Source organism: Papaver somniferum, chromosome 2 (assembly GCF_003573695.1).
Source record: "Papaver somniferum cultivar HN1 chromosome 2, ASM357369v1, whole genome shotgun sequence".
NCBI classification, from domain to species: Eukaryota; Viridiplantae; Streptophyta; class Magnoliopsida; order Ranunculales; family Papaveraceae; genus Papaver; species Papaver somniferum.
In genome coordinates, this window is record NC_039359.1 from 86,245,381 (window position 1) to 86,314,335 (window position 68,955).

The 68,955-nt window shown below is 37.1% G+C and overlaps 4 protein-coding genes, 1 long non-coding RNA gene and 2 pseudogenes across 8 annotated transcripts; 1 reads left to right on the forward strand and 6 right to left on the reverse strand.

Annotated features, from left to right (window-relative positions):
* Positions 1 to 22,100: 22,100 nt before the first annotated feature.
* On the reverse strand, positions 22,101 to 27,432 carry LOC113353665 (STI1-like protein). 2 transcript variants are annotated; one of them, XM_026597197.1, is made up of 13 exons: positions 27,382 to 27,432; positions 27,246 to 27,293; positions 27,064 to 27,111; positions 26,761 to 26,938; positions 25,897 to 26,151; positions 25,662 to 25,801; positions 25,095 to 25,180; positions 24,472 to 24,789; positions 24,215 to 24,364; positions 23,920 to 24,024; positions 23,143 to 23,313; positions 22,963 to 23,042; positions 22,101 to 22,351 (listed from the first exon to the last, which is right to left on the reverse strand). In XM_026597197.1, exons 8-13 carry the CDS (start codon positions 24,472 to 24,474, stop codon positions 22,330 to 22,332), a joined length of 531 nt encoding a protein of 176 aa, XP_026452982.1. In that variant the 5' UTR covers positions 24,475 to 24,789; positions 25,095 to 25,180; positions 25,662 to 25,801; positions 25,897 to 26,151; positions 26,761 to 26,938; positions 27,064 to 27,111; positions 27,246 to 27,293; positions 27,382 to 27,432; the 3' UTR covers positions 22,101 to 22,329. The 2 variants fall into 2 exon arrangements, with proteins under 2 accessions (XP_026452982.1, XP_026452981.1); XM_026597196.1 differs by lacking the exons at positions 22,101 to 22,351; positions 22,963 to 23,042; positions 23,143 to 23,313; positions 23,920 to 24,024; positions 24,215 to 24,364 and having other exon boundaries at positions 24,478 to 24,789.
* Positions 27,433 to 36,354: 8,922 nt separating this feature from the next.
* Positions 36,355 to 38,670, reverse strand: LOC113351548 (annotated as a pseudogene).
* Positions 38,671 to 38,727: 57 nt separating this feature from the next.
* Positions 38,728 to 39,648, reverse strand: LOC113351549. Its single transcript, XM_026595511.1, has 2 exons — positions 39,520 to 39,648; positions 38,728 to 39,318 (listed from the first exon to the last, which is right to left on the reverse strand). The coding sequence occupies exons 1-2, from the start codon at positions 39,646 to 39,648 to the stop codon at positions 38,728 to 38,730; spliced, it is 720 nt and encodes a 239-aa protein (XP_026451296.1).
* A 4,944-nt stretch (positions 39,649 to 44,592) lies between these two features.
* LOC113348285 (cytochrome P450 CYP72A219-like) lies at positions 44,593 to 47,040 on the forward strand. The gene is made up of 5 exons (XM_026591999.1): positions 44,593 to 44,953; positions 45,124 to 45,353; positions 45,673 to 45,920; positions 45,998 to 46,364; positions 46,452 to 47,040. Exons 1-5 carry the CDS (start codon positions 44,680 to 44,682, stop codon positions 46,875 to 46,877), a joined length of 1,545 nt encoding a protein of 514 aa, XP_026447784.1. The 5' UTR covers positions 44,593 to 44,679; the 3' UTR covers positions 46,878 to 47,040.
* A 4,593-nt stretch (positions 47,041 to 51,633) lies between these two features.
* Positions 51,634 to 54,885, reverse strand: LOC113353666. 3 transcript variants are annotated; one of them, XR_003361452.1, is made up of 8 exons: positions 54,605 to 54,885; positions 53,691 to 53,825; positions 53,419 to 53,530; positions 53,244 to 53,309; positions 53,046 to 53,165; positions 52,844 to 52,958; positions 52,310 to 52,412; positions 51,634 to 52,013 (listed from the first exon to the last, which is right to left on the reverse strand). It is a non-coding gene; the product is annotated as an uncharacterized LOC113353666 (long non-coding RNA). The 3 variants fall into 3 exon arrangements; XR_003361453.1 differs by lacking the exon at positions 52,310 to 52,412 and having other exon boundaries at positions 51,636 to 52,029; XR_003361451.1 differs by lacking the exon at positions 52,310 to 52,412 and having other exon boundaries at positions 51,640 to 52,013.
* Positions 53,835 to 53,920, reverse strand: LOC113354829 (annotated as a pseudogene).
* Positions 54,886 to 54,960: 75 nt separating the features above from the next.
* LOC113351550 (F-box/kelch-repeat protein At3g06240-like) lies at positions 54,961 to 55,855 on the reverse strand. Its single transcript, XM_026595512.1, has 2 exons — positions 55,589 to 55,855; positions 54,961 to 55,476 (listed from the first exon to the last, which is right to left on the reverse strand). Exons 1-2 carry the CDS (start codon positions 55,853 to 55,855, stop codon positions 54,961 to 54,963), a joined length of 783 nt encoding a protein of 260 aa, XP_026451297.1.
* Between the last annotated feature and the right edge of the window lie 13,100 nt (positions 55,856 to 68,955).

Here is a 68,955-nt window from a genome sequence, read left to right on the forward strand (position 1 = left end):
TCGGAAGCTAACTAAACATATTTGCAACCGAATATACATCAATTGGAGTTCAGAAGCTGTAAATTTTTCATCCTACACAATCGGAAGAAAAAGTGCACCTCTATAACCCGAATGTACAAATTCGGAAGTAAGAAGACACATTTTTTTTTCCGAATGAAAAGCAATCGGAATATAACTAAACACGTTTACAACCGAATATTCATCAACTGGAGTTCAGAAACTCTAAAATTTTATCCTACACAATCGGAGGTATAAAACATTATATTGTCTTCCGAATAAATACTGGCCCCAAAATGGGATTTTTCCTATATCATAAATTTTGAGATTTTTTCAATATATACATTCGGTAGTGAGTGTTATTCCGAATATTTTGTGTCTACTTAAATATATTCGGTAGCCAAAAAATTCATTAAACTACCGATTATTAGCAGTTTGTATCCAGGAAGATATGGCCACCAATATTCGGCAGATAATCATCAAATCTTTCTCCCGAATACTGTCGATGTTCTTGAAAAATGAAGAACACGACTACATTCGGAAGTAAATGAGCATGCATATCGTCCGAATCTGGATAAATAACCGAAAACCCTAGAAAATTTTTTTCTCGATTCGACGAATTAAAGCGAAATAAACCCCAAAAATGATAGATTCTTACCTAATTGGGGCCATTTGAAGTTGACGAAGTGTTTGAGTCTCGGAATCGCCACCACCGACTACATTTCCGGGTACTTGTTCTTCGCGTTCTTCTTCATTTGCAGCAAGAATTTCTTTATTTCTTGCTAAAATTCCAATGTTTGGATCGATACCCCGAGCAACATTTTTGGTTCTAGGTCTGTGGGTTTCATTTCTCTTATCCATTGTTTTATAATCGAATCGACGATGTTTTGATTTTACGATTCGCGGCGATGTTTCGGTTGAACGAGGAAAATTTTTTTTCTTCCACAATCGGAAGATAATATGAAACTGGAAGAAAAAGAGTTGAAATGAGTAGAATTGTTTTTGATTTGGTTTTTATACAGTTTTACCAGAAGGACATTTATGTAACTTCAATATCATATAGGGTACCCCTTAACTAGAGTCTTTGGCTGGGTATAAATTGATGGCCCCTAAAAACGCGAGGATATTTATAGGGGCTGTGATTACCAACTTTAGCTTGGGTATTTTTTTTGGAAACGATATATAAATTTGTTTACTATAAATAGCTTGGATGAATTTTAAGAAGTACTTTCCTCAAAAACATAAATAACTTGCTCACTTTAGAGGCTTTCCTAAAATAATATGATCACTTTATTTTTTTCGCAATACCTTTTTTTTTTGGAGGCTTTCCTTAAATAATTTGATCGACATGATTTTTACAAATGCCACGTACAAATTCCCTAAAGGGTACGAAAATGATGGATGCACCGAAGACATTCCACCGAGCTGGTCCCCGTGTGAGTGAGTGAATGGGGTCCACTCCTTCCCCACTCCTTATCCCAATGTTGAGAGTCACATCAGGACTGTTCGATCCCTCTCGGTGCACAATTCGGTGTATCTATCAAAGCCCTAAAGGTTATGGGTGTCTGTCCTGACCTATGACTGAAAAGTTTGATAGCAGAGATCATGGTTTTTAAACGCGTACGCTTCACGCTTCGGAGTGTACGCTTCGCTTCAAATTTCAGCATTTCGCTCCGAAGCGGTGATGTGAACCGCATCTTTCATGAAGCGTACACTTCACGCTTCAGAGCATACGCTTCGCTTCAAATTTCAGTATTTCTCTCTGAAACGGTCATGAAGATTTAAAAATTTCGCCTAATTTTTAAAGCTTTTAAAAGAAAAGTATGAATGTTTTAAGGGGGAGTTGAATGCCTCACTTCCCACTCGTCTGGAGTAGGTTGAACTGGTCTACACACGCATTGTTTTTAATAAAAATTACTTATATATAAAATTTATATAGATATTATCTTCCTAATAAATTTATAATTACTAGTTACAACTAATTTATTTATAAGAAAACATCCGCTTCAAACATCAACCATGAAGCGACGCTTCACGCTTCGACATACGCATCGCTTCCTAAAAATGAAAAACGCTTCACGCTTTCAATATCTTGGAGGAGATTATTTTTTGGTCATATTTTTGGAAGTCCAACTAATGAAATTACCACAGATAGCGAGCCAACGGTCCAAAGTGTGTGTGGTCACAACCAATGCGTTTTGCTCGGAGGACAATACAAAGCTCTGGCAAGTAACTTTGTTATTCTTCATACATCATTTTGACATTTGGAGAAAGAAGAACCAAAGGAGAAAGCGATTGGTCAAGGAATTAAAGACATTTTAAGACGATATATATAAGCAAAGGAGAAGAAATGATGAAAACCCATCCGTCATAATGCAGAAACAGTAATAAATTGACAAATGAATATGTGGGAAGTGGCAGGTGCAGATATTATTTAAATAAATAAATGGTAAAAGCTTTCTTTAGCTCGGGTCACTTGTTAAAACAAATAAATCACACTTTTATTAGTCTGATACCTAAGGATAGTGCACCAAAGACACCTGCTCAGTTTAGGACCATTAGTTTGGGTAATGTGAGCTATAAAATTATACCTAAATTACTGACTAACAAACTCAAAAATTTTATGGATAAATCCATTGGTCCTTATCAAGCTGCGATCTCATCGTTAAGGTAAATAATTGATAATATTGTCATTGCTCTGGGCTTGGATTTATGGCCCTTACACTTGACATGTCAAAAGCTTTCGACATAGTCAAGTGGCCTTTCATAATTACAATTCTTAGACAAGTAGGTTTCCATGAACAATGGTGTACTATGGTTGAGCACTGTGTGACTACTGTTTATGCCTCTATTCTTCTTAATGTTTATCGGGTGAGTAATTTTTCCCAACTAGGGATCTCAGACAAGGAGACTCTCTCTCTTTCCCTATCTATTTATTATAATATGTATGGATGTCTTATATAAGATGTTGATTAAAGCTGAAATGCAAGGTGACATATAGGGGATTAAATTTACTAAAACTGCTCCTTCTATTAGCCACTTATTTATTACAGATGATTGATTGGTTTTCACCAGAGATAGTGTGAAGTGTGATAGAACTCTGGACTGCATTTGGAAACAATTTAGCAAGTACTCAGGTCAGCCTATCAATTTTGAAAAATCTGAAGTCGATTTTAGCCCAAAAACTGAGACTAGTAATAAGAATAAAGTAGTTAGTATTCTTAACATTAGAAAATTGGTCCTTCAGGAAAAGTATCTAGGTGTCTCACTTCTCATACAAAGAAATAAAGGAGAACATTTGGCCATCTAATTGATAAATTTGACCATAGACTTGCACCTTGGAAGAGTAAACACTTAAATCCTCCAGGAGCCGGAGAACAACGCTCACTCAATCAGTTCTAGGATATTTAGCTAGCCACCATCTCTTTGTTTTTCCTATCCCTAGAATGATAACAGATATGCTTGATGCAATCCAGAGGAAGTTTTTCTGGAACAAGAATGAAAATGATAAGGAATGTATTTTAGAAGTTGAGATAAAGTTACTAAACCTATAGTTCAAAGGGGTCTAAACATTAAAAAGGCTGATCATTTGAACACATCTCTTATTGCTAGGTTGTCCTGGAGAATTTTAACAGAGGAGGATTCTCTCTGGGTCCAAATTCTGAAGCATAAAAATTTCCCTGATCATGATCCTTTGCATTATGCAAATGATAAGACTGGGTCTTGGTTATGGAAGGGAATATGTAGGGGATTATAAGTTATAAGGAAGAATTATTATTGGGAGGTAGGAAATGGTAAGGATATATATATATTTGGAAGGACATGGGGTTTCCAACTAGAGAGGGTCTTTTCAAGGCTGATCTTGTTTCTACTAATATCAAAACTGTTGATCAACTCATTAATCAAAACTCTAGTGATTCGAATGTTGATATGCTTGACACACAATTTGATGCTGAAACTGTTAGAGAGATCTGCAAAATTAAGATACACTACACACAAAATGCAGCTATTATAATTGTTGCTTGCACTGGTTTCTGCCCCAGGGGTCTTCCGAGTGCAAAAGAAACTCAGTTATATGCAATTGGTAGAGTATGTCACAGCTTCAGTGCATTAAGAGCAAAACGTATCTCAAATATGTTGTTAACTCAGCTCATATATACTAACCAAAAATAAGAAAAATTAGTTGATCAGATTAGGAAATTGCAATAATGAGATATCTTGGTTGTTTCTGATGAATACATATACCACCTGGCGTGACCTGAGTTCACTGACTTGTATATAATCATCGATAGTAGATGGGTACTGGAGAAGATTTATACTTAAATAGATAAATACATATGTGGTTTTTGAGTTGTTAAGGTCATGATCATGTGGACTGTCATTTTGAAGCGCTTCACTTCCTTTTCTTGCCACCTGGCGTGACCTGAGTTCACTGACTTGTATACAGATTTATGCAAGATATTTGGATATATAAGCAAAGGAGAAGAACTTGGCAGATCCTTTTATAAAGTGTCTACCAATGAAAGTGTTTTCAATAAAGTGTAAGGAGATGTGACTCATCTCTGTGAAAGAAGTTCGATCACCAATAACGGAAACCTAACTTATGTTTTGAAAAGGATAAACTAAGTTGAATGTGGTACTAACAAGTTATTGAAGTGTTTATGGTACACTAAACTAAAACTTCCCATTTTCCTTCTAGTGTAGTGATTCTGCATGATCTTAGAGATGGATGAAAATCCTTAATAAGTCTGAATTTTATCACAACGTGTATGGAAATCAGGCTGTTTCCTATGAGAATAAGACCGTTCTCAGAAAAAGATTCATGAATCCAGGAGAAAACACGGAGCCATTAACGTACGGGCTATAGAACACACTACTATATGAAATCAATATGTGTGGAGGTTCTGGTTTTATCACAAGGGGTACTTGGTTCAAGATTGAATTCACCATAGGACCTCGATAAATCTTTGAAATATCTTATATTAAGAAGGTTCAAACCCAAAAGGCACCTTTCATTTATGTATTGGTTTCAACAATGATGCTTTGTCTCAACTTAGATTGAACTACGTCGGCTTGATCTCTCTCGGGTACGTCGGCAGTCACTCCAATTTCAAAACTTTTATACTTTGTTTTTTGGTTTTCTGAAAATAAAGGGAGAATGTTGGATGTTTTCAACAAACCCTTAAATTGTAGGCGCTACAGCAGAGTTCGGTGATTGATGTGTTTTAGGGTTTCTAATGACACTTAGACTACTGAACAAGAACATCGTTTTCCCAACAGACACCATTGTTGGAAGAGATTTATATTCTCTCTGAAAGGATGCCTGTTATATATGAAGAGTCATCTTCAAAAGATGTTAAACTATCTATAAATAACGTCCTTGTATTCAATTCAAAATACATCAAAAAACTCTCTGTTTTATCTCTAACAAGCATCTTCAGAATCTAAATCTAGGTGTTCTTGGTTGGGTCAAGGTTGTACAAGCTTTGAATCCAATATTGTTGTGGGGCTTCATGTATCCTGACGAAAATATTCATTGACCTATTTGTACTTGCCAATTTAATTGGGAAGGGTTGAATAATTGTCGAAAAGAATCTATTATTATAGCCTTGAACTCAGAGACAACGTTCTTTTCTTCACCATGTTTTAGTGTCAATTTTCCAACACAAATGTAGTAAACGGACAAGTATATGTATGATGTATCCCATGGACTTGAACCATTCATCATTACCAGGTGCACTTGAAGACTCACCTCTAACTGATAAACCTCTCATTATGCATCATAAACAGTATGAAAAATTCAACTCTTCTGGTTAGAGAATAGAGAGAAGTAAGACCATGGCAAGTTCTTTGTTCCTTATAACTTGGATCTCTATGTGTTATTATTGCTTTGGTGTGGTTTTTTTTATATAAAAAGAAAAGAAAGATTACTGCCTAGAACAAATTAAACAGATGTTTTGTGCCTCCCAAGTATGAGGACTTTGATTTTTACCACCTATTAAAGCAAGTTGGCGAAGGTCGGGGAAGTTTTTGGACTGTAAGTCCTTACAATAGACCTTTCCAAAAAGAAGTAAATAGGCCAACATATTGTCTACGATATGATTTGTCTTCCATGTCGTCTTTTGTTGGCCACCTTGCAGAGTTCTGTTTAGGTTCTTGTTGTCACCTAAAAGGTTGAAAAATCTGCAGTTTAAAGTAAAAGCCCACTGGAGTCACTACAGTAGAAATATACATCTACAACTGGGATTCTACAACTCTTCGCTAAACATCGTAGAATGTCTTATGTTTTACAACTGATTTTAAAGGAAGAGTTGTCTTATATCATCACTACCAACCCTTAGGACCAAAGGGGTTGCGCTAAAAAAACAAACGACAACTCCTAAAGCAAAAGAGTTGGTACGACATTTATCTATAAAAACTTTGTTCCATAAAGGTAGTGACTAAGCCTATCACAATTTTCACAAGAGTTGTTGAAGAACACCAAAATATGATGATGAAAAATAGTGTTAGATGGGAGATTCGAACATGAACCTGCTGCATGAAAGTCAATCTCATCAACCATCCTTACAGTTCACAAGTTTTTTTTTTTTTAATAAAAACGTATAACAACACTTATAAGTGTTGTTGAAGTAAAAATATAGAATGGTGGAAAAAATGAGGTTAGAGGGGAGATTCGAACATGAACCTACTATATGGAAGTTTAGCTCATCAACCATCCTTACAGTTCACAAGTTTGTTTTTTTTTAATAAAAACGTATAACAACACTTATAAGTGTTCTTGAAGTAAAAATATAGAATGCTGGAAAAACAGAGGTTGGGGGGTTCGATCCTCAGCTTCGTGCATGCAAGTCTGCATCACTAACTATACCTACGCAATCACAAGTTCTGTCAAGTTTGTGGTTCTTTAATATACTAACTTTATGACAATCCTTTATAAGAGTTGTAAAACAAAATATAATGTTCAAAAATAATGCTCAGGTGACTGAGCCACAAACAACGCGAAGCCTTCTCTTTAAACAATCATGTACATTCTACAATGACAATGCATATCATTGAAATGGATAAGGAAAGAATAGATACGATGGTAATATGGAAAATAGAAAAGAAAAAAAAATGGATGGCTTTAGATGGAAATGGATGGTTGTGACAAAAAAATTTCTACATCCCCTTCCACGACTCTTAAGAAAAGTCGTTGTGAGGATACTACAAATTCTTCTCGCTTCTGCAGAATTTTTCTTACTTCTGCAAAAAAATTCTCACTTCAGCAAAAAACTATTTTGTTGTCCGGTTCTGCAAAAAAATTTTACTTCTGCAAAAGAAAAAAAATTGGGTTAAATCACTAACTTAAGGTTATTGGGTAGAAATATCCGAAAACGTTTCCAAGACCAAAATCGTGAACCAGGAAGTTCGAAGTTATTGAGAATATGCCTATAGAATCTTACCCGTAAATGGTTAGATTCATCTTTTTTGCGAACTTTCAGACTTATATAATAGTCCGCTCCTGGACAGGTTTCGATCTCGGAGCCATTTTCTTTCTCTAAGTTGACGAATTTGTGTGTTTAAAGTTTCGGAGAATATTCCCATGGAATCTTAACCGTAAATGGTTGGATTCATCGTTTTTTCGAACTTTCAGACTTATATAGTAGTATGCTCCTGGCCAGGTTTCGATCTCGGAGCCAGTTTCTTTCTCGAAGTTGACGAATTTGTGTGTGTTTAAGGTTTCTAAGAATATTCCCATGGAATCGTACCCGTAAATGGTTGGCATCATCGTTTTTGCGAGCTCTCAAACTTATATAGTAGTCCGCTCCTGGCCAGGTTTCGATATCGGAGACAGTTTCTTTCAGGAAGTTGACGAATTTGTGTGTGTTTAAGGTTTCTAAGAATACTCAGATGGAATCTTACCCGTATATGGTTGGATTCATCGTTTTTGCGGACTCTCATACTTATAGTAGTCCGCTCCTGGACAGGTTTCGATCTCAGAGCCAGTTTCTTTCTCGAAGTTGATGAATTTGTGTGTGTTTAAGGTTTCTGAGAATATTCCCATGGAATCTTACCCATAAATGGTTGGCTTCATCGTTTTTGCGAACTCTCAAACTTATATAGTGGTCCGCTCCTGTCCAGGTTTCGATCTCAGAGCCACTTTCTTTCTCGAAGTTGATGAATTTCTGTGTGTTTAAAGTTTCTGAGAATATTCCGATGGAATCCTACACGTAAATGGTTGGATTCATCGTTTTTGCGGACTCTCACCTGGCCAGGTTTCGATCTCGGAGCTAGTTTCTTTCTCGAAGTTAACAAATTTGTGTGTGTTTAAGGTTTCTGAGAATACTCCGATGGAATCTTAACCTTAAATGGTTGGATTCATCGTTTTTGCGGACTCTCATACTTATAGTAGTCCGCTCCTGGCTAGGTTTTGATCTCAGAGCCAGTTTCTTTCTCGAAGTTGACGAATTTGTGTGTGTTTAAGGTTTCTGAGAATATTCCCATGGAATCTTACCCGTAAATGGTTGGCTTCATCGTTTTTGTGAACTCTCAAACTTACATAGTGGTCCGCTCCTGGCCAGGTTTCGATCTCGTAGCTAGTTTCTTTCTCGAAGTTGACAAATTTGTGTGTGTTTAAAGTTTCTGAGAATACTCCGATGGAATCTTACCCGTAAATGGTCGGATTCATCGTTTTTGCGGACTCTCATACTTATAGTAGTCCGTTCCTGGCTAGGTTTTGATCTCAGAGCCAGTTTCTTTCTCTAAGTTGACGAATTTGTGTGTGTTTAAGGTTTCTGAGAATATTCCCATGGAATCTTACCCATAAATGGTTGGCTTCATCGTTTTTGCGAACTCTCAAACTTATATAGTGGTCCGCTTCTGGCCAGGTTTCGACCTCGGAGCCAGTTTCTTTCTCGAAGTTGACGAATTTGTGTATCTTTAAGGTTTCTGAGAATACTCCGATGGAATCTTACCCGCAAATGGTTGGATTCATTGTTTTTGCGGACTCTCATACTTATAATAGTCCGTTCCTGGCTAGATTTCGATCTCAAAGCCAGTTTCTTTATCGAAGTTGACGAATTTGTGTGTGTTTAAGGTTTCTGAGAATACTCCGATGGAATCTTACCCGTAAATGGTTGGATTCATCGTTTTTGCAAACTCTCAAACTTATATAGTGGTCCGCTCCTGGCCAGGTTTCGATCTCGGAGCCACTTTCTTTCTCGAAGTTGACACCAGTTTCTATTTGTTAATTTTGAATTATTTGGCCTTCTCTTGTTTTCCTTAGTGCTTGTACTGAATTACTCTTGTATATGTAGTATATGTATATTATTGTGAATGTTTGTATTGAATTTTTCTTGTTTCTGACATTTGTAGATACGAAACGTTTGATTGGGAGAAGGGTTTCAGATCCATCAGTTCAAGATGATGTGAAGCTATGGGCTTTCAAGGTTGTAGATGGACTAGGAGAAAAACCCATGATTATCATCACATACAAAGGGGAAGAGAAGCAATTTCCATCTGAAGAAATATCATCTATGGTTCTTATCAAAATGTGCAAGATTGCGGAAGCTTATCTTGGTTCTTCTATGAAGACTGATGTTGTTATCGTCTCCGCATACTTCAATTTTTCGTAGCTACAAAGGATGTTGGTGCGTCGCTGGTTTAAATGTGATGTGAATTATGAATGAGCCAACTGCAAATGCAATTGCTTATGGTTCTTGATAAGAAGGCGCTGGCCGCCGGGTTCTGGGGAGAAGAAGGTTCTTATTTTTGAAAGGTGGTGGTACATTTGATGTTTTGTTAGTGGAGTGTGTTTAAGAAACTTAACTTTTGGTAACAAATATCTATATCACTACTATTTTTTGAATGTGTGTTTAACACTGGCAGGTTAACTAGAATGAATGTAAATGTGTTATACTGGCAGGTTAATATGAAATTATGAATGTGAAATACTTTCAGCAATTCGGTTTCAGCTATAATTTTTTTTTCAAAATAGTTTTATGCACACAACTTCTAATAAGAGTTGTGTTTCATATTTCAACTACACAAACCAATGGTTGTGAATCGAATGTCTTTACGACATAATTAGGTGTTGTCCAACATAGTTCTACAACTCTAACAAATGTCGTGCAAATCTTATTCATAATAGTAATAACAGGTGTTACATATTTCTACAATACACATCCTAGGTTGTCTAAGATAGTCCTTCAACTTATACAAGTGTTGTGTTACATATTTCTACGATACACATCCTAGGTTGTCTAAGATAGACCTTCAACTTATACAAGTGTTGTGTTACATATTTTTGTGATACACATCCTTTGTTGTCCAAGATATTCCTACAACACAAGCAAGGGTTGTGTTAGGCTTTCAAAAAAAATTTGAAAGAGAATCATAACTTTGGGAAAATATTGTCGAACCTTGAATCACATCACCCTTTACAACTCTTAGTCAAGTATTGTAGAAAGCTCGGACTTTCTACAATACCCCCACTCCACAATGCATAAAATGGAGTTGTCGTAGGTGTACTACAATGCTAATACAGTATCGTCAATAATGATTTTTCCCGTAGTGGTGCATCCTGTGCCGCTATGCAATCCCCTTCCTCTTTGGTATGGTCTTTAACTCCTCTAGTTTTTCTTCCAATCGTGTCTCCAGATGTCCCTGAAACAGTCACACTTACACCAGTGAGACCAGTATTCCTGTTAAAGCTAGACATATAAGCAAATGTAATATAAGGATTGTGGTTAACATAAAATTGTCTAGCAATATTAACAGCAACTCTAGTATCTATTCTCTGGTAAGTGTTCAGGTGGTTCAAGATTAAGGTCGCAGTTGTTTTGGGGTTTCGTTTTAGACCTTGGAAAGCAACATCATATCTTGCTTTCCAAGTGAATCAACACAAGGTGGCTACTATATTTTCCCAATTCCCCCAATGGGTCTGTGGGTAGTTTCCAGAGAACCAAGAGGAGCACCAGTTGGCTAGAGTAGTAAAGTTTAAGGTGGAGGCATTCAAGTTTAAGGAGCAATGGTCTCAAACTGCTCTTGTAAAATTGCATTGCATTAACAAGTGTTCTCCTGTTTCAACATGAGTCATGCACATCACACAAATAGAATTAATATGGGGGATATAAGTAAAAATATGGACACTAAAGGGAAAGATATTTTGTTGTAATTTCCAGGTAAAAAATTTGATTCTAGGTATAACATCCATATCCCAAATTTTGCCAGCCAAAATGTCTTTTGGTTGCAAACTTTTCTTGACCAGAATATCATACAAAGATTTGCTACAGAAAATGCCTTGTGGATTGTCCATCCACCTCAAAATATCCTCATTATTCTTGTTGGGTTGAATATTAAGAATTATTCTAATGGTATTCGAATCAAAAAGAAACTTCAGGGTTTGGATATCCCAGCCATTCTCATTCATGAGATCAGCAACAAGTAAATGAACACCGTCATTCCCATCCCCATTGAGAGTGATAGGATTACCTTCAGAGTGAGGTATCCACTTATATTTCTACATGTGAACGCTTTTACCATTTCCTATCTCCCAAATGTTATTATCCTTGATTAACATTAATCCTTTATACACACCTTTACATGCCCAAGACGATCTCGCATTACACGTGGCATGGAAGGGGTTTGCCTTAGGATAATACCTCCCTTTCATTGTTTTAGAATACACGGAATGAGGCTGGTGAAAAAGTCTCCAGCCATTCCTTGCAATGAGAGACATGTTAAAATGGTTTAGGTCCTTGAGACCATTTCCGCCCTTTTCTTTCAGTTTACAAAGACCCTTCCAATTCTTCATGTAGAAACCCTTTATGCCATCATGTTTTCCCCACCAAAAATCACGAATTATAGCATTAACTCTATGAGTAGTTTTCTTAGGGAGAATAAAAGTGGTCATACTATACATAGGGATAGTCTCAAGGACAGTTTTCGCCATTACTTCTCTGTCTGGAGGAGAGAGAGTCTGCTGTTCGAATTTTATATAATGGTAAGAAGGTTATCGTTCACTCGGACTTGATGAGATTGATTTTAATAATTAATGAACTAAAATAAAAGAAAAATATATAAAAAATATTTTCACAAGATGAAAAGAGTTACTGGGACTAGGATTTCGTCGAATTCATAATATAGGGTTCGATTTATTTATTCTCAACAATTAAAGCTCAATAAATAAAATTAACATGGACTCTGATTTTTCCAAGGTATTTTCTCAAAAGATTAGTTGTAAATCCTAAGCATGATGTATCAAAACATTTAAGCTAAGTATACTTCATCAAATTAAATGACAACCAATTAATTCAAATCATATTTCAATTAAAATTAATGCAAAAATCTTAAAAAGAATTAAATAATTTTACCCATGTATGATACTCGTCTTCCTCCGTCGTCCCAGTGTTGGGGATTATCTCATCACGTCGAAAACACACTTAAAATATTTATTCATGGCTCATAAAGTGGTTTACAAATGATGAAAATGTGAGAAAATTATTAAAGCAGTGATTTTCTTTTCTCTCCCAAAACTCCCCCCAAATGTGCTCTCTAGCTCTCTATTTATACACACAAATACACATCACTCAAATATATTCTTCCATAACTCCAAAATCTTCTTCTTTTTAATTAAAAATATCTTCAGGAATTTTTCCTTCTCTTTATTCTATATATGTCTTTACTAAACACATATCTTCTTTAATTCGCAGAATAAAATCCAAGATAAAATCTTCTAAGGATATCTTTCTTGTTTAATACAAGATAACTTCTTTTTTCTTCAAAACTTCATGTTTGTAAGGCAAGAAGATATTCTTATCTTAAAGATAATAAATCCTTTACCGTTGAAACCAAATTTCCCGCCAATATTTCTTTTCAAATCAAGGAAGAAGATGGAGCCCCCTTAACCAGTAATGGGGTGCGATTAGCAGCTGCTCCCTAGGATGCCCTTTATCAGTTAGGTACCCCTTATCCAAAACTGAGATTCCGAATAACATGTGTCCTCCGGGTGCCTATACCAACTTTTCGAGCCGAATTTTCCAAAAATGTTTATTTTCCAAAAATACCTACAAACACATAAAACACCATAATAAGTAGAAAATAGAGTACCAATAATACTGAAAATTGAGGAAAAATCGGTTACAAAAATGTTTCTATCAAATACCCCCAAACTTATTATTTGCCAGTCCTCGAGCAAATCTAATCTAGAAAAATAAAAATGACTACACTTAGCACGTGCAGCAAGCTGTTAAACCGCTAGGTGGCCCTAGCGGCGGAGTGTTGTCTTCGGAGGGTTTACCATAGGTGTATCCACAAAACCTTTACTCCGGACCCTAGCTATCTACGCAAAACCTTAGAAGGCACTAAAGAATCTCCTTGGTTGACGTACTCTCATTGACTACAGGAGGAAGTACCCTGATGCGAAATTCCAATTGTTGTACATGAGTTTGCACTCAAGCATACTAAAATTCATATAAATGACAGAGCTCTACTCAGATAGTTTCTGTACATCATAACCGGAGTCAACCAATCACATGGAAAGATTAAGAAGATGGATGTAGAGAAAAACATAGATGGTTTTGATGTTGACTAAGGTGAACCTATCCTAATGGAATGAGATACCGGTCTGACTAATATCAACACAGCTGGCATATACAAAGGGACCAGCGGGTGATAATCCTAACTCTAGGTCAACACAACTGGCATATACAAGGGCACCAGTGGTCGACTTTATTGAATTTATTCCGGTTGGTCTGATGGTCTGGTCTCAATTTCTCTTCTTTTTTTCTTTTTTTTAATTTTTTTTTTTTATTTTGTTGTATCTCAATCACTCTATTTCACCCTATAAATGGTAACAACTTGAATCGTGTGCCCCACCAAATCACTTATAAACATAGTTAAAAGAAAATAAAATAAAAACAGAAGTGAAAAGGATTCGACAAGATATGGCGAAACTACCATGTTTTTTTTTCTAACACCTGAGGTCTGTGCTTTTATGAATAGACTCTATTTAGATGTCTCCATCAGACTCAGATTGGTTCCTCAACTCCTATAACCAAGATGCTTCCATCCACTTAGATTGGTTAGTGCCATCCTTAATAAACATAAATTTCTAGGCTCTGGAGTTTATTTTTTGCAACTAAAAAGTTTCTCCCGTACCCCCAAACTTAAATTTAACATTGTCCTCAATGTTCTAAAGATAAAATTAAAAGCATGAACAAGGAGAAACTATTACCATTTGAAGGAAAAGAGTTAAGGAAAGATATTACCGTGTTGCATGAGATTGGGTTACCTCCCAAGAAGTGCCAAGTTTAACGTCTTCAGCCAGACCAAGAAAGGATTAGTCACCTTATAAAATCATAAAGTAATAGCCAAAATATCTGTGGGTCATCAAAACCAAATAGAGCTATCAGAAGCAAAAGGAATCTGCAACATGCCAAGAAAATTAACAAATAAAGCACACCCTTGTCTAGTTTCCTGTTTAAGACAACTACATCTAGTTGTGGTTCGGGTTCAGGTTCTATAATTGGGTCTAGATAAAATATTTTCATGAGTTGCGTTTCCTTATAAGTTAGATCCGAATGTTCAGGTTCTAGAGTCTGGAAAAACTCAAATAAAAACTTAGAAGCACATAATAATAACCTGAATAATTGAGGATCCTCTAAGTCAATCATATTTGACTTACATAGATGACCACAATAAGAATGGTGGTCTTCCTTAAACAAATATGTCGACCCTAATATCCTAAAGTAATTAGGTTTAGTCTCAAAACTTAATAATTGACACATCTGAAACTTATACGTTCTCACAATTGGTTGAAAAATATTTGGTGGGAAAACAAAGTCAAACTGGGTATTATCGCCTGGGTAAACCACATCAACCAGAGGATGGGTTTCTAACAAGTGAACTTCTTCCTGGACATTATTAGGTTCGGGAGAGCTAGCATGAAGGTAATCTGGAACAATGGTTGAGGCACATATATCAAGTCCCAAGCGAGGGACTTTTCTAAGAGTTAAAGCATATGGAGAATGATAATCACCCCCAAACTTAGAGTTTTCTGTGTCTCTATAAAGACTAGTCACAACTTCCCTAATTTCTAGGTCATCAGATTCCTGGAAATGGTCAATTGATTCTTCTAAGTTAGGTTCATCCTCACTCATCTCTACGAGTTCTTTGTCTAAGACTATCGTTTCTAAATCGCTAGACTCAATATAAACTCGTTCCTCTAAACCTCAGTTGGATCCGTGAAAAGGAAATACTACATCGTCTAAAACATGGATATTTCTAGTCAAATCCTCATCCTTTTGAATAGGTGAATAATTAAAATTATTTGGATTTGTACTAGAATTAACATTATCATTATAAAGCTCATTGGGAGTAACAGATTCCTCATCACTATGCCTATATTTTTCAGATTCTTCATCAATACTATCCTCATCACAGTCATCATTATAATAACATGAAAATGACCGAACCTCATCTAAACAAGTAGTGTTACCAATTATAACCTCGTCATCTTGATTATGTGAATAAAAACTAACCTTATTTTCAAGGGTGGTATTGGGAACACTATATTGGAATTTAAGACTATCTTGAGAAAATCTTTTCACAATCCTATTTGTACTTTCAGTAAATTGCTTGAGGGAATCTTCTAGAGACATCTTAATTGTTTGCTCTACGGACTCTTCTGGAAACAGAATATTATAATTCTCCCTCATAAATAAGTGAAACATCTGTGTTGACTCATTGAAACTCTTGAGAGACTCTTCTATAGAAATAGGAGGATCGTTTTGCTCGTATGACCTGTGCGCATGTGGATAATAATTGGGCTCACCATGGTATGACCCGTAACCTTCAAAAGGTTGATGTTCCCAACAATTATTCACACTGTGATCAAAGTAGTAATGTCCATTTTGTTCGGTTGGATATTCGTTGTATTGGCTATTGTACCATTTTGACATTCTCAAAACAAAATAAAACCCACTGATGGGGATTCGTGGGTGGAAAGAGTCTTACCTCCCGTACCAGACGAGCGATGAACCGTTGAAGTCGACTCGGGCCACAACTCCTATGTCATGTACGAATCCGAGGGTCCGAGGCGATATCGTAATCGCCGTCCTTCCCTGCAACAGTTTTATTTAATTCACCCTTCCTTGGGGTTTTAAAATATTAATATCCAATGTTCCAAAAATAAAGTTCAAAAAGTCCAAAAATAAGAAATTACAAAAATAAAAACCTATTTACAGTTACTAAAAATAAAATAAAATAAAATATCTATATATAAAAAGTCTTCTTCTTCACTCTTTTTGGATTCCTCTTTTCTTTCCTTCTTTGGCTTCGCGTTTGTTTTCAGCACTTTCTCTTTTTCTTTAGCTTAGCTCCAAATCTGAAAGCAAATAAAAATACCAAAACGCGTAAAAAAGAACAAAAATAATAAAATAAAAATAAAACCTAAAAACAAATCTATAAACAAATCCGCGTCGGCGGCGCCAAAAATTTATCGAATTTTATATAGTGGTAAATAGAGTTGTCGTTCACTCATCCTTGTTTGAGATTAATTCTAGGCTTAAATATAAAAAATATATACAAAAATAAGAAAATATATAAAAAATACCAAAATCTTCTTCTTCTTAATTAAAAATATATTCAGGAATTTTTCCTTCTCTTTATTCTATATGTGTCTTTACTAAACCCATATCTTCTTTAATTCGCAGAATAAAATCCAGTCTTCTAAGGATATCTTTCTTGTTTAATACAAGATAACTTCCCTTTTCTTCAAAACTTCATGTTTGTAAGGCAAGAAGATATTCTTATCTTAAAGATAATAAATCCTTTACCGTTGAAACCAAATTTCCCGCCAATTTTTCTTTTCAAATCAAGGAAGAAGATGGATCCCCCTTAACCAGTAATGGGGTGCGATTAGCAGTTGGCTCACTGGAGTGCCCCTTATCAGTTAGGTGCCCCTTATCCAAAACTGAGATTTCGAATACATGTGTCCTCCGGGTGCCTATACCAACTTTTCGAACCGAATTTTCCAAAAATGTTTATTTTCCAAAAATACCTACAAACACATAAAACACCATAATAAGTAGAAAATCGAGTACCAACAATACTGAAAATTGAGGACAATTCGGTCACAAAAATGTGTGTATCATCTGCCCATTCCACCCATTAACTCTACCACCCATTTTGTCTAGGAGGTTTTCAAAACAAGCTATCTTAGATTTATTTGCAAAGAGGGGACCTCCTAAATATTTATCATTGAGACTTATCTTTTTCACTTTTAAGATGTCAATTATCTCTCTACCAAAACTATTATTAACATGTGGAGTGAAAAAAATACCTGATTTGAAGAAATTAATCATCTGATCTGAGGTCTTACCATAATCATCGAGCACTTTCAACAGATTTCTACTTTGGGTGATGGAAGCCCTAGTAAAAATCAGGCAGGCATCTGCAAATAACATATGGCTAATGGAAGGGCAATTTTTATTAATTTTGAAACCAGAAATAAGACCACTGGATATTGGCAATAGTACGCGAAAAAGATTCCATACAAAGTACTTTATCTCCCTGCCTGAGTCCTCTAGAAGGTTTAAAACTCTTACCAGACACTCCATTTATAAGAATGGAAGACGAACTAGTACTGATACATTGTATAATTAGGTTACACCAACCCTCACAGAAACTCATTTTTTTTTAAATAGTAATTAAAAAATCCCACTCATGAGGCCCATATAGTTATCATTTTTCTTTTTCTTTCTCATAACATGGATTCTCTCATGAACAACAAGAATGTTGTCTGAGATAAGCCTTTGCTTAACAAAAGCCGATTGATAGGGGAAGATAAGTCTATCTAGAAAAGGTTTTAGCCTATTAGCAATAACTTTTGATATAACTTTGTAAACAATGTTACACAAGCTAATAGGTCTATAATCTCCATGGCTAGAAGGGTGGAGCACCTTAGGAATTAAGGAGATGTGAGTCTGATTCAATTGAGTAAGCATATGACCACTGGCAAAGAAAGCTTAGACAATTTTAACAATGTCGGTACTAACAATAGACCAGTTTTTTTGGAAAAAAACAGACAGGGAACCCATCTGGCCCAGGGCTAGAATTAGGTAGCATACCAAAAACAACACTATGTATTTCATCAATAGATGGACAGGTCATGAGTTGGGCATTTTTCAGCATCAGTTATAGCAGCAGGAACAAGATTTATTATGTCATAATTAAGCACAGGAGCAGATGTGGTAAGCAAAGTCTCAAAGTGAATATTTAAACAATTAGCTATTTCATTTTTTCCTTCTATCCATCTATTATTGTTATCATAAAGCCCAGCTATAGTGTTTCTTCTTTGACGCTTCACCGCGTTCTGATGAAAGGAATGAGTGTTCTTATCTCCTAGTTGAATAAATTTTTCATTACCCTTAACTTTCCACATCTCCTCTTCATAATCCCTGAATTTACATTTTAAGAGGATTTATTAGCAAAAGAGAAGAATTGATGAAGTGCAAGGTGTTCCACATAGCTGGACAAGACACCACTGGGTCCTTGATAACATTTACCACGATCATGTTAGGTATGCACCAAGAGAAAGCTAAAGAAAAAAAGTTTGAGCGAATTTGTGGGGGGAAATGTCCATGATTCCAGTGCAATAAATCGTCTCAAAACTATTAGTACTCTTTATGGCAATCTTATTTGTTCAGTTTCTACATATAAATGGTACTCGGCATTTAATCATGGCATTCACTGCTCATTTCATTTTTGCAGATGGAAATGATACTATATGAAGTCTTGAGGTTATGACCTCCAGCATCCAGATTACATCGGCATACTTGCAATGGACTAAATCAATCACTCCTAAAGTGGTGACCAATCTGCTTGTCAACCCAATCATGGTCTCAGAATTAACAGCTCTCCTGCTTTGATAGTATTCATTAAATGCATTTGTATTAAGCTGCACAACAAATCAAAAGTTATTCTGAAACATGCTTGCATCCTAGAATGAATAAAGATTTAGGAGAAAGAAAAATGAAGCGAGAGAGGGTACCTGATATTAATTCATCAAATTAATCAAGTCAGTGTAAACAGATGGATCTCACAAGCTAATTCGTGAAGGAAAACCTCCATCTATACAACCGGAGACAACACCAAAACCCCAAATTTTGATTGCATATACTGGCGATGGCAATGAAAATTAAGAGATGCATTACTTAAACTAAGAAACCGTTTCTTCAATGGAGATCTCAATCCAATCCTAAACTTTGAACTGAAACTCAAATTTCTCCATCAATTTTGTAAGTAAAAGAACACTGATCATCGTTAAAACAAATGAATCTTAAACGTGCAGTAGACATTCAGAAATTTAGGGTCGAGATCTTTTTTTTTATTTGAATCAGTGAGATAAAATCTAGGGCTACAGATTGTTCCAGTGGGATTTCTGGAGAAGGAAAAGACAGAAAGAAATGAAGCGAGTTTTAGCTGAACCACCGCTTAAATATGATTCCGGGATACAGTGATAAATATTAAGATCACACTTTTTACACTTTAGCTGGTCGAATCTCACTGTTACCAATTTATAAAACCGCCAAAGTAGAAGGCCTAGAATAGACCACAGGTTTCTTCAAAATGTGATCGATATCTGTAGCGCTAGGTACAATTCATAAGAAGCATATAAGAGATTAAGCAAATACATAATGCTGACCTTGATCAGCTTGATTTTCAACATAAACAAAGTAAATAAAATAAAATAAAAATACATAAAAACTTGAGCTCACATCACATAACACAGCAATATGCATTTGCATTTTCATCGCTGAACATATGAGTTATATCACAAGGTTTAGGCGTTGGAGGTCTTTGAATTCGTTGGTCCACCCGTACCTGTACACATATCTTAGGAGGTTTCATTTGAACGTCCCCGTTTTCATCAACATCTTTCTTCTTATCTTTCAATCCGAGACACATACAAATGAACTTCATGCTTCCTAAGCTAGAGTGAAAGTGAAAGAGAGAGTGAGTAAAGAAATTTGTAGTAGAAGAAGAAGGAACAGAGATTTCACATATACACCTTCCATCTTTATAGAACAAAGAATCGTGTTTGCAGTTGGAGCTATTAAAATTTTCTTCGTTTCTCTAGTTTGACATGAAACTAGAAATAGATAGATGCTCCATATTTGTTTTCCCCATGATACAAAGACAACTGATAATAAAACAACCTGAAGATTCCAATGTGTCACATCTATGACGGTAGCCTATTATAGGCACTTAGATCGATCGTTGGATGTGTCCACCAAAAGTTTAAATTTTATTATTATTATGCATGCATTTATACATTCGGATACCGAGATTACTGTCCAGCAAACAATAATGTGATCAAAGTTACCATCTATCTGGAAGAAAAATGATGAACCCTTTGTGCCGTCGTGATGGTTTTCTAGGGATGTTGGTTTTCTTGGGGCCAGATTTTATATGATGAAATTTTCTTGTTTACAAACATAAAATGAACATTCTAAAAGTATAAACAGAACCGTGTTAAAACATTTTCTCACGATAAACATGAGTGAAAAAAAAATCTCTAGGTAGTGATGTTATGGCAATTAAAAGCTGTTTGCTTGAACTAAAATCTCTAGATTGAGACTCAGAAGTATTTTCCCGACAAAAAAGAGGGGAATCCATCAAAGAAAGATTCTGCTCGCTGCTCCCTAAACCTGTTGATAGCTTCATGATTCGCAGGTTCTAAAGGTTGTCCATACCCACCGCTGCTGCTCTCATCCTTGTTACTACTGTAACGATAACTACTGTACCCATTTTCTTGGTTTAGATATTCAATCTTTTCTTCTTGCTGTACTTCTTGTTTTGCAGGTTCCTTAGATTTTTTCTCTGGATACCAAGAGAAACATTAGGCTTAGCTCAACTTACACCAACAAATAAGTATATTTTTGACGTAACAATTAATCAGCGCATGTACGATCACAAAGTAATAAAAATAAAAATATAGTAATTCTAAAAATAATTCGATCAATAAAAAGATTCAAGATTTATTAGACTTACTTCTACCCCACATGATTGCTGTTTATATGGATCTCTCTAGCACCTCCTTCGGTTTTTCTCTTCTTCTTTGTTTTTGTGTGTGTGATACTGATCGGAACAGGGATGTGTGTGTGTATATATAGGGGGAGTGATTACTAACTTTAGATCGAGTATTTTATGGAAACTATAATTTTTTTTACTATAAATGTAGCTTAGATGAATTTTAAGAAGTACTTCCCTTATTACAAAAACATAAATAACTTGCTCACTTTAAGGATTTCCTAAACTATTTTGATATAATCTTTTATTACTAATTCACGTACAAATTTCCTTAAATATATGGGTGTCGTCTAGTTTTAGAAGTTAAAACCCCTGACCCGTGACTGAAAAGTTGATAATCTATGCGATGGTCATATTTTCGGAAGTCTAGCTAATGAAATTACTATTGCTAGAAAACTTCAGTCAATGGACAAGTCAAACCTTGAGAAACTCTCATTCAAACCCCCATGGCTTTTACCCCCACCGTGCCTTCCTGCTGGGAGAAGAACTGCACAAAGGAGAAGAATTGATGAAAAATCATACGTCAAGTAGTAATGACTTACTAGGATTGCTACTGCAACCTAATAATACAGAAAACAGTAATAAATTGACAACTGAAGAAGTTATAGAGGGGTGCAAGGTGTTCCAGATAGCTAGAGGGGAGTAACATTTACCGAAATTGGCAAGAGAAAGCTAGAGAAAAAGTTGAGCGAAGATTTGTGGGGGAAATGTCCTTGATTCCAGTGCAATAAATCGTCTGAAAACTGCTAGTACTCTTTATGGCAACCTTATTTGTTCAGTTTCTACATTCAAATGATATTCAGCATTAATCATGGCATTCGCTGCTCAGTTCATTTTTGCAGATGGAAATGATATGGTATGAGACCCTGAAGGTGTTTAACTTGCCTGACCAAGTAAGACAAAAAACTGGCATTACACATTCTTAGCACACGGTAAAAGACGTCAGTCCTGCAGTGATCCCACAAATTTGAGGAAAATATGATGAAAGGATTCAAAAAAAAAATTGATACTAAGAAACCGCACTACACAATAAGTTGCCAATTGGCACACTATCTCAGATGTTTACACATATATATGGCTTTCAAGAGCTACTACAGTTCAAGAGATTGTTTGCCCGTTCCTAATTTTTTGACAATATAGATGACTAGCTTGTATAAAACTTTCACAAAAAAAAGGGCTTCCATATATGTACTACTTAGCCTTACGATCTAAAGAGGACAGTACTAAATCATCCGGCAGACTAGTCACTGACAGACTTCATCCAGCTAAAGAGACCTCCCTGTAAGCAAGAAGAGCATGAAATACCGTAAGAAAAGGTTAAGCAGTATGAGAGAAGCAATTAGAAGCACAACCGGCACAATATTGTTTTTCTACATCATACACATTGCTTGATCATATATTCCAGTTCCTGAAGTGACTTGGGTCTAGAAGACCATAATCAACGATTCACGAGAACTGTACCCTGCCAGTACTGGACTTTCCTTTAAGTCATTTTTTAGCCTCTATCTCTATCTCCCTAACAGTGTTACTTCTAGACCCACACTAGCAGGTGCCTGAATCCAGAACCATTAATAGCAAAATCCCGGACTTATCATTATATTAAACTTCAAAGGCTGTGACATATTTCCAGTTAAGAAACATCTCGGATGCTTAGACTATCACTAAACCATATATTAAAGGAACCACCTAGCCCATAACTCCTGAGAAATGAGAATAGTTTTAGAGTTTTTAACTCCACTGTGTTGATGGTTGGTGGTTATCTAATCAACATTTAGCAGTTCAATTTCCCGATCCAGTTGATTTTATGATAAACCAGCTCCTTGCTAAGCAGGGAAAGAGAGAAGCAAAAACTTAACGGTTAAATTGGTAACAAACATAATGGTCTCTAACCTGAATGCAGCTTCAAGCTCTTTGTTTTCAGGATCCAACTTCAAACAATCTAAAAAGGCATCTGCTGCATCGTCAAGCCTCTGTGGCAATAATTATTGCAGCAACGATTATAGAAAAAGCCAAAAAGGCCTTCCAATAGAATAAAAGTTAACTGACAAAGAAAAATAACGGAATACATACATTCAATAGTTTGAGTGCTACTCCTTTCCTATAATGAGCCTTTGGCCAGTCTGGCCTTGCCAGCACACATTGAGTAGCATCTTTTAAGGCAGAGTTTCCCTTATTCAAATAGACAAAGCACAAACTCCTGTTGGATAGTACAGCAGCATCACTAGGATCCGTTTTGAGGGCCTGTAAAACAAGTCACTTAAGCAATCAACACATCATTAGGAAAAGAGAAAAACAGAACAGCTTGAATGAACAAACCAAGAACCCAGAGATGTTTAAATCAATTTCCCCATTAGACAATTCAGAAAAATAATATGAAAATTTATATACGGGTGGTTCCTCATAGTAACTCGACTAGAGAGAGAACATGTGCCTTTCTCTGCTGTGATACTATCTAACAACTTTAAAACATTAAACTAACAGCTGAGATGTATAGTTAAGTTCCATATGAGAGTAAGTGTAGGTGGCCATGATTTGAAAGGAATTGAGAAGCCGCTGTTTCAAGATTGACCATGGATTTTGAGAAATAAAACACATGATGAAACTGCATATATCTGTAGTGCGGGAAAGAACAATGAAGGCTGGTACCTTATTTCATTCCCAGATCACAATTTGACAGATACGTACACAACTAGCGTAAACTTATATTCCCTCCAATTGCCGGAAATTCAAATTGGTCCACATATGAATCAATGAGTCGGAACGCATATGCATTCGTGTTTTAAACTTCATTCGCTAGCTATCAATTAAAATAAAACTCATTTACACCCTCAGCTAAAGAAAAGTTACCTCAGTGTACCAATCTACAGCCAGCGAGTACTCCTTTCTCCGGAATGCACTCGTGCCCCTTGATTTTGAGTCAAGAAAAAAAATCTCGTTGTCTTCACGAAACATCTGTCAATAGTGAAGATTTATTACAATATGTTTACTTTTCTATTAGATTTACATTCATGAGCTCTATTGCATGAAAGTGAGAAATTCCTGAATGCCAACAAAAACCAAATGTATGAAATACGAATTAAGGAGCTATTAAGTTGATTTACATTTTGGTCTCCAAATTTTACGTCACTATATAAAATCTCACCTTTTTGAACTTTTCAGAATTTACATGCTCCATCACTCCATCAACGCTCCAGTCCACATAAAATGGAATAGGAGATGTCACGGCAAAAAGAATCTCAACACCTTGACGATTACCAGCACGAGCTGCTACTTCTACTGGCTTTAGTCCATACTGTAACACGAAATAGTTGATTTTCATAAGCCAGATAAACATAGGACATAAAATAACCTCATAATATACGATATATCACTTCTTATCATATAAGGAGAAGAGAATACCATTTAAACAAAGTCAAAAAAACCAGCTGCGTCTTTCTATCCCAAAGATGCAGTGGACAACACTATCCCTTTGATCGCCCTAATGTGGCCCATGGAGCTTTATAAAGTTAAGCAAAATGCTCCTTAAGCATTGCCTGTTACAGTAAGTCAGGTCTGGTAAATGAAGATAGACCCAACATACATATAACTCACAGTATTCGTAACATTTGGATCTGCACCAGCTTCAACCAGTAGCTTGATGATTGGTGTTGTCCCCACTTCAGCAGCATATGACAGAGCTTCCATTCCATCTGGTCCACCATTTGGATCAGCACCTGCCTATACAGATGAAAAACGATGTACACGAACAAGTTATACAGAGAATACATACACACCAAAAACAAGTACAACGATAAACAATCCACCACTGGTATACACTTCCTTAAGAGCCAAGCAAAAGATATGGAACCAAGAGCAAGATGGAAAGTTCTCTCATACATTAGAAACTAGGGAAAATACATATAGATTGATTAGTGTTAACAGAACAGTACTAACTCACAAACTATGGGTTCGGATCACCCAAACTAGTCTAAATCTAAGCAAATGTAATAAAGTCCAACAAGAATGTAAAGGAAATTTTCAACCTTGAGTAAAGTCTCCACGCATTGCCAAGATTTGGATAAATGGATGCCTGAAGTGGAGTAGCTGCCTCACCGACGAGCCAATTGGGCTGCAAAGACAATATAGAAGGTAGACTTAGTGACCCCCTTGCTTTGAGGGGGGAAAATGAAGAAGAATAGAAACTGTACAGGTGAAAAAACGATTCCTTATTATTCTGTGCAACAGATGAGAAGGTGTCTTGTACACTAAAGGTAATCAGGCCGCAATCTAACAAATCATCTGAATGGAAGAAACTTAATGAAGTAACATTAGGAAGAAACAAAACCCAACAACGATAAGAAGGTACTTTTTTGGTTACGTCGAGTGAACAACTCATACTTCAAATTCATTTTCTTATTTAAATTCTAACAGTCACAGATGGCTTTCGCTTAAGATAATTCTGATTAAGAAAGCAAAATAAACATGTCATGATTAAGCAGCTAGCATCGTATCAGGATAAGATTCAGGTTATCACTTAAAGACTATTTGAGTATCTACGGTGCAAAAATTAAGGCACAGCTGTTCAGGAAGAAAAATAAAATGCTACTCACATTGGCATTGTGATCCAGAAGAAGTTTAACTGTATCGTGTCTGCCAACAGCGCAAGCATGTAGCAGGGGTGAGCCAAAACCATTTGACACATCTATGTTGACACCTTTTGAAAGTAACAAGGTTATGATACCATGATGTCCTGCAACACAAAAAAGTTGGGGATTCATTTAGACTACTCTGAGATGTCCGAGTAACACATACGATCTACCAGATCAATTGTGTATTACAATCTACCTTCCGCAGCGGCATGATGCAAAGGATTCATAGGAACCATATCTGTACCATTCGGTATTTCAGGATTGGAACCCATTTTCAGAGGATATCGAATCATATCTGTACCATTTAGTATTTCAGGATCGATACCCACTTTCAGAAGATATGGAAACATAGCTGTACCATTTGGTATTTCAGGATTGGCACCCATTTTCAAAAGATATGTTACAGTGCTCAAACGTCCTTGTATAGCTGCACACCACAAGGGAGTTTTGCCTGTAAAATACACACCAGAAAATACAATTAGACATTCATTCGTATTTACTGATATCCAAAAATAACCCCCCTCACCTCAATCAGTACTAAGGCTTCAGAAGTTATAATGCGGTTATACACTCACACTGCCTTTTCTTACTGTTGAAGCAAGTACATTAACCGACTAAGCAATATGCTCATTAAAGACCTACCGTTCAATCTAAAAACACCCATCTCATTTCAATTACTACTTACAGGATAATATAGAAGAAAAGAGCAACAACAGCAAGAGAACACTAGAAACCAAGCTAATGTGGTATTGATTTTTAGAAAATACATATCATGACTAATACAACAACAGAATCAAGAAATAGAAAACGAAAATTGATTTTACTTAAAAGTATAGTTGGGCCACCATCACCATCCCACCAGAAACAACCAACACAATCAACCACCACAAACACCAACACCTCACGAAGAACAATACAAATAGTAGGGCCGCCACCATCACCCAAATCAACACACCTACGATTCTCCTAGTACTAATATAAACTGTTTGAAACCCCAATAAAGAATTAAATCACTAAAAACCATCAAATTTAAATAAAAAATACACCCAATTACTTATACCTGAATTATCTGTGACATCGATATCAAGCTTTCATATCTTCAATCAAGTACTTAACAACATCTAATCTCCCTCCTGCAGCAGCTAAATGAAGTGCACCTCTACCACCTTCATTCCGGATATTCCCAAGTATTATTGGTAATCCAACTCCCAGTTCATGGTCTAGTTCTGATGCACATTCTAAACCAAAAAAATAAAAAATAAAAAAATAAAAAAATCAAAGATCATCATCACCAAAACTACAAGAAAACACAGGAAATTCATATAAAAATAATCGAGAAAATGTTAGTTGGGGGTTTACTTACTTTTGAGTTGTTCGAATTTTCCTTCATCAGCAGCTTTGAGGACTGACGCTGTAAAGAAGAAGAGGAAACAGAGGAATTAGTCGAAAATCTTAAAGAGAAGAATCTGTGAAGCAGAACTAGGGTTTGGAGACGAACTTTTTCGTAAGGATTGTGGATAGAGATTTAGTTGGAGGTTTACTTACTTTTGAGTTGGTCGAGTTTCTCTTCAGCAGCAGCTTTGAGGACTGACCCTGTCAAAAAGAAGAAGAAACGGAGGAATTAGTCGAAAATCTTAAAGAAGAGGATTCTGTGAAGCAGAACTAGGGTTTGGAGACGAACCTTTTCTGGGAGGATGCGCCATTGTCAGAGAAGAAGGAATTAGGGAGAGAGAGAGAACGAGCAGAAATGGGGAAAGGAGAGGAGTGGGTTTGATAAAAGGCGCGCCAAGGATTTGACACTAGTGACTATTTTTTTTTACTCCGTCAATAAAATCGAATAAAAAAGTGAAATTGTACAGGGTCAGGTTAATTTAGTGCTAAGCCAAAAGGCCGCACGCAAAAACAACCTAAAAACGATAGTAAACCTCTCCAGGCCATTCAACAGATTGAATAAAACCTGGCCTACCCTCATAAAACTCATAATGATCCTCAGCCAACAAACATGCCTGTTTGGCCGAGACATCTGCTGAAAAATTAGCCTCTCTGAAGCTATGAACATAGCTAATATTGTTGTAAAAAGACTTCGCTATTCGCCATCTCTGCATTAGTTGCCACGGTAACTCTCCTTTTTGAAGAGAAAATATGCAACTCATCGAGTCTGATCTGATACACAAGTTCTTCACATTCCATCTTTGAGCCACAACAGCACCGTAGATAACCGCACAAACTTCAGCATAGTAGTTAGTCTGCCAACCCAGGCCAACGCATAAAACACCCAAGACTGACGAGTTGGAATCACGGAAAACAACACCAGAACCAGCTTGGCCCGGGTTGCCAAGTGAAGCAACATCACAACAGATCATAAGTTCACCAGGATTTGGAGGCGACCAAGTAACTTCAATTGGATCAGAGTGATCGCAAGACCTGTGCTTCACTCGAAAGAAATTAACAATACGCAAATCATCCAAAGTATTATGCATATGGCCCTTCATTCTAATAGAGTTATCACGAATTACCTGATGAACTCTACCTTTAAATTCCATCCAACGAACCCGCATGTTCTCAAAATAAGCTTTGTTACGCAACTTCCATAACTCCGTGACTATTGCCAGATTAGCAACAAGCCAAAGGTCTTTTATCATTCTACTTCGTCCCTTTGCCACCTTGTAAGATGCCACGAGATCCTCATTTGGTTGAAGCTTAAAAATAGCCGCTGCCCACTTCCAAATCCTCTTAGCAAGTTTGCAATGCCAAGTGATATGGCTAACATCCTCGCAATCTTCCTTGCATAAACGACACATAGAAGGCATCTCCCTACCTGTCTTCTTCATAACATTATCATCGGAAGCACAACATTGTTTATGAAATAACTTCCAGTATTGAACACTCAAAGTAGGATGCACAACACTTCTAGAGAAAAGAGCTGCAGTTGGCGACACTTCAATAGGCCCACGGATGGCAGCCTTGGCAGACTTGACAGAGAAAGCACCCTTACTGTCCAAGTCCCAAATCTTATAATCATCTCCACCACCAATAAGAGGCAAATTATCAACATCAATATTGCAACGTATCATCAAATCTTTAATCTTTGGAGGAATAACCCAAGAGCCATCAACAATAATATCACTAACTTTGGCCTTAAAATCATTAGGCCCTTTTGTTGTAATGCCAAGGCGGCTTGCAATTGAAAAATCAGCACACCAATTATCAAAGAATAAGGAAGTATTAGCACTGTTACCTATAATTGAGCGTGTATGTCGTTGCACAAAGTTATGAACCAATCTGATTCCTGGAAAAACCGAAGAACCCAACTTATAATCAATCAAGTTGCCACTAACCTTGAAATATTTTGCCTTCAAGAATCTGGCCCAAGTCTTATTAGAGTCACGAATCGAGACCCACAACTTCATAAGCATGGCCTTATTAACATCATTCAACTTCTTCAGCCCAAGCCCACCTTCACGCCTAGAACGGCATAAATCATCATAAAGGACCGTGAAATGTTTGCGCTTCTCAGCATCACCAGACCACAAAAAATTGCGGATGGCCCTCTCCACCGTCTTGATGGCTGTGCAAGGCCATTTATACACAGCCATGGAATGAAGCAAATAACTAGAGATTACTGATTTGATCAAAACTAACCGGGATTGAAAAGACAAGAGCTTACCCTTCCAACCAGCCAGCTTATCCATAATCTTTTCCATAACCTGACGAACATGAATATGACGCACAATACCAGGTTTCAATTGGATTCCCAAATACTTATCCGGGAATAACGCCCTTTCCATGCCCATAAAGTTTGCAATAGCAACAGCACGAGAATGTCTATCTCCACCATAATAGAATTTGCTTTTGGCATAACTAACATACTGCCCGGAAGCACGTTGATACATGCCAAGCATCTCTTTCAAATTCCGCAAACTATGAAGATTTCCTTTACAGAAAATAAGAATATCATCCGCAAAGAGTAAATGAGTTGGGGCCACACCTTTCTTACTCACCATGTGGTGCATACTTCTAGCAGCAAACAACTTTGAGAGATTGCGGCTCAAAAAATCTTCAATAAGAACAAAAATCAGAGGGGAAAGAGGATCACCTTGACGAAGACCTCTTGTGATACTGAAAAAACCTTCAGGGCTACCATTAATCATAATAGAAATACGGGCAGAGTTAAGAATACTAAGCAACCACGAACACCAAGCCTCAGAAAAGCCATATTGACGAAAAACTTCAACAACAAACTCCCAACTAACCGTGTCAAAAGCTTGGGCTATATCCAATTTAAGGCCGACATTACCATGCTTCCGTTCAACGCTAATCTCATTGATCAGCTCCGAGGCCAAAGCTATGTTCTCATGAATATTTCTTCCTTTCATGAACGCCACTTGTTCTTCAGAAATCAACTTATTCAACACCGTGCCAAACCTGGTCGCCATAATCTTTGTAATGATTTTGAAGAAGAAGTTGCTTAAACCGATTGTCCTATAGTCCTTAATAGCATCAGACTTATTATTTTTTGGGATTAGAACAATAAAACTAGAGTTAATGCCATTAGGAATTTTCTTCATCGCCCAACAGTTAGCAATAGCATTAAAAATATCTCTAGAAATAATGTTCCAACAGATTCGAAAGAAAGAACCTGTAAATCCATCAGGGCCAGGTGCAGAATCCGCTCCCAGATCAAAAACCGCATCTTTAACTTCCTCCAAGGATGGGATAGCATCCATAAAAGTACTCTCATCTGCTGAGATGCTCTCATGCTCATAATCAAACAAGCTCGGATCGATATTAACAGCTCCACCATTGAACTTTGCACGATAGTGATCAACAATGTAATCTTTTATTTCATCCTGAAAAAACAAAGTAGAGTTAGTAGAAATCTTCAGTTCTGAAATTGTGTTTTGGCTTCTCCTCATTCGAATGGCATTGTGAAAAAAACGAGTGTTTTGATCACCATCCTCCAACCAACTAGTTCTCGATTTGTGCTTGAGCATAGTGGCCAGATCGGAACGCACATCATCAACAGCTTTCCTGGCATCAGCAACCTTCAAAAATTGGATCTCACAACTAACATTATGATCCAAATTATCATTCTCCTTATCAAGATTCAATTCTGCTTGTTTTAAGCGAAACTTAACATCCCCAAACACCGTTCTATTCCAAATATTCAATGCATCCTTCAATCGCTTCAACTTAGACGTAAAAACAAAAGGAGGCGCACCATCCAACCTAACATTCCAATTGTCTTTAACGAAATCCAAAAAAGAAGGATGAGAAAACCACATCTTCTGAATTCTAAAAGGAGCCCTCTTTGGCCTTGGACTATCAAAATCAAAACCCAAAAGAGGGGAATGATCCGAGCAGATCCTAGGCATAGCTTTGCACCTCCAGTTAGCAAACTTATCATGCCAAGCACCATTGATAACTTCCATATCATGCTTAGAAACAATTCTATGAACTCCACTCCGACAATTAGACCAAGTATATTTCTTCCCAATAGCATCCGCTTCCACCAAACCATTGTCAGAGATCCAACTTCGAAACTCATTCATATAAATTTCTTTAATCGGCCTACCACCCTTTTTCTCATCTAGACGCAATACACAATTGAAATCACCTAACACCAGCCACGGAATGGAAATATATCCCAGCCCCAGTTGACGCCAAAGAGATCTCCTAGCTACCGCATCAGACGAAGCATGAACAGCCGTAATAAAATTACCAGAAAAATCCAAAGTGATAGCCTGTTTAGAAGAAGATAAAACAATCGGCCTTGCAAGAGTATTCCTCCAAAAGACCCAAATGTTACCTCTTTGACAATGCACCTCATTAGTGATAACATCTTCACAAAAATCAAGCAAATTAAGCTTCCTAATAAAACGTGTAGTGCAACGAACCTGAGGCTCCGCAATACAAATAACATCAGGATTGTGCAAGCGATAAAGCTCACCCAACTTGGCCCTTGCACCTTCTTTAGCCAAGCCTTGAGCATTCCAATAAAAGACACGCATTAATTAACTCTACTCTTTGAAGGGCTTGCCGAACCCTGTCTAGAAGACCTTCCACCTCGTGTTTGAACTTGACTGACAGCTACCACAGCAACTGGCTTCTTCTTAGGAGCTTTCGATTTTTTCTTCTTGTCATCTAACTCCTTCTTCTCACGATCAGCTAGCTCCTTATCAGCAAGGATCTCTAAATTCCTTGCATCCTCTTCAACTATGTTTGAGGTGTTGGTAGCAACTACATCCTCAATCACTTCATCAGCCTCAATAACCACCTTATCAATGTCTTCGGTCCCAGCTTCAAACCTATTAGAAAGAGTTAAGTTTTCTAAAGATTTAGCTGGTGTAGATCTTCTTGAAGTCTTAGTGGCTTCACTAAAACTAGCTTCCTCATGAGCATCCATAGCAATTGGAGTATTAACCGTAGAATGATGCAAATCCAAAACCTGCTTCCTCAAATTCTCTAGCTTTGTCCTAGCAATATTTTGTTGAATTTTGGCAGCTTCGGCATCAGCCTCACGTTGCCTAGTTGCTTCTTTCATGGCCTCATAATTCCTATAAGCTTCCATCTCTTGCATCTCCAAATCGATATCATCCTCCTTTGTTAAATTATCATGCACCATCTCCTCAAGCGCTGCACCAACACTCCGTAAAACCGATTCCACATCTTCATTGCGGACAGATTCCACACCTTCTTTATGCAGCCCAGGGGTAGCTTCACCACCAGCGTTTGCATCATCTCCGCACTGCTCAGATATGCCACCATCCATAAGCTGCACGGACTGAACAACACTCTTGTTGTGAGCCTCAACAGTTGGAGCTACAGCATCATGCGGCACGGACAAAGCTGTAGCATCGGTAGGCACCTCTAATTCATTATCATCATCTTCTAAAGTAGCACCAGCACTATTGCTATGCTCAGGAAAGATTGTACGTGTTCCAGTTGCCATCTCAAGAACTGATTGCTTCTTCTTCAACGCTATGGGCTCCTCACCATGCTTAGGTTGTTCTTTTTCCAAGAGTAGAGCATCAGACGGCACATTCTTCTTACCTTTAGGAATTCGTTCTTTTTGCCAGAAATTCTTAAGATCATCCATATCAGCTTCAATTGCTTTTTTAATCTCAGGATCAGTTTCAACTTCAGCCTTGTCTTTCAAATCATCATACTTTTTTGTTCTACAATCAGATTTTTTGTGGCCGATAGATTTACAATAGTCGCAAAAGCTTGGCCTGTTAAGGATTTCATATTCTTGAACAAAAATTTCATCATTCTCCTCACCATCAATCAAAATTCTTCCCAAAGGTTGGGAAAAATCTATATCAATCAAAGCTGCAGCAAAGTAACCATATTCATGACGCAAAGTACGCGGATCAACTGAGACCGGCTTACCAAGCCCCCTTGCCATCCTAAAAATCGTCTCTTCATCCCAAAACTCCATTGGCAAAGCCGTGAAACGAACCCAAACTGCAGCTCTGGTAATCTTATCTTTCCCAGGATCAAGCATAGGCGTCCATGGATAAATTTTAAGCTGTTGTATTCCGTTTGAAGATTTAATCTTCCACGGACCATCATAACTTACACGTTTACGATCATCTTCATTGTCTAGCTTAATAACAAAGTAACCCTTCTTCCATGGAATAAATTGGACCGAACCAGATAGCTTCTATTGATTCAATAACTCTCTTTTCACATCTTCAAACTTTAAAGTTTTGAAAAAAACCAAACGACCAACCAAACTAAATATCCACACAGCCTTAATCCTTGCATGAGTCTCGCGTGGGATCTTAATCAAAACATCATTATTAGTTGTGGAACGAATTGGAGGATGGGAAAGAGTTTCAGCATCAATTCGTGACAAAACATGAGTTCTCCTCCTTAATATAGCCGCATAAGATCCTTCCATATTCACGCCCTGATTCCTATCTTCTTGTGGATTCCTAAACGTGCCATGAGTTCCATCTTCAATCTGAGAAGCGCCATGATTGTTGCTCGACGCACCATGATTTCTAATCTCAATCCTAGACGCGTTATGATTGCCGGTCTCCATCAGATTCCTAAACGCGTTAGGATTTGATTCTTCGTGTTGCTTCCCAAGATCGGATGAGTTAGGGTTCATAGCATTAGTGTTTGATGAATTATTCCTAGGGATATAGATACTTTTTGATCTTGATTGATTCCATATCCTTTTGCCAAAAACTGGTGGATTATTGTCTTGATTTTGCGCCATGAAAGCGCAAAATCAAAAGAAAAACTAAAAAACGCAAAGAGAAAAGAGGGGGAGAAAAAACCGGAGCTACACCACGTGAAACCCTAGAGTTTTCGCTTTTTTTATTTGACACTAGTGACTAGACGAAGCAATCTGGCTACTCTAAATAGGTCGCACCCTATTCACACGCCTACGCTCCAGCTATGTCGCCTACAAAAATTCGGGGATTTTAATAAAGTGCCACACTTCCAATTTCATGTTTAAGAAAGTGCCACTGTTTTTTTCAAAATTTATTTAATGCCACACATTTGACTATTCCATCCTGTTTTTTTTTTGAGAAAACGGTTAATTGCCGTTAGTGCATACGTGTCATTAAATTTCCCACATAAAATGACATTCAAGCCCCTGAATCATTTAACTAGGACGAGTTAACAAGTGATTGAGTAGAGAGAGTTAACTTGTGACTCAATACCGAGTTGAATCAAACTGAAATCGGCTGTGAAATCTCATAGTCAACATTGCACCGCCTAATTTGATGTTGCACCATAGTGGTGCTTCACTAAGCCAGTATAGCACCTGCGTTCACTAGCAGATGTATTCTTGTTGTTCAAATTCTTTTGAACTTTGCATGTAGCTTCTGCAACTGCTATCTCTCAGCATTGCAGCCTATTCCTTGCATCACCACCTGCATCACACTATTTCTCTATAAATCCAACGCCATTCTCAGCTCACTGTCACTAACAACACCTTAGTGCAACATCATCATTTACAACTCTGCAAATTCTATTCTTCCACCAATTTCACTTCCTTGTCATCTCGAAAGCAAATCTATACTTATCTGTCATACATAGGCTACAACACATCTCTCCATCATTGCAACACTATGAGCATCAATACATTATTTCTGCAGCAATAACTCAAACATTTCATCTCCAACTTCTCTCAATCGCTGCAACAACATCAGCTGCAATTTGTACCTAAAACCTAGGCATTCATCTATCCCAGTTCTTCTTCATTGTTTACTGAATCTCAACATCTCTCTCAACTACAGACTCAATACAAACTGCAGCTGCAACATCCACTAGGCCAAACAACCTCAAAATCCTAGCACCACCATCTTCTCAATTTCATCTCAAGTACCCATTTCTTTTGACTGCCACAAACAAATCAATTTAAACCACAAATTTCTTCTGTCTTCATCTTAGATTCAATATCATGTATCAAACCCATGTTCTTATATGAGCAACAGAAATTTCATTACAGACCCACATCAATTCTTCATCTCCTGCTCAAACAAATCCAACCAATATTTCTCTCTTCTTCCTAATTCTAAAACCTCCATGGCAATTCAATCTGCAAAAACTCAATCCTTCACAAATTCTCGATCTGAAACTTCACGAATTCTCGATCTGAAACTTCCCAATTCACACAAATCCAACAATCAAACAAATCTATTTCACTTATAAATTTTCTTATAAAAAAATTAAAAATCACAATTAATTTAGCCATTAACAGGAAATCATGAAACCCCTCTTTCTGATTTTACAGCCTTCCAATTAAAACCCCTTATGTAATAAACCTTAACAACATCTTCCCCATTTTTTCCCAAAAAAATCTGATTAAGAATAACTTTACCCCTTTCCCAAACAAATTGAAGTAATCAGTGAAAGAGAAAAAGAAAATGGTGATTCTGGTGGTGGTCGTGACTGTAAGAAGAATAAGGAAAAAAGGAAAAGAGAGGCGAGAAGAGAAGATGAAGTGAGTGTCTCTTAGTTTAGGGTTAGGTTATTATATGTGTGATGAAATAGAGGGCTAGGATTAGAAAATTTTATCAGATCAACGGTTAATAATATAGCCGGTTTATTGGTTCGACTCAACAGGTCGGTCGGTCCTGTGCAGCCATAGATTGTCAGGAAATTGAGAAGGTTAGTTTGGTAATGATGCCACATGTTTTGGACTTTTTCAATGACGGTTGACTAATCAAGTGGGCCTTAACAGAAAACTTAACATGTGTGGCATTTTATAAATTCTGAAAAAAACGGTGGCATTTTATTAAATCGGGAAACCAAAGTGTGGCATTTTATTAAAATTCCCAAAATAATTTTACCTCCTATCACCATAGTGATATTTTTGCATTTTTACATTCAAATCGAAAAGTATCATTTTTCGTGAAACTAGAGATTATTGGTGTTGTCGTTGGTTTCATCATCCAATAACTTTATCACTAAAAATAAATTATTAAATACTGTTAAATAAGCAAATCCATAAACCACACTAAACCACACTTAATCCTCTTCACGCAAGAAAACGATTACCTCTAAATTCAAAATCATTTAAACGAATGAACAAGGTAACTCGGCTCCTAAACCATGGGGCTAAACGACTAGCACATCTTATTTTTGAGCATTGAAAATAAGTACAGGAAATCTAAAAACATGAAGGTTTCTAGCAGGAAAGGCTGTTCCCTGGTGCCACACCTAGTTGTTTGCAGTAAGTAATCCTAGCTTGAACTTGTCCAGGGTTTCCACGGTTGCATTCCAGGGCGCCGTTGATTACGCGAGTCGTCTCACCAAACCCTTTATTCTGAGTTATATAAGTATGGATAGGAGTATTAACCATCCAAAACCAAAACGCTGTCTTAAACGAGATGACAACATTACTAGACACAGTTTCTGGAGCCTTTTAAGCCATCGAAGTTTACCGGCTGGGCCGTAGTTGTAATTCCATGATATTTGTATCGGTCCTCGACCATGATATGCTTTACCAGGAACACATGGATACTGGCTGTTTCCGGCATCGCAATAGTTTCTTGATGCTCCGTCAATTTTTTCTTTGTAACAAAAATCCAAAAATGAAAAATGCGGGTACAAAACAAGAAAGATGTTAATGGGTTTTGCCATTTTGGTTAGAAAACTTACGCCCGGTTTCATGTGTAACATGAGCAAAGAAAGTAGCAATTTCACGTTTAATGTCATCCGGACTCCTCCTAGTTGTACCAAAACCAGGGTACGATTTAGCAGCTTCGAGAAAAGCATCACGTGTATAGAAATTCTTCCCTGCAGGGCACCATGAACCAGCTTGATCGATTATACTGCTAAAGAAAGCTGGTGTTACTATACCGCCAAGAGAGGTGCCAGGACTACTTGGGGTGGTACTAACAGGAGTGGGAGGACTACTGGGGGTCGTACTAACAGGAGTGTCAGTACAAAGACCAGATTGGCACCCTTTGCCGCAGTAGGCAGCACTAGTACGGCAACACTCATTTGGTTTACACTTACAAGGCCCTGTGGGTGTGACAACAGGAGGAGGAGCAGTACAAGGACCAGATTGGCACCCTTTACCGCAGTAAGCATCACGGGTACCGCAGTAGCCATACTTGCTGTAACACTCATTTGGTAATTTACACTTACAACGACCTGCTTGGCACCCTTTACCGCAGTAGTCATCACTAGTACCGCAGTAGCCATACTTGCTGCAACACTCATTTGGTGCACAGCCACACTTTTTCCCCACAATGGGCTGTGCCAAAATACCCACAAGAATTCCCACAACTTAAATAAGTTTTACGAGGTTAAGAGATACCATTTTTATAGTCTGTGGACTAAGAAAGCTTAAGAGTAGTAAATGGTGTGAGTATGAGAAAACTTAAGGTTACATTCACAGGTCTTTATAGCTCTAATTTCATGAATTTTTTTATTTATTTTTTTGTTTCAAGTTTGTGTTCCGCTAACATGCAAGTAAACGCGCATTATATGTGTCAATTAAATCTGGATTCGTTTTATAATATATTAAGGTTCATTTACATATTTATAGTATTTAGAAGCATCTTTGTTGGAGAAACAGCTGCCAGTGCACCGTCACCACTACCTTGACCCAAGTCATTAATTAGCCAGGCTTCAAGTGGGCACACCCACTAATTAGTTTTGGCAATATTGCCATTGAGACACAACGTGTACCCACTTTGTTTAGTCCGAAAATGGATCATTTATCCAAATATTTTAAAACATGGTTTAATATGGACGAGTAAAAAAAATTTATGGGTGAAATGGACACCAATAAAATAGCAAGAATGAAACTGGTTAAAAAATAGCAAGGATGAAACTGGATGCATCCTGATGTAAATTAAAAATAAGAAAAAGTATTTAAAAATGGATAGGATGAAATTATTTACATCCTGGCTATTTTTACATTTTTGTCCATTTAAACAGTATCAAAATCTAAATGTCCTTTTCACCCAGAAATTGTTAATTTTGGTCTTTTTTAACCAATTTTGTGTTGTCTAGTTTTAATTGAACAAGTTGATTTATTATATTAAACTATTAAACTTTGAAATGTGTCACAACAATTATATCAAAGTTCTATCCTTATATTCTATGCTTATTTTGCAGGATCTTTACTAGGATCATTTCCTCGTCAACTTTTTTTTTTTCTGAACAAAGGAACCATATATTACACATCAAGTAAATTTACATCACAAGTAAGGCGAGGAATTAACAAGTGAGGTGGATAAGTCCACCATTCCCCACATAAGTGAAACCTGCGAGCAGCTTTAGCAAGTGCATCAGCAGTTTTATTACAGCTTATATAAACAAAAACACAAGACCAACTAGAGTTAATATTACATTTGTTTACACATTGCCTAAGCAAAGGCATACTCTTCCGGGGAGGAAGAGGAGATTGTTTCTGTAGATAAGAACTGATATTAAGATTATCAGTTTCAAAGATAACTCTAGAACAACCATAGGAATTGGCCAACTGCATAGCTTCAAATATAGCTCAAGATTCTGCCTGATTCACATTCTGAGCTCTTTTCAAACATCATTTTCCCATCACATAGAGTCCTGCATGATTCCTTGTTATAATTCCAATACCATCAAGGAGAGAAACTTTATTAAAAGAAGCATCAATGTTTATTTTTAAATGTCCTGGTGGAGGAGGTTTCCAAGGCAGGTTAAGCACACAAATAGACCTATTAATGCTCATAGAGTTAACAGATGGGTTACCAAGGTGATGAAATGCAATGTATGAGTTAACATGATGAATGACAGTGTTACGATTAAGATTAGTACTACTGAAAATGACCCTACATCTAAGTTTCCAAATATGATGAATGATGCAGAGTGTAACATGGATTTGATCAGCAGTGTTGAAAATATTAATGTACGAGTCCTTAGACTGCCACGTTTGAATCCAGGAAAGAACAGTTGAATGCTGCACTATTGAAGTATAATGTTGAGGAAAAAAATATCTCCAAATGGCTTGAGCAAACGGAAAGTGCAGAAATAGATGATCCACATCTTCAGGCTGTTGAGTATTACACAGAACAGAGAGTTGATTTTCAGAATTATCATGTTTAAAAATTCTTACTTTCACCGGAATTGCATTATGAAGAGTCTTCCACATGAAGATCTGAAATTTATAAGGAACTTTGAACTTCCAAAATCTTAACCAGAATTGAGGAGATAAGTTTAAAGTAGTGTTTGGTGGAAGATGTTGTTCACAAAGTAGCTTATAAGTGGAAGGGGTGGTGAATAAGCCAGTAGTTGTATAAGGACAAATAAGTTTATCTGGCTGATCAAGTTACAGAGGTATAATAAGGATCGAATTCACCTGATTAGGAGTAAACAGTTGTCGTAGTAGAGAAACATTCCATTGAGCAGAATCAGAATCAATTAATTGAGACACCCACTGATAGTTACTTAGATGAAGATCATCCCAGTCTTGTAATGGTGTTGTCATGGAGGGTATCCAATTAGATGTCCAGATATTTACTTGAGTTCCATTCCCTACTTGCCACTTTGCATATTCCAAAAAGTCTTTAGGTTCCCAATTTTTTTCTCTTTCTTCGTTCTAGTGCGATAAGGTCAAGCGAAAAGTCAACTAAGTCAACCAAAGAAAAATTCCTTCAAACTTGATTTCGTCTGATTCAATTCTGTTTAATCTTACCTTGTTGTTGTTATATTAGTCTAGATCCTCTGTTAAATTGTATGTATTGGCTTTTATTTTTGTTTAATTTCCCCTCTTTTTTAGCCCTAATTTTCAAATTTGCTTTTTCTTTCTTTACTGTTTCTTTTACTTTAATGATTCTGTTTGTCTCTCTTTAATGGAAGTACATCTTCAGTAATTCTCTTTTGGCTATGCATCAGTGTTTCAGTTGTGTCCCACTACATCATTCGAATTTTACTTAGTTGGTTTCTCAACAGTTGGCGTTTTACAGGTTGGATTCAGTGCTTTGCAGTGGTGCATCGATTTCTCCTGATACTCATCAAGATTACTATTAGTTGGATATATCATATTGGATATATCTTATTACTTGGGTATCCGTATCTGGTTGCTTCTCAAGATAAGTTTTCTTTTCATAACATCTATTCTTGCAACACTTTTCAAACCTATATTCATATTCAACAAGCCTATATTTATAACTCTATGACACCTCTTACTGAATTTGTTTATGAATTTTCCAATTGCCAGACTTTCTTTCATACCCTTTTCTCATTTGCAATTTTTTTCACGCTCTTACTAATGGATAGACCTCATCTAAGTCATATTACTAGGCAAATGGAAGAAACCTCTTTAACTGATGAGCCAATTCGTCGAAGTGTTATATCTCACTCTGATTCTGCAATCTTGACTGGAATCATGGATTAGAGATTCAGTTTGGTTGGAAAACTTTATGCACCAGGCATAATGATTTGGCAGGATGCTGAAAGAGCTGCAAGAACTATCTGCCCTCATCTTCGCAGAAATAACCAATGGTATGTAATTGTTAGATCCCTAAACCCCAATATCTTTAGTATCAAATTTTACAATTCTTATGATAAGAATCTATATTATTTGTAGGTGCTTGGAATTTAGATGGTTATCTGATTGCGATTAAAGATCATAATCTAACTATAGATCATCACAATCTAGATTTTACCATCTCTCTTTACTGGATTGAGTTTAAGAATATGCTGCCAGAATTTTCTTATCCTGAAATACTTAGGATATTGGGAAACATTGTTGGTGAAACCAGACTAGTCGAACCAGATGGTATTAATCCTCCTACTTCTAACAAGTGCAGAGCTTTAGTAATGATAGATGTTAGAGCTCCTCTAATCTCTAGCATCTATGCTTCAAGTGCAGCTGGAATTACTAGGTGGGTGGGATATTTTTATGACAAGTAACCTTACCGTTTATGTCAAGAGTGCAAAGTAGCTGATCATTCAGATGCTGACTGTGACTTGATGAAAGCTCGAAGGTTACAAATGGAAGAGACTGTTAGGAATTTCGGGTTTGCAGAATCCATTATTCCTGAGACTAGAAATCCACAAGATGAAGCTGAGTTGTTCCTTCAGCATGGTTCGATTCGTCTTTCAAGACTCAGACAACCTGATCAGATACAACAAAGACCTCTAGATGGTATGTATATCTCATATTTCACTTCCACTGATAACGAAGCTTCTTCCTCTTCTTCGTCGGTTCTTCAAGGTGAATCCTATACCTGTTTTCCAACTGCTATGGATGTTATTTGTGGAAAGAAAAAGAGAATTCCCCAATGCCCAACTTTAGTTGTTGTATCTGATTCTCCATCTGCTAGTATGATTCAAGATCCTATCGAAAACCAGGACTCTAATGTTGAACCTAATGTTTGGGACATAGCTGTTGCGGCTTATCAGTCTCGGGATAACACTGATACTTGGACTCAGGTTACTTCTTTTTCTCTCACTCTCACTTTTCGTTCTTTGGTTTCATCTTTTGATTTTCCTTTTGTTTTGTTTTGTTTTTTCAATGTGAAGTTTTTCTCTTGGAATTGTCAGGGTTTTAATAATCCTCATTCTAGAGACTACTTTAGGTTTTGCTTGACGCAATATGATCCTGATATTTTCTTTCTATCGGAAACCAAATCTTAAACTATAAGATGAGACTGTACCTCACTCATACTCATTACCTCAATTATTGGTTTGCACCTTCTTTAGGATTATCCGGTGGAATTGCTATTGCTTGGAAAAAATGGCATTGATATGGAACTGATGCATACTACCTCTGACACTATACATGTTATTGTTCATACTCATGATAATCGTCCTGATATCTTACTTACGTGTATGTATGGTGCTCACAAAGTTGCTGAAAACAATTATCAATAGAAATATCTCATGGAAATGCATAATGAAGTAGATCTTCCTTGGGTTATTTGGGTGATTTAAATTTTACGATGCATGACTCTGAAACTCATAGTATTCATCCATCTCATCCTCATCATGCTATTCATGTTATAAATTTGGTTCATCAGATGGGTCTCTTTGGTTTAGGTTATACGGGTTATGATACTACTTGGTCTAATCATCGGTTTGGTGATGATCATGTTTCAGTTAGTCTTGACAGAGCATTAGTTAACAACCTTTGGGTTACTCACTATACTCAAGATCATTTAGAACACCTAGTTCCCATTGCTTCTGATCATAGTCCAATATTATTGCATACTTTACCACATCAAAGGAAACATTCTCCATTCAAACTTTACAGATGTTGGTTTCGACTTGTCTCATGTAATGATACTATCACTCAAAGTTGGCAGCATCAATTTTTAGGCTCTCCTTCTTATCAGTTCTCCTGCAAGCTTAAGTATACCAGAACTCAACTACAACTCTGGAAAAAAACCTCCTTTGGTAATATTGAATCGCAACTGCATAATATTCAGACTCGTCTGCAACATTGTTATAATAATAACATGGCTACCACTTATCCTCAAGTTCAACAGTTAAGTTCTTCTCTTCAAAATTGGCTTTCCATTCAGAAAGATTACTTCATGCAACATGCAGGTGATAGGTCTTTAGATGCCGACAAGAATACTTCTTGTTTTCATTCGAAAGCAAACTTTAATAAAAGAAGGTCTCATATACATGCTATACAAGGTCCTTTAGGAATCTGGTTTGACTCTAGATCTGATATTGATAATATATTACTAATTTATTTTAAGTCTATTTCTATTACTTCACATCCACTTGTTAGTAATGATATTCTTCAATACTTGTCTCCTTGTATTTCTGAGACACAGAATAACAATTTGCTAGTTCTACCTGATGCTGAAGAAATCAAAGAGGTGGTTTTTCAGATTCGTCCTTGGGCTTCTCCTGGCAATGATGGTTTTCAAGCGGGTTTCTATCAACAATGCTGGAATACTATAGTCCCTGAGGTAATATCCATGGTGCAACATTTTTTTTATTCAATAACATATGCTTAGAGCCATCAATCATACTTATCAAGTTTTAATACCAAAAATTCATCACCCTCAAACACCATCAGATTACAGGCCTATTAGTCTTTGTAATGTTAGCTATAAGGTCATTTCAAAGATAATAGCTAACAGGTTAAAACCCATTTTGTCAAAAATAATTTCTCCTACCGAAACTGCTTACATCTCTGGTCGACATATACAAGACAATGTTATCATTGCACATGAACTGATCCATAGCATGAAAACTAAGAGAAACAGAAATGCTTTGGTGGGTATGAAATTAGACATGTCGAAAGCTTTCGACATAGTAGAATGGTCTTTTTTACTTTCTATTCTTCGCAAACTTGGTTTCCATTCTGACTGGATTGACTTGATTGAACAGTGTATTTCCACAACAAATATTTCTTTACTTATTAATGGAATACCTAGTTCTACATTTGCTCCAACTTGTGGCATTCGACAAGGGGACCCCTTGTCCCCTTACTTATTTTTGTTCATCATGGAAGATTTCTCTCATCTGCTGCAACATGAAGTCGATTCTGATCTTCTTAAAGGTATTAAGGTACCGAAACATAGTACTTCTATCAATCATCTGTTTTTTTGCAGATGATTGTCTTTTGTTTTTTCAAGCTACTTCAACTCATATGATTCACTTGCAGAATTTACTTCACTCTTTTAGTCAAGCATCAGGTCAAGCTATTAATATGCAGAAATCTACAATCTTTTTTGGAAAACATACTTCTCATGCTCAGCAATCCAACATTTCAGGTATTCTAGGAATGAAGAGAATGGGACTTGGAGAAAACTACTTAGGCATCCTACTTTTGCTGCACAGATCAAGGAAACAAAATTCTCAAGGTATTTTAGATAACATGGGCCGCAGATTACAGGGTTGGGAAAGCAAAATTATCAATCAAGCTGGTCGAACAACTCAAATCAATGTTGTTCTAAGCACAATGGGAATGTATCAGATGCAGGTGCTCAAACTCCCCGACTCAACACTTCAACAAATGGATAAAAATCGGAGGCAATATTGGTGGCATAACTACACCAACCACATATCTCCCCGTTCATTTCTTGGAATACTATGCAATTACCTAAGAGGCTTGGAGGTTTAGGTCTTAAGCAATTAGACAACTACAACTTGGCTTTTTCTGCTAAACTTGCATGGCAGTTACTGCACAATCAAGATACATTGTGGGCGAAAGTTTTAAAGGGTAATCACTTCCCTTACCATGATTTACGATTTCATCTACTACTGACACATGATGGGTCATATGAGTTCAGAAACCTTGACCCCATCACTGAAAAATCTTATATGGAAAGAGTAGGTGAGGCTATTCTGTGTGTGGTCACAATCAGCAAGTACAAACTTATAACACGCAATTGTAGAAAACTTAGTCAATGAATACCATGAACGTGCAATATGAGCCATTCATCAATAGGTCCACTTGAGCTATATAACCTCTCATTATGCATCATCTTAAATAGTATCAAAATCTCAGCTCATAAACTCTTTTTTTTTTGTTAGAGAGAAAGAAAGATCGATCATGGCAACCTCTTTGATCCTTACTTGGATCACCGTGTTTTTATTACTGATTTGGTGTGGTTTGAGAGCTTTTTATTCACTTTGGTGGAAGCCTAAAAATCTAGAGAAGCAATTGAAGAAACAAGGTATCAAAGGATCTTCTTACAAATTTTATTACGGAGACATCAAAGAATTCTTGAAGGATAGGACGGAGGCATTAGCCAAACCCATGAATCTAAATCACCACATAGCTCCATATGTCCTCCCGTTTACCTGGAAGGCAGTACAAACCTATGGTAATTAAGTAATTAATTTTGTTATATTTCATGTTTATAAATAGATTATTGAGACATGGGGATATGGGGCAATTGCCCCCTCATGGCTTTGACCTACGTCACCATCTCTTTTGCTCCCATATGTATAGTAATTGTGTAGTTATGTATCATATTTATTCATGTTTGCACAGGGAAGGTATCATTTCATTGGAATGGAACGACACCTGGGTTAATCATATTGGACCCTGAGATGATGAAGGATGTCTTGACTGAGAAGAATGGTCACATTCAAAAACCACCCATGGAAACCTATAACCCTCTTCTAGCAGACTTACTGAAGGGAATCGCAAGCTTGGAAGGAGAGAAATGGTTCAAACATAGAAGAATTATTAATCCTGCTTTTCACTTGGAGAAATTGAAGGTTTTCAGTTCTATCTTCTTCTTATTATTTCATTTTATTATTGTCAATACGATGCAAACTCAATTGCCTGTAAATGACTATATACCACCATAATGTGATGGTTTCTTTAAGCCGGTGGTGCATATATGACGTATATGAGCTCTTCATCTACCTAGCTGATTGACCTTGTATAATTAGTAACTGTAGTTTTTCCAAGTTGAGTAATCGGTTAAGGATTCACCCATGAAACACGCAGACACTGAAGTTGGCTTAACGATGAGATTTGATATACCTTCATGTTTCCTTTCTTGATTCTAAGTATCGAGTTGTGCTATTTCAGGGTATGATGCCAGCATTTACAACAAGTTGCAGTGAACTGATCACGCGTTGGAAGAAATTGGCTGATCCTATAAAAGGTTCTTGTGAATTGGATATATGTCCTGAGATGGAGAGACTAACTTCAGATATAATTTCTCGAACAGCATTTGGAAGCAACTATGAGGAAGGAAAGAAGCTCTTTGAGCTTCAAAACGAGCAAATCGCGCTAGCTGTGGAAGCTGTTCGAAGCATATACGTCCCAGGCTTCAGGTGTAGTCTCTTTTTTATCCAAACTACAAAATTCTTTTGAAAATCTTCAGTTATTTTACTTTGCTTCCCTTGTGTAGATTCATGCCCACAAAGAATAACCTGAGGAGAAATCAATTGGTCAAGGAAATTAATGGCATATTAAGAGGGTTTATCACCAAAAGAGAAGAATTGATGAAAACCGATCCGTCAAGTAGTAATGACTTGCTAGGATTGCTATTGCAATCTAATGATATAGAAAACAGTAATAGATTGACAATTGAAGAAGTTATAGAGGAGTGTAAAGTGCTCTACATAGCTGGACAAGACACAACTAGGTCCTTGCTAACATTCACCATGATCGTGTTAGCTATGCACCCGAATTGGCAAGAGAAAGCACGAGAAGAAGTTGAGCGAATTTGTGGCCAAAATGTACCTGATTTCAATGCACTAAATCGTCTCAAAATTGTTAGTACCGTCTCTATACCAGCCTTATTTTTCCATTGTCTGCATTCAAATGGTATTAAGCGTTCGCTGCTATGCTCATTTTTGCAGGTGGAAATGATCCTATATGAAGTCTTGAGGTTATACCCTCCAGCACCCAGCCTACATCGGCATACACGCAAGAGAACAAAATTGGGAAATCTCTCCATACCAGCAGGAGTCGTTATTACAATACCACTGCTTCTTGCTCACTGTGATCCTGAATATTGGGGTGATGATTCAGAGGAATTCAAGCCAGAAAGATTTGCCAATGGAGTTTCAAACGCGCCAAAAGATAAACTCGCGTACTTTCCTTTTTCACGGGGTCCTAAGGTCTGTATAGGACAAAACTTTGCTTTGATTGAAGCTAAAATGGCGTTGGCTATGATTCTGCAGCACTTCTCTTTCCAGCTCTCGCCTTCGTATGCTCATGCTCCTCGCATGGCCTTGAATCTTGCACCTCAGCATGGAGCACAAATCATATTACACCAACTTTGAGTTAGAGACATAGATTATGGCAATAGTGTGATGATTAGCAATCACATGAAGTAATTTGCAGTACTTCAGTTGTATGTTGTAAGTTTTTTAATAGTGAATTTAAATTTAGATTATCCAACGAATAAAAAGGCCGAGCCAAAGGCCGAAACCCCTAGTTTATTTATTTTTTTGGTAGGAGAAAACAAAGTAAACAAAACCCTAGTATATTTATAAGTGACACGAAATTGCTGTATAGCCAAATGTGCTAGAGTGATGAAGATGGATCCAGAAGAATACATAGAAGGTTGTAACAGGACTGCTCTTCAGGAATCAAAGTGCTATACAGAGACTTATGCTGAGAGTTTAGTTTCACTTCACTCAGGCAATTATGTTGGAGATGAGCCAGAAGAATCTTCATCAGAGGATTCGGATGATGACATGGGATGGTGGATCATGGACTGATTTAACATATGGTATGTTGGGGGAGACTTACCAAATCCGTGCCGCTATGCGCAATAAAAAACCTACACAAGCAATGAAACACAAATGCGGAAAATACGCAATTACGCAATATAGAAACAATCACACAACACCGGCAATTACGTGGAAAACCCCTCCAAGGTGAAGGATAAAAAATCACGGGCAAATCTTCCACTATGACAATAATGGGTTACACACAATTCTCCCAATTTGGAGATAACTACAACTTCAAGGTGCATATAGCACTTGGATACCTATTTGCCTAAATTACACTCACCCCTAAGGATGGATCAACAATTCATTTATCAATTGATAAGATTCACAAAAAATAGCAAGTGATTGAGATACTTACTACTATGGTTTGAACAAACCCTAGATTTCCCCCCTTTGAAGAGATGTGGAAATTAATAGCTCAATCTTCACCACAACAACCAAACGGATCCTTAGCAAAGAACCCTTCTTCTTTCTCTTCAAGGTTAACTTCAAATCTCACCAAAACTCTCTAATGGTGGCTGCTCCCTTTTCTCACTCTCACTGCCTCTCTTTCTTTCTCTTTTGACGACCAAGAGAAGATAAACTCATAAACAAAAGAAACATCTCCTGATGCCTTTTGTTGAAATATAACAAGGACACGTGTTAGTCACTCTCCCCTTGATTTTTTAAGGGCTAGCATGCTGGACCCATAAGGAGGGAACTGGCCCAACAATCTCCCTCTCACGACTTATGGCGAGGTACCCGTCACCACCAAACCAGCCCTGCTGCAGAAATACACATACTTGTACTTTGGTAGCGACTTTGTCATCATATCAGAACCGTTGTCATCTGTATGGATCTTCTCAATATACAAGACATTCTCATCGAGAACTTCTTGTATCCACTGGTATCTAATATTGATGTGCTTGGACCTCGAGTGAAAACTCGAATTCTTGCTGAGATGGATGGCACTCCGGATGTCACAGTAAACGATGAACCTTTGTTGCTTCACACCGAGTTCTCTAACAAACCTCTTCATCCATATCATCTTCTTGCAACTCTCTGTAGGTGCAATGTACTCTGCCTCTGTAGTAGACAATGCCACATATTTTTGTAACTTGGATTGCCAAGACACAGCTCCCCCTGCATAGGTAAATAAGTAACCCGATGTCGACTTGAGACTGTTTTGAGCACCTGCCAAATCTGAATCTGTGTAACCAACTAACTCTGGCTTGTCACCTCCATAACACAAACACATATTAGAAGTACCCCTTAGATACCGTAGTATCCATTTCACTGCTTCCCAATGCTCCGGACCAGGATTTGATAGAAATATGCTTACCGCTCCAACTGCATAAGCTATATCCAGCCTTGTACACACTATTGCATACATCAAACTACCAACTGCGGATACATAAGGAATATTCTCCATCTTCCGTTTCTCAACATTATTCACGGGACATTGATTACGAGTTAACTTAAAATGGTTTGCAAGTAGATAACTTACCGGCTCAGCCTTGTTCATGTTGAATATTTGCAACACCTTCTCAATGTAGCTTTCTTGTGATAACCACAACTTTCTTGATTTTCTATCACAAGTGATTTCCATGCCAAGAATACGTTTTGCTGCACCCAAGTCTTTCATAGCAAAAGACTTGCTCAAATCTGACTTCAACCTGTCAATTTTCTTCTTATCTTTGCCAACAATAAGCATGTCATCAACATATAGCAAAAGAATAAGAAAATCACCATCAGCAAATTTTTGAATGAATACACAATGATCTGAAGTTGTTCTCTTGTACCCATGTTCCTTCATGAACGATTCAAACTTCTTGTACCATCTTCTAGGAGCTTGCTTCAAACCATATAGACTTTTCTTTAGCTTGCACACCATGTGATATTTTCCTTTGACTTCAAAACCCTCGAGTTGCGCCATATACACATCTTCCTCCAACTCACCATGAAGAAATGTTGTCTTGACATCTAGTTGTTCTATATCAAGATCCAAACTAGCGGTTATTTCCAAGACAACCCGAATAGAACGAAATCTCACCACCGGTGAGAAAATCTCGTCAAAGTCAACACCCTTTCTATGCTCATAACCTTTCACAACTAAGCGTGCTTTGTACCTTGGTTTTGAGTTACCATCTTCAGTCTTGATTCTATACACCCACTTGTTCTTCAGATTTTTCTGGTTCTCTGGCTTGTCAACCAAATCAAAAGTGTCATTCTCATCTAAAGAGCCAACATCTTCTTTCATGGATTTCAACTACTTCTGACTTTCAAGAATACTAAGAGCTTCTTCATAAGACTCTGGTTTACCTGCATCTGTGAGGATCACATAATCATGTGGTGTATACTTTGTTGAAGGTAATCTGGTCCTGCTGGATCTTCTCACCTCAGCTTCTGGTTCTTTTTGCACTTCTTGCTCAACATCATCCGCTGGAACATCGTCATGAGCTTCATCTTCATGATTGTGTTCTTCTTCTTCATTACCATTATCATCAACATCATCATCATGTTGTCCAAGAGAAGGAACAACTGGATTTGGATCCAAGGTCATATCATCTTGAAGCTTTGGCATCTCAATCTTCTCAAAGTCTTCAATAGTATGGTCTTCAAGGAATACTGCATCCTCACTTCTGATAACCTTCTTCTCAACTAGATCCCAACCAAACTTCTTTGTTCCATAGCCTAGGAACACACACTGATTTGCTTTGTCATCAAGCTTTGATCTCTGATCTTTTGGGATATGAACAAACGCCCAGCAACCGAACACTCTCAAGTGATCATAAGTAGGCTCGTTGTCTCTCCATACCTTCTCTGCTACTTCTCCATCTAGCGGTCTTGAATGAGATCGGTTGATCAAGTACACAGCAGTATTCATTGCTTCACCCCAGAAATGCTTCTGCAACTTGGAATGAGATAACATGCACCTGATTATCTCAAGAATAGTGCGGTTCATCCTCTCTGCAACACCATTATGTTGTGGAGTCTTCGGTACTGATTGTTCATGACGTACACCCATGCTCTTGCAATACACTTCAAGTGGTCCGATGTACTCTCCCCCGTTATCAGAACGAAAGCACTTCAAGGTTCTACCTGTTTCTATTTCCACCATGATGTGAAACATCTTGAACACAGGAACAACATCATCTTTGGTCTTGATTGCATATGACCAAACCTTCCTTGAAGCATCATCTATAAAAGTAACAAAATAAATAGCACCACCAAGTATTTTGACCCTTAAAGGTCCACACACATCAGAATGAACAAGATCAATAATACCAGAATTGCGCTTGGGTAAAGCTTTATGAAAAGAGACTCTAGTTTGTTTACCAACTGAGTGCACTTACCCAATTACATACCTTTCGCCTTTGGAAAGACTTGTCTTTTTGGGAGGATTTGAATTCCCTTCTCACTGAGATGACCAAGTCTTTTATGCCATAGCTCGGAGGTTGAATCTTTGTCATCAACATTCAACTCACCTTTCAACACCTTCACTTGTGTTTTGTACAATGTGCCACACTTCTCGCCTCTTGCAATAACCATGGAGCCCTTGCTTAGCTTCCATTTTCCATCACCCAAGTGATTGATGTACCCTTCATCATCTAACACTCTAGGTGACATTAGTTTCAAACGAAGATCGGGTACATGTCGCACATTTCTAAGAACCAATGTGCAACCAACACTGTTCTCAACCTTCAAATCACCCATTCCTACAATCTTCGAAACACCACTATTTTCCATTCTGACTGAACCAAAATCACCAGCCTTGTAGGAGGTAAATACATCTTCATGCGGAGTAGCATGATAAGATGCACCTGAATCAACTATCCACTCTGAATCAGAACCTACAGAACTCACACAAACATCATTACAATCACTACACCATTTTTTCCGATTCGAAACGGTTTTTGAGCGTTACGAATCGGGGTTGTAACGGTTTTTGACCGTTACGAAAAGGGGTGTTACAATTTTTTCGCAACGGCCCACTAGCCGTTACGAATTTTTTTCGTAACGGTCCTTGTAACAGCTTAGAGCCGTTACTACGTGGCACCGTCGTAACATGCTCAAGCCGTTACGAATTTATTTAGTAACAGGATGTTGTAACAAGTTAAAGCCGTTACGAATTTTTTTGTAACTGTAAAAATATTACTGTCGGTCAACCTTGACCTGGTCAAAATCAGTCAGCAATGACCAATTTTGACCGGATCAAGGTTGACCGGCAGCTCATTCTCGACCGGGATACGCCGTAATTCCAAATAAATACACATTTCATTCTACCGATCATCCATATCTAACAATAGTTTCAATCAATTCATACTATACTCAATCAATTCATATCTACACATTCATATGAAAAACACAAATTTTGCTAAGTACCAATTTTTTTTTGTTAAGTATCAAATTCTGAGGGAATACATAGATAGAAATTTACTAAGTTCCAAAGTTCAGTTCATAGAAACTTAAAAAACTTTCTAAGTTCATAACTTATATCTAAGTTTTCCCATGTCACATGCTAACAGGAACAGAAACACGACTCACATAAAATCCTTCTCATGCCGCAGACTGCTGCATCTGTAGTAGGATTCACAAAGCTGATGGAATCCAACGCGACAACAGCTATGCATCTTCAATCCAATGGCCATTGCTCTTAAAAGATCTCTCTACCAAGAAAGAAGCAGCTACGCAGTACTTCACCTGCAGACACAAAACACTGTTAACAACGGTTTAACAACAACGTTGTTAGACAAGAAAATTAGGCAAATGCAAGAGTGTAAACCAAATTTAGTTGGTTAGAGATAACACATAACATCACACATAGGAAAATAAAAAAACGATAACATAATCAAAAAGCAAAGATTGGTGGAATAGGAAATCATGAAAAGACCAAAAAAAGCAAGTTTAAGTTGAGTAATAAAGAAAGCAAGTTTAAACTGAATGCCTTTACGAATACTTAAGATAGAATATGCGGACACAAAAAAACCAAGAGGTACCTGCATCCGCCTCCTAACAACATTTAGCCGGTATGTAAATGTCTGACCAAACAACCCAGCTACAGCCCCACAAGATAGACGCAAGATATACTGAGAATGTAAACTACACAAACCATGACATATACTCTTTTTAGGACTTGTAACCTACAAATCTACACAAACATGACTGACATAACATCGCGAGATCCAATTTCAATTCTTAAAGGAACACCCTGATGACAAGAAAATTCATTTCTAAATATTATGAGAAGAAAATACTAGGAATATGAAGGAGAAACAACTGGCATGTTCAGCCAAACTACGCAGAGAAAGCAAACATTTGAAGACTGAAACTTAGACACAGCAAACATTGGAAGATTACAATACCTTTAATTTTTTTTGCACAAAAGCATATTGTAATTACAAAAGTAAGAATAAAAAAAAACTACTATGAAAAAGCATTCAACATATAAGTTATCTTTGATTGATCATCTGAAATGTATATGAAACTGCATTCATATACTTTGGCAATGTGCGACTTGAGAGATCGAGTACCTTTTTAATACTTATCAGCACCTTCATCAAACACACCAGAACTTCCAACTCAGAAATACAGTTGCTTTTGATGCTTTAATCTACGACGCTCATCAAAACTTTCCCACCCTTCAAACTGCTTGTATGACATAATACTTGGATACATAAGACTATCACCTCTTGAACAAGTTTTAGATAAAAAAAAAGAATAAAAAATCAATACCTGACTGAGAATATCAATTGTGATTTCTGTATTATGAAGATCAAGAGTCGAGAGATGGGTGCACATTTTGAATAGCGTCGAAGGAAGGGATTTGAGGCCATTATTACTCAGATGCAGAGCCTACAAAACATGCGACTAAGTAAATGATGATATGATTCAGATAATTGACAATGGTAGGAAAAAAGAAGATTGGAGTACCTTAAGATACCGTAAACTCCCAACTGTGTCAGGCAAGTCTACCAAGATATTTGATGCAAGATCAACCTGCACCAAGAACAAATTTCAGATCACAAATCCAAGTTATACTTGTAACAAATACGAATTTTTGTATAGTAAAGTAAGATCAGAATACTTGTCTTCCTGGTTGCGTTACCTAGATGTCTTGTTGGAAACACAGACATACAAGTTACGACTGATATGCGCGCTCAACAATATCCTTCCTCTTTATTATAAAAAAGTTGTGTGCAATCTCAGCACAAAAAGTCCTGAATCAGGTAAGATAAAGGTGACAAGTAAAAATCAATACCAATACCATAGAGAAGAAAAAGAGAAACCTAAGCACAGAGAAAGGCCGGAGGAAAGTGAAAACTCATCTTTACATGGTAAATCTTACTACAAGGGAGATGAAATGGAAAGTGGTTTTACCTGTTGTGCATCATCAACAATTTGAGCTCCTTGACAATGTGCACTATAAATTTATTGAAGTCATTGGGTAGGAGGTAACACCCTTGAGATACATATATCTTCAACTTGGATAGATCGTCCGACCAAACCACACCTCTGAAATCAACCAAAAATCTCTAAGGTGTTAACATCAATGAAATATTTAGACGCAAATTATCCATTTACATATGAAATTTCTTCATTTACCTTGTAAATCTACAGTTAAAGAATGATAAATGTTTCATTCAAAACAAAGACGCCGTTGAAAGTAATGAAACTATAGAAAGAATGATAAGCTAGAGCTAATTATAGTCAGACTCTAATTGAGATTGGTTATTAGTGTGCCTGCCTATTAGACTCACCCTGATCCAGTCAAGTATAGTCAACATAGAGTAAGTGAGGCAAAAGGGTGCCAACAACATTATATCAAACTAGGGCCTCCTACACAGTTGGTATACTTGATTCATACTCTTAAAGATGAGTTGCATGAAAACTTTTAAACTTATTTCCATTAGACTAAACCCTACCTGTCATGTATAATTATTAAAGAGACATAAACTTAACAATAAACCTTATTTTTGCAATGAACAATACATACCACAACTGAAATCGTAAATCAGAATCAGAAATCTAATATGCTCTCAGTTCAGATTCATAAATAATAACAGATTCATAAATAATAACTATGTACATCATATTGAGAAGGTTTCTAGTCTGTTTACGACGATTCAAATCAAACCCTAATTAAATATGGCTTCGTCTGTAGAAAATCAAACCCAACCCTAAGAATTTCAATACCAAATCAACGAGTAGCAAGAAACCCTAAAATCGATTGAAATACTGAAACCCTAAAATCTAATTTACAAACCGAAATCCTACAGATGATAAATACTTACAGAGATCTGTGAAATCGAAAACCTAAACTCGCTTAACAGACGATTGAAGATCAATTCTTCAAAGATTAGATGATTTGATAACAGATTAGAGAAAACCCTAAAACTGGTGATGATAAAACTGAAATCGAAACCCTAAACTGATGATGATGACGACGATGATGATTAAAGAACTGAGATCTTCAGTTGAGAATAACTAAAATCAGATGTGGTTAATCTATATTCATGGGGAAGAGAAGAGAAATGGATTTACTCGATGAGAAGTGGGAGAAAAAAGAAAGAGGAAGGGAGACGAGAAATGTAGTTCACTACTCGATGAGAGGGGGATAAAATCATATCTTTAAGGGTGAAATTATCCTCTAGTGTAATTCATGTTGGGTGGAAAAAAATGGCACATGGTTGAATGACACACACGCAAATACACATGTTACCCGAGCTGTTCTAGCTGTTCTATGCTTTGGGTCATAAAAAACTAGATCACCAGGAATCTTAAACAGAATCTCACCATTCCTGAACCCAACCAACTTTAAATAAGAGTCATTCACGATTCTTTCGTTGGTAATAACATGACATATATTCCAAGATTCTCGAACTCCATATTCCTGCATCCTCCATACTTCAAAACCAACGTCATCAACATTGACAACAACACAAAGGCGCCCTTCTAACACTCCCATGGTTGTAAACTCATTCTTTTTTTCAAAGGGATGTTTTGGTAGCTGCATTTCTTCAAATTTCTCTTCGGTGACATTTAAAGATACTACAACCAGAGAATGGTGTAGTGCTTGGGTATGTCCTAACCAATGAAGAGCTCCATTAACAAGCACCCCAGAAACACCACAAATAGGAAAACTATAAGGAACAGATTCAATGCTCTTCCATGAATTTGACCCCATGGTATAAACATCCACTAACGACACTCCTTGACTTGGATCGATCCTGGTAAGTATGCTCCACATCTCTTATGTATTGTAAGAGCTTCACTACTTTGTAATCATCAGTCTTGTAATCGTAACCAAAACCACAAATTCCAATCTCTTTACCCACTGAAGATTCATTTGGGGATTCAGATTCATTTGGTGATACAGGTAATTCCTTAAATTCTTTTGTTGCTGGGTTCCAAACAAAAATAAGGTCCCTATCATAACCAACTTCAAAACCTATGCGGAAAACCAAACCATCACAAGTACCTACTGTTTCAATAGATCTCACAGGATAATAAATTTCAACAGCATCATCTTCAAACTCATTCATGGAAGATGATAACGAATCATAACTTACAGATTATGTAGCACTACATTTGTTATCCCAGTCATGATATTTAAGGATGAGTTTAGGGTTGTTTTCCTGGATTGTAAGATGGCTTTTAACAAAATCAGGGCTAGAAATTAGGTTTAACCAAGATTTGCATACACACTTACAAACACCTGCTGTTTTCACTGGTACCCTTAGTAGGATTTCGTGGTAGACTGCTTCCGGAATGCTTGACATTACTATTGCTGCTCCTCTTCTTCAATGGCAGAGGGGGGGAGATTAGAATTTTGATTGTTAGGGTTTCAAGTGGAGGAAAGGGAGTAGATGATTTTTTTGTGACAACTCTACTGGTTTAGTTAGGAGAGAGGAAAATTCATGTCGTTAAGGTTGGGCCTTGGGCTTTTTCTAATTCTAATACAACCTGAAATCCAGTCGTCCGGAACTCCGGCTGTCGGAACTCGGATGGACTTCTCGACTTGACCTATGTTTCATCCACGTAGCAATCGCAGAGAACCAAGTTGGAACCGGAGAAGGTTGTTGATCTCTTACAAAATTCCGTTCATGTTTCATTAAAAATGACATAATAAAATGTTGTTGATTGAGCATCCATCCCAAATGTCCAAAAGGAAAACTTCATGGGATGAATGGGTTGTTCAACAATTTTCTCTTACAAAAAATGCTTTCTCTCTCTCCACAGAAGAGATACGACTTTTTAATTTTAGTCTATTTTGAGAACAAAATGAAAAAAATGGCGGTATTTGATTTGCAGAAACAGAGGTAGCATAATACAGCAGAGTCGAAAACACCTCATCACAGTATAAAGGGAAGAACTGAAGCACCACATACTTTTCCACCGGAAAGCTAACTGTCGCTACAGTAATAGTGTGTTGAGTAGGTTTATTTCACAAGCTTGCGAAACACAAGAACCAACATGCGGGTTGAAAATTTTTCTTGACTTCTAACAATGGTTAATCAGATAGGTTAATAATATTGCAAAATAATCTTTTTTTTAACGGGTTTTTGGAGACTTCCTCTTCGTTGATTAGAAAAATAAAATATCTGGGGACCCGAGTTGCTTTGAAGATGCTATAAATGATTTTATTCCAAAACTGCAAAACGATGATAATTGAGTATCAACAACTTTTTGAATCCAATTAGATAAGTGCCCAAAGAGTCATGTATAAAATAATATATGATCTCAAATACTTCGGAGTCAGGAAATTTTAAAAAAAATGATTTCTAATGTGAACTCATCTCTTATGAGTGGCCCACCATTAGCCATCGAACAATCCATGCTCAACATGATTTGATTTCTAGCTAAGAAAGATACCTTATTAGTCTAAATGTACACGCAATACGCTTGCCTTCCCTTTTCAGCTAAAATCGAACTTTTTACAATAATTTTTCAATCATAAATATTCTAGCGTTTTTAGGGGCCACCCCAAAGGATTTAGGGGTCATCAATTTATACCCAGCCAAAGACTCTAGTTAAGGGATACCCTATATGATACTGAAGTTACATAAATGCCCTTATGGTAAAACTGTATGAAAACCAAATCAAAAACAATTCTACTCATTTCAACTCTTCTTCTTCCAGTTTCATATTATCTTCCGATTGTGGAAGAAAAAAAAAATTCCGCTCCAAAGTCAAATGGCCCCAATTAGGTAAGAATCTATCATTTTTGGGGTTTATTTCGCTTTAATTCGGCGAATCGAGAAAAAATAATTCTAGGATTTTCGGTTATTTATCCAGATTCGGGCGATATTCATGCTCCTTTACTTCCGAATGTAGTCGTGTTCTTCATTTCTCAAGAACATCGACAGTATTCGGGAGAAATATTTGATGGTTATCGGCCGAATATTGTTGGTCATATCTTCCTGGATACAAACTGGTAATAATCGGTAGTTTAATGAATTTTTTGTCTCCCGAATATATTTAAGTAGACACACAGTATTCGGAAGTACACTCACTACCGAATATATATATATATATTGAAAAATCTCAAAATTTCTGATATAGGAAAAATCCCATTTTGGGGCCAGTATTTATTCGGAAGACAATATAATGTTATATACTTCCGATTATTTCAATTTCAAAATTTGAAAAGTATAAGTTTTTCCCAAATTCTGATTTTTGGGCCATCGTACATTCGGGACTTTACAAAACAATTATCCTCCGAATATAGCAAGTTCAAAACAAACCACGCCTTGGCTCTAGGTGGTTCCAAAGGCCAATATAGAATATTAGACAGCCCATATTCGGAAGTTTGGGTAACTAATTATACTTCCCATTATTTCAATTTCAAAATTTGAAAAGTATAAGTTTTTCCCAAATTCTGATTTTTGGGCCATCGTACATTCGGGACTTTACAAAACAATTATCCTCCGAATATAGCAAGTTCAAAACAAACCACGCCTTGGCTCTAGGTGGTTCCAAGGGCCAATATAGAATGTTAGACAGCCCATATTCGGAAGTTTGGGTAACTAATTATACTTCCCATTATTTCAATTTCAAAATTTGAAAAGTATAAGTTTTTCCCAAATTCTGATTTTTGGGCCATCGTACATTCGGGACTTTACAAAACAATTATCCTCTGAATATAGCAAGTTCAAAACAAACCACGCCTTGGCTCTAGGTGGTTCCAAGGGCCAATATAGAATGTTAGACAGCCCATATTCGGAAGTTTGGGTAACTAATTATACTTCCGATTATTTCAATTTCAAAATTTGAAAAGTATAAGTTTTTCCCAAATTCTGATTTTTGGGCCATCGTACATTCGGAACTTTACAAAACAATTATCCTCCGAATATCGCAAGTTCAAAACAAACCACGCCTTGGCTCTAGGTGGTTCCAAGGGCCAATATAGAATGTTAGACAGCCCATATTCGGAAGTTTGGGTAACTAATTATACTTCCGATTATTTCAATTTCAAAATTTGAAAAGTATAAGTTTTTCCCAAATTCTGATTTTTGGGCCATCGTACATTCGGAACTTTACAAAACAATTATCCTCCGAATAATATAGTCGTGTTTAGAAATACCAACTTAATCGGTAGATAAGAATTTAAGTTTTCCACCGAATGTCTTATTCGGAGGTAATACGTGTATCGTTAACAACCGATTGTAGTGCACCAATGATACGAAACCTCAACGGCCATATTTTCAGAAACCTCAACGGCCATATTTTCAAAAATTAGATCTGTTGGAACTCTAATCTATATAAGGAGGGTAACCCCTCTCAGTTATTATTGAGCAACAAATCTGAATGAAAAACCTTTTCAATGGCAAGTCCATCATCAATCGACAACATACTTCGAAGATGCAAGCGAACAACTACATCAATTGCAGCAAGGGAAGAAGAAATACAAAAAAGGAACAAACAACCCAAAAAAATTAAACCATCGTTAGTGGCAACGGAGGAGGAGGAAGAGGAAATCAAGGCTAAAAAGCGAGGTCAAGAACAATTCCATCATAGAGAAAGATTAAAACAAGTTGAGGAAGAGACCGAATGGATAAAAAATTATTACATTGTGAAAGATCTACCCAAAGAACAGCAGGACGATCGTATATTTTGGATTAACGTTTCATTGGGTCCTTTTGTTGGTAAGTACAAGAAGCCACGCCACAATTATGAACCATCCCATGTTTCTTCAAGGGTGCACCATGTTATAAAATTCTGCACCGAGTACAACCGTATTCTTGCTAGGCACAGAGACGACAGGTTTGCGGCACAAGATGCTTATTCCAAGTGGAGAGGAGAGTCGTTTCTACATTTCGAAGCCGCCTTGATTGTTGCATCTCGGACTGGGAAAAAAGAATAACATGTGATGTTTGAGTGCTGTAAATTCAAATTTTTAATATTAATCGGCGGTTTGATAAAATATGGAATTCCCGAATATGATTAATCGTATTGAAGTGTTATAATACTGTTGTTCCGATTACATAGTTTCAAAAAAAATTATAATCGTGCCTCGAAAAAAAACGATCAAACATCGTCATCATCCGAGGGGATCAATTCGAGTAACTCAGCGGGAAAGTTGTTGTCCATAACACGATCCCAATCAACCATGTTGGACTCATATTGTTTCACCCAATCCTTGCAATGGTTCATCGGGAAGTAATCGTGCCACTTACTCAACGGAGGTAACGGACAATCTTTCTTTACTCTTAAACCGATAAAATGCATTTCATTCACAAATGCCATTACGATTCTTCTATCTTTAACCGACTCGTCGCAAGCCGTTCTTGTGGGTGCAAACGTCATGCTAAGTCCATACATAGGAGGAACGAAGAAATGTACCACGCAATTCAAAACGTCCGCTAGGAGATATCCAAATTTAGGCATTGTCATCCAATACTTGGATCCGATTGTCTTCAATCCCTTTCGACACTTCACACGCACAACTAAGTCTTTGAACTCTTGTTCTTTGTCGTATCTATCTCCTCGCCTCATCATCTCCATATAAAAACCCTTGTCCTTCACTAGTTGTACCGCCATCTTATTTCTTAAATATTGGCATTGGGTGACATCTTCGATATCCGCCTCTCTAAAGTAACCCATTTGTTCCGTAGCAACGTGAAACCCACAATTTCCATCCCCATCAACCTCGTCGGTCGACAAAACAAATGGAATGATAAGTGGAGGGAGTTGTTCCAAATACTCTTTGTATATTGTATATGTGGATCGATTTGGTCTTCCATTAAGATCTCTAGGGCAACGAAGAGTACCTTTGTCCTCTTTTATAGTAAGAATTTCCATTGGTTGGGTTTGTTGCGAGGCGTTCATTTGCTCAACAACTTCTTCGACAACATTGGGTTGACTTACTTGAGAAGGCTCTGTAGAGATCTTTGGCCTTACTTGTCGGGTGGTTGGTCCACTTTGATCATTTCTTGGACGACCTCTTTTCTTAGGTTCCGGCTCATCTTCAAATTCGGCTTCCGAACACTCGTGCCTAGACAATATTCTTTTATTAGACAAATACTCCTTCAACTCTTTTCTTTGGATGGTCCTCGACACTTCGGTGTTCGGCCTACCGGTGTTCTTTTGCTTAATAGGTTCATCAACCTCCCTTAAACAAGGGTGAAGGGCTTCCTCCAAATTATGCATCAATATTTGCTTTTTGGTGCCGTTTGATGTAGCGTAACGCTCGGCTATTCGTGCATACAATTCCGACTCGAAGAAAGACGGACCATCAACTACCGGGGTGTTCGGAGTGAAATTTAATTGCTTCCAAAATGGGTGAATATCATCGATGTCAATCACTTCAACATACCTACCCAACTTATGACGACATGGGAGTCCAATACCTATCATATCCTTGCAAACACAAACCGTATTCTCGTCATCATAAGTTTTATATAACTTCAATTGTTTCATCATGCGATTTATTGCCCATCTTGAAACTTTATGAACAACTCCCCTTAGAAGCAATTTTTCCTTAATATGTTCCATCGGGAATTGGTGTACACTAAATTGCATACATTTCCTAATCTTTACGAGATCACGATTGGTGAATTCATGGATTGCTTCTTGGATCGACACAACTCCATTTTGACTACCAATTAGTATTTTCTTTAGTCGACCATGAGACCCCTCCGCAATGCTTGTCGCCTCGTTCTTGAAGTTACGATATTCATATGTCCATGCAAACACAAACCTCTCCTTAATCGTTAACCATTGTGTTTTACAATACTCAACCGGTTTTGGGTAGTCCGTGCTGTATTCATCCTCAAATTTCTTCAAGTTACATTCGTAAATTTCCTCGGTCATCGACCAAACGATTTTGTCCCATGCTTTCATGAACATTTTCCAAATTATTCCATCCTCCTTCCACTTTTCTTCAAATAGCCTATCCTCTTCCTTACGTTCTTCCAAGGTTAATTTACTAATGCGCTCATCCTCTTCCTTTGACCTCTTGGTACCCTTCCTTGGTCTTTTAGCTTGGAAATGATGATGGCAATTGGTTTTGAGATTGCATTGAATGTGCCACGTACATTGCAAGTTTTGGGCTTCCGGAAACACTACCGCTATTGCATGCATTAAGGCTTGATCGTTATCCGTTACAATAACCCTTGGAAAATTATCACCGTTATAAATGGACCTCAACGTCTCCAACATCCAAATGAAACTCACATTGTTCTCATGATCCATTAAACCCCATGCAATCGTAAACGTGTTTTTGTCCGAAGTATGGCAAGCAATGTTCAACAACGGCATGTTATACTTGTTTGTCTTATAAGTAGCATCTATCAACAAAATTTGATGAAAGCATTGAGCCAATTGGATCATTTCGGGATGTGCCAAGAAAATACGAACCACTATACCATCCTTTTCTTCCCTTCTCAAGGTGTAGCCGTGTAACTCCGCTAACCACTCCGATTGTTGCATGACCGTTCTACCATCCCAATCAGTCCTTTTGATCGTAGCTAGGGCCGACTTAATTGTAGACAAAGAAGACAAGTTGTCGGGATCGTCCGCCTTTATTTTACTTAAGATCGCACTCGCTTTTTGGATCCGCATAGACCTCACCGTCTGCATTTGATGTGGTTTTAACTTGGCAACCATTACATGTCCAATTAAATCCAACGGATCATCATGGTTGTGACAACCGTTATCAACTTTATACATTTTATACTCTTTACCTTTAATACCATCGGGCTTATAGAAGACAATCTTAAATGGGCATCCTATCTTCTTGGTATTGCTTCGGTATTTCCTATTCGTCTTCCGTATGTACTTACTATTCTTTCCCTCGTGACTCTTTCGCGTCCCACCTCGCTCACAAATCATTTCAAATCGAGTGTCACTAACATGATTATTTTGAACTACCACGCACATGTTATCTTTTGCCTTGTTCATAAGCCATTCCTTTGCCTCCTTCTTACTTCCAAATGTCTAAACGTGCATAAAACAAAACAAACCTAATAAGCATAACCATTTAACATATAAATTTTGAAAAAAAGAAAAAGTAGTAATGAGTATACCAAATCGTTTGCATAGTATAGGGAAGTGTCGGGCCTCAAATAGAAGTCATCAACAAACTCTTCAACGGCCTGCATATGAAAGCAACAAATTATACAATAATCGGAGGTTATTAAATAAGTCAAACTTCCGAATATTCTATATTCGGAATCCTATCGGTTACCCAAAACACCCGATCTATGCAAATGAATGTACACAGTTTACTGAGTGAAAAAAATGATATATTCGGAGGTAATTAAATAAGTCAAACTTCCGAATACTTTATATTCGGAATCCTATCGGTTACCCAAAACACCCGATTTATGCAAATGAATGTACACAGTTTACTGAGTGCAAAAAATGATATAATCGGAAGCTAAAATATATAGTAAAACAGCCGAATATAAATAACCGGGAGATAACTTTAATCGATAAACATCCGATTTTCAAGTTTTCGGAAATTTTATTTTGAGGCCACTGTTATATTCGGCAGTCAAATAATGTTAAACTATTACCGATTGTAAAGGATAAGAATACTGAGTTTTGAAATTTTCTGAGGAATTCGTTTTTGGGGCCATTCGGAGGTAAATAACTCTACATAACTACCGAATGTAGATATTTTTGGAAAACCAGTTTGGGGTTTTTCTCATATTCGGCAGTAAACTAGTATCTTGTAACTACCGAATATACATATTTGATACTCAGTGTGTTATATTCGTAAGTTTAATCTAGAAATTATCTACCGAATCTGGGTAGTTCATGGCATTCAATGCATGCAATAATCGGTTTTTCTTGTTTACAAAAGCACACAAACGCATGCAAATCGAGTATTTGAGTTTCTTAACACAATACCTGTGTTTTACATGCATCGTTAGCTTCAATATCATGCGATTCTCCATTTTCTTCCATGAAAGGGTCGTCTATGTTTTCCTCTCCACAAAAGTTTGGATCATTCAACATATACCCCAAATCGTCTTCTCTAAACGGTCGTGAACCCTCAACATTTTGTTCTTCGTCATGATTCTCACCTTCTTCTTCGTATCCATCCATTTTTGTAGTGATAAAATGGGTTTTCTCTTTTTTTCCTTCACCTTCTTCTCTATAACTCTAACAACTCAAAAATTAAAAAGAAATGGAAAAAATGAAACACAAATCATTCTAATACTGCACCGACTACAATCGGAAGTATGGGAACGATTTTGGCTTCCGATTGCATTCGGAGGGTAACAATGTTATCATATCCTCCGAATATATAAGGGTAATTTCGCCATTACGAATTACGCGAGATAAGGGCTGGCTACATTTTCCCTTTGGGTGACCTTTTTTGTTTTGGCCCTTAAATCCTTTTGAGTGGCCCCCAAAAACGCCAGGATAAATATCCGTATAGACAAACAAAATGTGTGTTCATATGCAGATACGCCCTATTTTCTTTTGCCGGCTAAATGGAAACTTCAAAATACGAAAATCTTCTGCATTTCTACTACTTCATTAGGCTTTCAATAGTATGAAATCATTTCCCTGTTTAACACATACCAAACTAGAAAAATATTGAAACCATAAAACGTAATTTCATATACAAAATGGCTTATACAAATAAGATACATCCGAATAATATTCCGTAGAATTCATGAAGTTCATCAAACACCTAGTTTTCGTCAGCGAAGTAATTCAGTTGAACGTAATCTTCAATCTGAACCACACTCTCGGCTTCTACTTTAATAAACTTGCACCACCATCAGTAAACATAGCCTCCTCTTGATCCCAGGGATAAATGTTCACTAAAGCGATAATTTTGTCTAAACTATATATAAGTTATATGGTGTGAAATGATAAACAAAGCAGATATGTAGACCTTACAAAGTCATAACATGCACAACTAAAAACAAAAAAAAAATGAAAAAAAAAAAAGAGCATACAAATTAACTTACAATTTTGTTGGAGTTAAATCTCAAGTAAACCTCCAACAAATTCCTTATCTTTTGCAATAGAACAGAAAATGATGAGAAATTGGAAAGTTTATTAGAAAAATAAGAAATCTCGAGCCAATAACGAAATTGAAAGTAAACTGATGTGATTTTTTAATTGTGTTGTAGTAAAAAATTCGTTGAGACTTGTGAAAGCAATAGATTTTAGACTTAATTTTAAAGTAAAGAAAATAAAGCAAATAAATGTTGATATGTTGTGAAAATTCTAGAGAGACTGGAGATAGGATTTCACCATTCATCAATACTTATGTGGTTCTAAATTAATTTAAATCATGCAATTTAAATAATTGATTCGATTTTAAAGTATTGCAAAAATCAGATTCCCAAAATATCAAATGTTAGTCCCAAGTATAACGCTTCAAGAGTCTAAAACTAAGCATGCATGATCAAGAGAAAACACATTTGATTGATAAGAATCATTTAATTTATTTTTTATCAATGCAATTAATCATATAAAAATATTGCATAAATTTATAGAATAAATATTACCACATAATTCTTGAGAGAATGGCTGCCTCCGTCGCCCCAAGGATTGGGTTTAGCTCATCATTAGGAAAACACGCTCAAAATTCATTTTTTATTGCTCAAAGGTGGTGTACAAATGATGAAATGGGAGAAACAAAGATAACCAGGTTTGCAACAGTTATAAGTGTTACAAACTGAAAAGAACGATAGGATAGTACTGTCGCTGATTCTCGACCCACGCTCGTGTGTCGTTTCCACTGTTGAAAAACGACTGTCTTGGATGGTCTGTTCTTCGCGTTCTTCAGATGAACAGCAGCAGAAAAATATTTCTGGTACTTGATTTTTTTCGACTCTATGATGCTCTATAATCTCCCAAACTCTCCGTCAACCTTCTATGATATTCTAGCACCTATTTATAACCCAGCAACAGCAAAATCTCATGTAATAACTTCATATAATTCTCCATTATTCTTCACGGCCAGTTAAGGAAATAATTTAGATTTTTGATCTCTACACGCGTTCTGAAGCTTCCAAATTGCCATAATTCACTCATTTACACTCCAAATAGTTGTTAGGGTCTTCCAAACACGTGCAAACTCCTCTGCTGCTCGCGCAAATCCCATGATATCCTCTTCCGAGAATAAACTCCCATGTTTTCTTCTCGTGAATTATCTAGCCAAATTTAGCCAATTAAATCACTCATGATAGTTCTTTTCGGACATATCACAACTACCCAACAAATTGCAGCCCTTTAATCGACCCAGAACTCCTTCAAATATCGATCGAAAATTCACACAGTTCTGTTTTTATTTTCCCGCCAAAATTCAGTTTTGAAATGTTGAAGATGAAGTGCCCTTATCCTGTTCTGGGGTGCGAATAGCAGATGGGTGCTGAGGATGAATTTGGGCTACGCATAACCTTGGGTGCCCCTTAGACAAATCTGGGGTCTGTATAGCAAATGTCCTCCAGGGGTCCAAATAACACTTTTTGAGCAACTTTTTCCACACAACTGTATTTCTCCAAAAACACCTACACAAACATAAAAACACCATAATAAGTACAAAATCAAGCACTAGCAATAGAGACACTGAGGACAATTCAGACACGAAAATGTGTCTAACAAATACCCCCAAACTTATTATTTGCTAGTCCTCGAGCAAATCTAATATAAAATGACTACACTTAGCACGTGCAGCAAGCTGTTAAACCGCTAGGTGGCCCTAGCGGCGGAGTGTTGTCTCCGGAGGGTTTACCGGAGGTGTACCCACAAAACCATTACTCCAGACCCTAGCTATCTAAGCAGAACCTTGGAAGGCACTAAAGAATCTCCTTGGTTGGCGTACAAACATTGACTATAGGAGGAAGTACCCTGATGCGAATTTCCAATTGTTGTACACGAGTTTGCACTCAGCATACTATAATTCATATATAAGTGACAGAGCTCTACTCACATAGTTTTTAGACATCATAACCGGAGTCAACCAATCATATGGAAAGATTAAGAAGATGGATAAAGAGAAAAATAGATGGTTAAAGTGAACGGTGTTTCCCATATCTGTTTGAAGGCCTCTGCCAAGATGATCCTATCCTAATGGACTGAGATACCGGTCTGACTAATATCAACACAACTGGCATATACAAGGGGACCAGTGGTCGATAAACCTAACTCTAGGTCAATACAACTGGCATATACAAGGGCACCAGTGGTCGACTTTATTGAATTTATTCTGGTTGGTCTGATGGTCTGGTCTCAAACTTTTTTTTTTTTGTATCTCACTCACTCTATTTCACCTAGCAATGGTAACAACTTGAGTCGTGTGCCCCACCAAATCACTTAAGAAATAAAAACAGAAGGGATTAGGATTCAACGAGTTATGGCGAAACTACTTTTTTTTTTTAATTCTAACACCTGAGCTATGTGCTTTTATGAATAGACTCTTTAGATGTTTCCATCTAATCAGATTGGTTCCTCAACTCCTACAACCAAGATGTTCCCATCCACTTAGATTGGTTAGTGCCAACCTTAATAAGCATAAATTTCTAGGCTCTGGAGTTGATTTATTGTAACTAAAAGCTAACAAAAAGTTTCTTCCCCACCCCCAAACTTAAATCTAACATTGTCCTCAATGTTTCTAATGAAAGAGCAATACCAAAAAGCAAAGTAACATGAGGAATCAGTAAAGAGAGAAGTCGGAAAGATAGTACCTGGGTGAAGAGAGAAATTAGAAACTAATATACAACATACAATCGCCTTGATGGTCAATCAAGGGTAAACAGGGACCTCCTCAACATCACCTGTAGGAAAGGGCTCTAAAAAGGGTTTCAACCTCTGCCGTTAACCTTCGAAGAACTACTACCATCTGGTGTCTCGATCTTAACAGCTCCATGAGGAAAGACAGTGCGAACAATAAAAGGACTCGTCCACCGAGAACGTAACTTCCCAGGGAAAAGATGCAAGCGGGTATCATACATAAGAACTTTTTGACCTGGAGAAAATGACTTCCTTAAAATATTTCTATCATGCACAAGTTTCATTTTGTTCTTATACTCCTTCGCACTATCGTAAGCATCTATACGAATCTCTTCCAACTCATTGAGATGGAGTTTCCTATGGGCTCCTGCCTTGTCAAATGAAAAATTTAGCTTCTTAACAGCCCAATAAGCTCTATGTTCTAACTCAACATGTAAATGACATGCCTTTCCATACACAAGCCGATAAGGCGACATTACAGTGGGGGTCTTAAACGCAGTACGGTAAGCCCATAAGGCATCAATAATCCTAGACGATCAGTCTTTCCGATTAGGATTAACTGTTTTCTCTAATATACGCTTTATCTCCCTATTGGAAACCTCTACCTGACCACTAGTTTGTGGATGATATGGGGTAGCTACCTTATGTGTAATACCATATTTCTTCATCAAAAGCCTAAAATGTCCATTACAAAAGTGCTTCCCTCCATCACTAATTATAGCTCGCGGTGTACCAAAACGTGTAAGTATATTATCTTTCAAGAACTCAATCACAACTCTATGGTCATTAGTCTTACACGCAACCGCCTCAATCCACTTAGAGACATAGTCTACAGCGACAAGGATGTATAAGTTACCAAAAGAATTAGGAAACAGACCCATAAAGTCAATACCCCATACATCAAAGACCTCAACAACTAAAATAGGGTTCAAGGGCATCATTTTCCTACGAGAAATGGTTTCTAATTTCTGGCAACGTTCACAAGTAACACAGTAATTGTGGGAGTCTTTAAACAACGAAGGCCAATAGAATCCACACTGCAATATTTTAGCAGCAGTCTTCTTAGCACTAAAATGACCCCCACAAGCATGATCATGAAAAAAGGAAATAATACTGGACTGGTCATTCTCAGGTATACATCTCCTAATAATCTGGTCTGGACAATACTTAAACAAATAAGGATCATCCCAAAAGAAGTGCTTCACCTCGGCTAAAAACCTAGAACGATCTTGTTTACCCCAATGTTGGGGCATTCGACCAGTAACAAGATAATTCACTATATTCGCATACCAAGGTGCTTAGGTAACAAAGAACAGTTGTTCATCAGGAAAACTATCCCTAATAGGAGGAGAATCATTAAGGGTATCCACAACAAGCCTATACAAGTGGTTTGCTACTACATTTTCTGCACCTTTTTTATCTCTAATGTCTAAGGAAA

Coding starts and splice junctions, on each gene's coding strand:
- LOC113351549 (XM_026595511.1), bottom strand. CDS start 39,648: ATGACAACACCATTACAAGACTGGGATGATCTTCATCTAAGTAACTAT. Junction 39,319..39,519: donor AACTGTTTACTCCTAATCAG/GTGAATTCGATC, acceptor TATAAATTTCAG/ATCTTCATGTGGAAGACTCT.
- LOC113351550 (XM_026595512.1), bottom strand. CDS start 55,855: ATGAATGAGTTTGAAGATGATGCTGTTGAAATTTATTATCCTGTGAGA. Junction 55,477..55,588: donor ACAAGACTGATGATTACAAA/GTAGTGAAGCTC, acceptor AATTCATGGAAG/AGCATTGAATCTGTTCCTTA.
- LOC113353665 (XM_026597196.1), bottom strand. CDS start 26,086: ATGGGTGCCAATCCTGAAATACCAAATGGTACAGCTATGTTTCCATAT. Junction 25,802..25,896: donor GCATCATGCCGCTGCGGAAG/GTAGATTGTAAT, acceptor TTTGTGTTGCAG/GACATCATGGTATCATAACC. Junction 25,181..25,661: donor TTCTGGATCACAATGCCAAT/GTGAGTAGCATT, acceptor TTGTCTTTGCAG/CCCAATTGGCTCGTCGGTGA.
- LOC113348285 (XM_026591999.1), top strand. CDS start 44,680: ATGGCAACCTCTTTGATCCTTACTTGGATCACCGTGTTTTTATTACTG. Junction 44,954..45,123: donor GAAGGCAGTACAAACCTATG/GTAATTAAGTAA, acceptor ATGTTTGCACAG/GGAAGGTATCATTTCATTGG. Junction 45,354..45,672: donor TTCACTTGGAGAAATTGAAG/GTTTTCAGTTCT, acceptor GTGCTATTTCAG/GGTATGATGCCAGCATTTAC.